The sequence below is a fragment of the Triticum aestivum genome, chromosome 7A, assembly GCF_018294505.1.
Source record: "Triticum aestivum cultivar Chinese Spring chromosome 7A, IWGSC CS RefSeq v2.1, whole genome shotgun sequence".
NCBI lineage: Eukaryota > Viridiplantae > Streptophyta > Magnoliopsida > Poales > Poaceae > Triticum > Triticum aestivum.
Window position 1 is genome coordinate 336624650 of NC_057812.1, and position 72089 is coordinate 336696738.

Below are 72089 nucleotides of genomic sequence, written 5' to 3' on the forward strand. Positions count from 1 at the left end.
GAATATATCATTAGGTGATCTTGCGGTTTATAATGGATGTAGTCCTACATTTTGATCTTCCATCATATATGAACGTTTTACTACACCCAATGAATATATATATATATATATTGTCGTCTACCATATGGACTAAATTTGAATCAATTTTCCTTATTTTAATACAATTGTTTTCAAGTTATACCATCATTTAAATATTATCTTGATAACAGAAAACATGCATACAGTAGTAATCATATTTCAATATGAACTACATGTACCATACGATCTCCAATTCAAATATTTGTATCCATTTTATGTTGAATTCAAATCACAGTACATTGATCTAGGTAGCGAGATGTTCAGGATAATCTAAACCATCTTTTCATATGCATAAATTTTGGCCGAACTGGGACAAGTTTTGGTATAAGCTTCTTGCAAACCAGAGATTCTCTCAAGAAGCCTCGTGATTCCGAGAGGGAACGTGTCACCTTTGTGTGCAAAATGATATATGTTGCCTCCTCCCTAATTTTCTTTACAAAGGAAACATAGAACTATATAAGTGACCTGTTAAATTTTGGAATTATTCCGGGTTTGTTTGGCCTTTTTTATACATTAATTGAGTTTTTGGTCATTTAATGTGCATAATTCAAATTTGAACTACAAGCACATGCTCCAGTGCACCAAAGTTGGTTGAAAAATAATACGTGTGTCCTCGGGTGAATTTCTAGGTCCCATGCAAGCAATGGGAATGAAATTCAAACATCTGGGCGTCGTGGCTCGGCCGAGAACATTGAGAAACTTGGTTTTTAAATTCTTGTAAATCCAAAACACGCCTGTAAATCATGAAACTTGGCATGGTGTCATATCATGGCACTAACATGATGTGGTAAAAAAATTGGCCGAATTGGAACAAGTTTTGGTATAAGCTTCTTGCAAACTGGAGCTTCTCTCAAGAAGGATCATGGTTCTGAGAGGAAACATGTCACCTTTGTGTGCGAAATGATATATGTTGCCCCCCCGTTGATTTTCTTTATAGAGGCAACATACAACTATATGAGTCTCATGTTAAATTTTGGAATTATTCCGGGTTCAGTTGGCCTTTTTTATACATTAATTGAGTTTCTGGTCATTGAATGTGCATCACTCAAATTTCAACTACAAGCACATGCTCCAGTGCATTAAAGTTTGTTTAAAAATCACATGTGTGTCCTCGGGTAAATTTCTAGGTCCTATGCAAGAAATGGGAATGATGTTCAAACATCTGGGCGTCGTGGCTCGTCTGGAAACATTGAGAAACTTGGTTTTTTAATTCCTATAAATCCAAAACACGCATGAAAATCATGAAACTTGGCTTGGTGTCATGACATGGCACTGACATGTTGTGGTAATTTTGCTATTCGATTTGCGAAGGCGCACATATTAACAATCAACAAAGTCATTTTGAAACAAGTGATGTCACGTTACAATCGGAAACACAAGTATTATTTAAACCATGGGCATTACCATTTACATGCTGCCATGCGTCCCCTTAATTATTGGCTAGGAGGCGCCATGCGGGGTAGCTATCTGAGTACGGGCTGCGTGCGATCAGACCCCCGCGCGTGCTTATCGGGAGGAGAGCCCTTTGACCGCCATCTACCGCCCAGTTCTCTCCCAAGGTCTCCATTAATGGCGCCCGAGCCCTGTTTAATGGCGTGGCTATGTCTCACTCGACTGAGATTTAAGAGAGAAAAAAGAAAATTTTGCACGGATCTTGATGTAAGATTCGACGAACCTATATAGCATCTACTGTGACTTATAGCAAGACTGATGAATATATAAGGACCACCACAGTGGATAATAATTGTCTTACATATTTAGGAACATAATTAAAAAAGCCACATGCGGCTACACCCGAGATACACAAGGGAAAAATAAGAAGGAAGAATCATACAATGATTTGGCTCGCTGATCTCTACTTTCTTGATGCGCTGCAGGTCGCAGAGACTAGTTCTTGCGGCGAGCAGTGATGATCTATTTCATCAGTTTCATGTCCTTAATATGCTGCTGGGCAGCGTCCAAAGATTCCTCCACCAGCCTTTCATGCTCGATGCGGATCATGGCATTCTCGTCCATAAGTTTCTTGATGATGATGCCTGTCCTCTTCAACAAGGCAACCGTCTCCTCCACCTGCTTCGCCCTTCTGGCGATCTTCGCCCTCAGTAGGTCGCACTCGGTCCGGAGCTTCGCCTTGTCCTCCCCTAGTCCTCGGATGACCGTGGTAGCATTTTCAAATGAGGCATTCATCTCGTCCTGCAGCTTCATCTAGCCGGAGATCCGACCCATTAGGCCATCGAGCATTGCGCGCATGCGCCTGTGAGAGTCCTTGTCTGCTTGCGAGACGTTTTCCTAGGCCACCACGGCACGGGAGGACCTCCCTGCTGCATTTGCAGTGCGGCGGGACATCTCTGTTGCTTCCGCGGTGTGGCCGGACCAGTTTGCTACATCAGCGGCGCGGCAGGACCTCTATGCTGCTATGGCGGCATGATGGGACATGTTTGCTGCTACAACGGTGAGGCAGGACATCTCTCGTGCTTCTTCTTCCATGCTCGCCTCCCCTTTGGCGTAATCTCTCAACCCAAAACTCATGCGGGCCATGGCAGACGCAAGGGAAAGACGATGAAAGACTTGTTTGTTTTTGTGGATGAGGAGTTGAGGAGGAATGTGCAGTCATCTTGTAGTAGAGTATTTATAACTGAGTACTAATGTTCTCCTAAGTGGGAAACCGTTTAGGTTTTGATCGTTGTGAACAGGTTTGCAATTGAATATAGCGTGGTAGTAATTTGGGATGTGACAAGACGCAAGCTCAAAATTTATCGACGGTTCTAGTTTCGAAGTGCGGCACTATTCCCGGATGGTGTAACGTGGGCACGCATTCTCGGCTGTGGTATAGTTGTTTTGTAATATGCCATGGTACTTCTTTTTCTACTGTTGTGTACGTTCAATCACTCACACCGTCGATACATATCTTACGGTTATTGGGCGTTCGCCAGGAATAGCCTCGTGGCGAGCTATAGACTAGTCTTTTTTCACACGCCTAGACTCAATGAAAAAAAATCCTATGACGTGAAACAAAGGACATCTCCTTTCCTATTCCTACTCATAGGATTTGAGATGCATGTCATCTTGTTTACTATGAATTTTCTATTCCTATAATTTTCCTACCCTATGAACCAAAGGAGGCCCTAGTCTCTCGGGACTTCTCGCACACACCATCTCTAGCTCCCTAGGTCGATGCCACCCACATACATTTGTACTCTGAGTTTAATACGTTATACATGAAGAGAAGAGGTGCACGCATGCACTCGTCCTCTCTCACACACTCATTTGTAGCTACGAATTGTAGTGTTCTCAACCATCCAATTGGCTCTATCATAGGTTCCTATTGCTCCTTGAGAAGTTTAAAACGCGGAGGCTTGGCTGGAGGCGAATTGTTTTGGTTAATGTGCAGGTCGTACATGGCACCAACACGAAACGGGCTTCGTCTGCATTGCACGCAGTCGGGTGAGTACTACTAGTAGTAGTACTAATTTGATGTGTCGCGTCAACTCACAGAAGTATGCAACACTGTCGGTGCAACAAACCTTGGGCCCATTGCCCAGGCTGTGCACAGGCCCAAAGACAAGATTGTAGCACCAAGATCAGACCAAGCACTAAGGATCAGTCCTTTGAAGAACCAAAGTGTAGATCAAGAAGACCAAGTCAAGCTAGAGAAGCAAGATATCACTAAGGGAAAAAACCTCCCTTGCCAGGCACGCGAGCCTGGCGGGGTCAGGGTTACCCCGGAAGCAAGCCTCCAGACCATCCCGACAGGCCTACCAGGACTTGCGGAGGCAAACCACACCACCTCACAGCAACGCAAGTCATCGATCGGTGCGGTGTCAAGCCCCTAAGTGACTAAGTGGCTGCTTCCTACCACATGGCAGCCTCTTCCTACAGAAAACACCTCCATATGACACATGTCATGAGATTTGTCAAGCAAACAGGTGCGAAGCTGGCAAAACAGCCCGGCAGGGGTTGCCGGGCACGCTGTGATGTGACACTGAGCGATGCATTTAATGCGCTCCGTCCGCCTGTAGAGTTAGGTATGATAGCACTGTTTTCTATCTAATCAGTGTGTAAAAGACTGATTTGCCACTGTGGTGAGCCCTTTATCTATAAAAGGAGGCCCATGGCAACCATAGAAAGGATTCGGACCCTCTCACATTCATACACGCGTAGAAACTCTCGCCCAGAGGCAACCCTGCCGGGTAAGAGTGCCACGTTCTCCACCATTATCCACCATCAATCCACCAAAGCAGGAGTAGGGTTTTACGCCTCACGGCAGCCCGAACCTGGGTAAAACTGGTCGAGTGATCTCTGTCGTGCTGTGTTACGCTTCTTCGCTCTTTGTGCAACGTGCCCATTCCCTTGCCGAACCATAAGGGGCTCATGGCCCCATAGGTGGCTGTGGTTTCCCACGACATCTTTGGCGCGCCAGGTAGGGGGTCACTTGCACGAACTTGAGAGCATAAGCAGCGCGTCACCTTCATCGCCCTTTTTGTCATCAACGGCTCCATCGACTATGGCGCCCAAGAAAAAGCCCGGTGCCACAGCTCACCTGTCCACCTCGATGGCCCCGCGGCCCAGGACCGCCCACGTCATGAGGAATGCGGGGACACATGAGGATGTCGACGTTGTGGGGGACGTGGTCGATGCAGGCGGCGTTGTCACCACCTCCCCCGCGGTCGAAGTAGGAGCGGGAGGCACTGGAGAAGGATAGCACCAACAACATCCTGGCGACCATGCTCCACGATGTATGGGTAGAGATATAATTCCTTCTGTCCCTCCCTGCCTAGACGAGGGGCATAGCCATGGCGGTGATGTTCACCCTAAGGCGAATCGCAATCCTCCGGCCGCCCCCGCCGCGGGCGCGGTCGCCGGACATGCGCTGCCCAGAGCAAAGTGGCCCAGCCAATGCTCCGAATAGGGTCATTGGTGCACACGCGCCACCACCTCGTCACCATGTCATCCAGGCGACTGGCCCTCGACGGCGGGAGCCCACCGCAGCCACTACCGGCACCGGCAGGAGCCGGGCGACGCTGCGGTCTACATCATCCTCACATATGCCAAGCACCGCTTCGGAGGTCATGTCGCGGGCCCAGCTACTAATGACATTTCCGCCGATAGCTAATCAGATGGATGAGTGCCACCATTCAGAGCCTGAGTGGCTTTGCCGAAGATGGAGGCTCACAGCGAGCTGGCCCGCCACGGCCTCCCTAGACGATGATGGTAGCCCGCGCTGTTGGCCGTGTGGGCGGGGCCACTGAAAGCACAAGTGCTCCCTAGGTGGTTTTGGTAATTAATGTCAACATATCTCTTGTTGGACTAACACTTTTACCTAGTATGTTTTAGATAAGTTCAACAATGAAGTGGCATGGACTAGAGGATGTGGAACCCCTTCAAAATGCTAAGGACAAAGGATTGGCTCAAGCTCCAAGCAAAAGACTCTACATTTTCTATTTTAGTGATCCAAGATCACATTGAGTCTATAGGAAAAGCCAATACTATTAAGAAGGGATGAGGTGTTGCTTAATGAGGCTCTTGCTCAAAATGCTTAGTGATATGCTCCAAAGCCCTCAACCACTTTCTAACATCCACATATGACCTAAACCAAAAGTCAAACTCGGCCCCACAGATTCTTTCTATCCGAAGCCACCGAGTTCAGTTGACATAGCCACTGCCAGAAACCCTAATCAGTTCGATCTCACCGATGGGATCTCGGTCCCACTGAGATGGGCTTGCAAACTCTCTGTTACCCATTGCAATATTTTCGGTCCCACCGAGATACGAAATCGGCCCCACTGAGTTTGCTTGGCCAACTCTTTGTTTCGCTTATTACCCAAATCGGTCCCACCGAGTTTGAGTAATCGGTCAAACGAGTTTTGGATTTACCCTAACACTAGCACATCGGTCCCACCGAGTTGATCTAGTCGGCCCCACCGAAAACCCTAACGGTCACTAGATTTGCTGAATCGGTCCGACCGAATTTATTAATTCAGTCCCACCGAGATTGGCAAGTTGTGTGTAACGGTTAGATTTTGTGTGGAGGCTATATATACCCCTCCACCACCTCTCCATTCGTGGAGAGAGCCATCAGAACAAACCTACACTTCCAACCTACTTTTTCTGAGAGAGAACCACCTACACTTGTGTTGAGGCCAAGATATTCCATTCTTACCATATGAATCTTGATCTCTAGCCTTCCCAAAGTTGCTTTCCACTCAAATCTTCTTTCCACAAAATCCATATCATGTGAGAGAGAGTTGAGTGTTTGGGAGACTATCATTTGAAGCACAAGAGCAAGGAGTTCATCATCAACACACCATTTGTTACTTCTTGGAGAGTGGTGTCTCCTAGATTGGCTAGGTGTCACTTGGGAGCCTCCGACAAGATTGTGGAGTTGAACCAAGGAGTTTGTAAGGGCAAGGAGATCGCCTACTTCGTGAAGATCTACCAATAGTGAGGCAAGTCCTTCGTGGGCGACGACCATGGTGGGATAGACAAGGTTGCTTCTTCGTGGACCTTCGTGGGTGGAGCCCTCCATGGACTCGCGCAGCCATTACCCTTCGTGGGTTGAAGTCTCCATCAACGTGGATGTACGATAGCACCACCTATCGCAACCACGTCTCAAAAATCTCCGTGTCTCCAAATTGTGTTTGCACACTCCAATCCCATCTCTTTACATTCTTGCAAGTTGCATGCTTTACTTTTCGCTGCTCATATACTCTTTGCATGCTTGCTTGATATGTATTGTGATTGTTAAACTTGTGCCAAAACTCCACTTCAACTTAAAGAAATTAAAAACTGAAACTTTTAGCACTTAGTGTCTAATCACCCCCCCTCTAGACACCTCTTCTTGATCCTTTCAATTGGTATCAGAGCTTTGGTCTCCATTACCTTGGTTTAAACACCTTTGGAGGAAGATGGATGTGTCTACTTTGGGGAGTCTTAGACATAGAGTGCCTATACTTGATGGAGAGTATTTTCATGAGTGGAAAAATGAGATGCTTGAGATTTTCAATGAATATCATTTGAACATGTACATTACTAGCCCTTGTGCACCTCATGTTGATCCTTTGCATCCTACCCTTGATGAGTCTATTGACATGATCCGCAACCTTAGAACTGTTAATCTTATCACTAGAGGCTTGCCCAGAAACTTGATTGAATGTTTGCCTACTTTTGATTGTGCCTACACTATATGAAGATTTATTGAGGAATGCTTTCCAAATTATTCCTTGAAAAATCTAGATGAAATTCTCCATAAGTCTATTGCCTTGATTAAGATGAGTTCCAATGATCCCAAATTTGGTGACTACTTATTTGAGCTTACTAATCTTACGAGTGCCAAAGGAGATGTTGGAATCATTAGCAATATCATTTCCAAAGCTATTAGAATTCATAAAGATAACCATAGAAATGATCATTTATCTAATGAATTACCCTCTCTAGGAATTGATCAATCACAAGATGATGTTGAACATGGATACTATGATGAGGATGATAGTGACTATGATCTTAATGATGCAATGAGACACTTTGGTCTTATGGAAAATCTTCGCGGCTACATGGCTGGAGGAAAGGAATGGGTTCTTGATAGTGGATGTACTGATCATATGACCGGAGATAAAGATATGTTCCGTGAGCTTGCTGAAAAGAACGGCCCTCGAAAGTGTGTCACCTTTGGTGATAACTCAAAGGGTAAGGTGGTTGGCCTAGGTAAGGTGGCCATCTCACATGATAGCTCCATACAAAATGTCATGCTCATTGAATCCCTTGGCTACAATTTACTTTCAGTATCTAGACTTGCTGATTTCGGTTTCAATGTCCTATTTACTGAAGTAGATTGCCAAGTGTTTCGTAGAGATAATCATAAATAGTCTTTACTGGTATACGCAGAGGTGATCTTTACATTGTTGATTTCACTAAAAAGGCTCAACCTAGAACTTTCTTAATTGCTAAATCTTCTAAAGGTTGGTTATGGCATAGATGATCAGGTCATGTTGGTATGCAAAACCTTGACAAGCTTATTAAAGGAAATCATATCCTTGGCGTTAACGATGTCATATTTGATAAGGATAGACTTTGCAGTGCTTGTCAAGCAGGTAAACAAGTTGGAGGTAGGCATCCGGTGAAGAACATCATGACCACAAGGAGGCCACTCGAGCTACTTCACATGGCTCTATTTGGTCCTAACGCTTACAAAAGTCTCGGTGGAAATTCTTTTGGTCTAGTTATAGTTGATGATTTTTCAAGATTTACGTGGGTGTTCTTTCTCAATGATAAATCGCATGTCCAAAAGATCTTCAAAAACTTCGCTAGGAAGGCCCAAAATCAATTTGAAGTGAAAATCAAGAAGGTTCGCAGCGACAACGGAACGGAGTTCAAGAACACAAATGTGGACACCTTTCTTGACGAAGAAGGGATTTCACATGAGTTCTTGGCTACGTACACACCTCAACAGAATGGAGTTGTTGGGAGGAAGAACCGGACACTCATCAAAATGGCGAGAACAATGCTTGATGAGTACAAGACGCCAAAGCACTTTTGGGCGGAAGTGGTTGAGACAGCTTGTCATGCAACAAATCGCTTGTATCTTCACAAGCTACTTGGCAAGACGGCATACGAGCTCCTCACCGGTAACAAACCACAAGTTGGATACTTTCGAGTATTCGGCTCAAAGTGCTACATTCTTGATAAGCATCGTCGTTCTAAATTTGCAACTAAGTATCATGAAGGTTTCCTACTTGGTTATGGCTCAAACTCTCGCACATACCGTGTCTACAATAATTTCACCCGAAAGGTTGAATAGACGGTAGATGTGAAGTTTGATGAATCTAACGGCTCGCAAGTAGAGCAATTGCCAATTGATTAGGAGACAAAGACCCTTCGGAAGCAATCCAAGACTTGTCAATTGGCAAGATTCGTCCAACGGAGGTGAAGGAGAGTACCTCGTCCGTCCAAGTGGAAGCTTCTACCTCACGACAAGGTGAACCAAGAGTTGATACGGAAGCATCCACAAGTGGGACACACCAAGATGAAGAAAACGAGGAAGTGCACCAAGATGAACGCCAACAACCTCCCTCTCCACCACGATAAGAGAACAAGGACGTCAACAACGAAGAAGGCCAAGAAGAATAACAAGATGAAGAAGATGTTCAACCAAGATCCAAGCAAAAGCTTTCACGAGTTTGAGCAAGAATTGCTAAAGACCATCCCGTCGAGCAAATCTACAATGATATCCAAACCGGGAGAATCACTCGCTCAAAAACTCGTTTAGCTAACTTTTGTGAACACTATTCATTCATCTCTAGCATTGAACCTATGAAGGTTGAAGAAGCTTTGGAAGATCTGGATTGGATAAATGCCATGCATGAAGAGCTACACAACTTTTAGAGAAATCAAGTTTGGACATTAGTTGAGAAGCCCGACAACAACCGCAACATCATCGGTACCAAATGGGTGTTTCGCAACAAGCAAGATGAAGATGGACAAGTAGTTCGCAATAAAGCACGTCTCGTCGCCCAAGGCTACACTCAAGTGGAAGGTATGGACTATGGTGAGACATATGCCCCCGTTGCTAGACTTGAGTCCATTCACATCTTACTTGCCTATGCTAATCGTCATTATATCACCTTGTACCAAATGGACATTAAAAGTGCTTTTCTAAATGGTGAAATAGAGGAGGAAGTTTATGTTATGCAACCACCCGGATTTGTCAATCCTAAGAAACCTAATCATGTTTAGAAACTTCACAAAGCTCTTTATGGTCTTAAACAAGCTCCTAGAGCATGGTATAAATGCTTGAACAAGTTTCTTATGGAAAAAGGCTTTGAAATTGGAAAAATAGATTCTACTCTTTTTGCTAAAAGGGTTAATGGAGAACTATTTGTGTGCCAAATTTATGTCGATGATATTATATTTGGATCAACTAACCCTCATTTTAGTGAAAAGTTTGGAAAGCTAATGTCAGAGAAGTTTGAGATGTCGATGATGAGTGAACTCAAATTCTTTCTTGGTTTGCAAATCAAAGCAGACTAAGGAAGGTACCTTTGTCTCTCAAACTAAGTACACCAAGGACTTATTCAAGAAGTTCAATATGCAAGAATGCAAAGGTATGCCTACACCCATGCCTACTAGTGGACATCTTGATTTAACCAAAGATGGTGAACCGGTTGATCAAAAGGTTTATCGCTCTATGATTGGTTCATTGTTATATCTATGTGCTTCACGCCCCGATATTATGCTAAGTGTGTGCATGTGTGCATGATATCAAGCCGCACCTAAAGAATGTCATCTTAAGGCCGTGAAAAGGATAGTGAGATACTTAATCCATACACCAAATTTTGGCATTTGGTATCCAAAGAGGGCCTCCTTTGATCTTGTTGGCTACTCCGACTCGGACTATGCCGCTGACAAGGTTGATAGAAAGTCCACTTCGGGTACTTGTAAATTTCTTGGTAGATCTCTTGTGTCTTGGTCTTCCAAGAAACAAAACTCGGTATCCTTATCCATCGCCGAAGCGGAATACATTGTCGCTGGATCGTGTTGTTCTCAATTACTTTGGATGACCCAAACTCTTAAAGATTATGGGATATCTGTGAAACATGTTCCATTACTTTGTGACAATAAAAGTGATATTAAGATTGCTCACAATCCCGTGCAACATTCTCGAACTAAGCATATTGAAGTTCGTCATCATTTCATTCGAGATCATGTTGCCAAAGGGGACATTAATCTTAAGCATGTTCGCACCGAAAAGCAGTTAGCTGATATATTCACGAAACCACTTGATGAGAAAGTGTTTTGTAGGTTAAGAGGTGAATTGAACATCATTGATGCTTCAAACTTGGAGTAGGAACTCCATTTCATACATGCAAGGTGTGAGCCTATGACTAATCCTTGATATTTCTCTTATGTTGACTATCTTATGTCTTGGATATATTTGCACCTTGCATGTTATCTAACCCATGTAGGTACTTGGATGAATCTAAATCTATGAGATTGCAACTCACTCACATCTTCAGAAATTTCTATATCACCAAGTCTCTACACAATGGTGGATGAAGACAAGGAAGCACGCAACCATTCAAACATATCCTTTGACAAATTTTATGATTGAGTTTCATGATTGTCATTTTGGATATACAAGTGCTCTTCCTTGCAAGAACTAACCCATGTAGGTAGATGAACTCAAACTCCAAGTGGTGCTCCCAACTCTTGATGAGCTACATCAACCTTGAACAACCCACACAAGTTCAACTACATGATCATGATCAACGCCACAACCCAAGGTATGTTATTCCATTTTAGAGAAGCTTTAGTCCAAGTCATGAGTCAAAGCAACTCGACAAGATGTGAATACATCAAAAAGCTTAAACGAAAAATGGTAACCCCATTTTGAGCTTAAACGATGAGTATGACCTATGATCAAGTGATCTCACTTGACTCCTAAGTCAATATACTCTAACATAGGTGACTTTGCCGCCGACCAATTCTAGATGAAGTTCTCTTGTGTTCTTTTCTGTGCTCTTGGATTTGTCTCATGCATATTTGTTTCCCTCTTCAAAAAAAACTTCATCTAGACTTTTTTTAGTTTCTTCTCTTTTATTTTGTGTTCTTCATTCCTTGCATCCAATTCATTGCAAATCTTTCAGTTAATTCCTTGCAAATCCTTGTGAGATCTTACTTGTCCAGTGAGCTGAGGTGACAAGTGTTTTCTCTGTGATGAACTCGATTTCACCGGTATGATGCTTTCGGTCCAACCGAATCCTCTCGGTACAACCGAACCATACAACTCGGTGTCACCGATTTCACTACAGGAAAGACATCTTGCCACTTGCTTCTGCATTCTTTTTTTATCCAGCTCCACTCAATGAATCTTGTCCTTGACCATCATCCCATTCAACTTGCTGCTTTGTTCTGTGACTCAAGGACCAAACCCATCATGACAAAATCCAGAAGAACCCTTCTTGGAAATTGATGTCAAAGGGGGAGAGAGAGATCACATCAAAGCTTAATCATATCTATAGGGAGAGAGAATACTCAAGGGAAGAAAGAGTAATCATCAAGGACCCCAGATGCTTGGTGTTCAAGAGGAGAGAAGTCACATGTGTTCAAGAGGGGAAATACATGTTCATATTTGCTCGTTTGCATTAGCTCTGTTTATTTCCTTTGAGCTCTGATTTTCTGTTCCCTATCTTCTCCCAGTATCCCATGCTAGATTCAGGGGGAGCAAGACATCTAAGGGAAGGAAATCCTTGAATTTATTGCACATCTTTTACCATTGGGGACATGTCTATATCCAATGTGGTACTTAGTACTCACTCTACATGCCATCCCAGTCTTGGTACTCTTGTGGTTTCTTTTGTTTGCTTTGGCCAGTAGGTGTATCTGTGTTATCTAACCTTGTTTACGCAGGTTCATTCCATCTTAAGCAAACTCAAGACCACAAGGTAACTCTATGCATTCACAGTCATGCGTATGAGAAATTCTTGCTGATGTACATACTGTTTGCAAGAAGAACTCATGAGCATGAAGGTACATTTCTCATATTCACATCATTTGCTCTGATGCATATAGCCAAGATACATGTAACACATTGCTTACTCTGTCATGTTTATGCATTCACATGCTTCTATATTCCTTATTCACATGATTGCATACATGTAGGGGGATCCTATGCATGTTACATGTCTTTCCAAAGCTTTACTTACTATTCTCTATATCTTTATCTAAAGCTTTCATGTATGTTGTCATCAATTATGAAAAAGGGGGAGATTGAAAGCACAAGTGCTCCCTAGGTGGTTTTGGTAATTAATGTCAACATATCTCTTGTTGGACTAACACTTTTACCTAGTATGTTTCAGATAAGTTCAACAATGAAGTGGCATGGACTAGAGGATGTGGAACCCCTTCAAAATGCTAAGGATAAAGGATTGGCTCAAGCTCCAAGCTAAAGACTCTACATTTTCTATTTTAGTGATCCAAGATCACATTGAGTCTATAGGAAAAGCCAATACTATTAAGAAGGGATGAGGTGTTGCTTAATGAGGATCTTGCTCAAAATTCTTAGTGATATGCTCCAAAGCCCTCAACCACTTTCTCACATCCACATATGACCTAAACCATAAGTCAAACTCGGCCCCACCGATTCTTTCTATCCGGAGCCACTGAGTTCAGTTGACATAGCCACTGCCAGAAACCCTAATCAGTTCGATCTCACCGATGGGATCTCAGTCTCACCGAGATGGGCTTGCAAACTCTTTGTTACCCATTGCAATATTTTCGGTCCCACCGAGATATGCAATCGGCCCCACCGAGTTTGCTTGGCCAACTCTTTGTTTTGCTTATTACCCAAATCGGTCCCACTGAGTTTGAGTAATCGGTCAAACCGAGTTTTGCATTTACCCTAACCCTAGCACATCGGTCCCGCCGAGTTGATCCAGTTGGTCCCAACAAAAACCCTAACGGTCACTAGATTTGCTGAATCGGTCCGACCGAGTTTATCAATTCGGTCCCACCAAGATTGGCAAGTTGTGTGTAACGGTTAGATTTTGTGTGGATGCTATATATACCCCTCCACCACCTCTTCATTCATGGAGAGAGCCATCAGAACAAACCTACACTTCCAACCTACTTTTTCTGAGAGAGAACCACCTACACTTGTGTTGAGGCCAAGATATTCCATTCTTACCATATGAATCTTGATCTCTAGCCTTCCCCAAGTTGCTTTCCACTCAAATCTTCTTTCCACAAAATCCATATCCTGTGAGAGAGAGAGTTGAGTGTTGGGGAGACTATCATTTGAAGCACAAGAGCAAGGAGTTCATCATCAACACACCATTTGTTACTTCTTGGAGAGTGGTGTCTCCTAGATTGGCTAGGTGTCACTTGGGAGCCTCCGACAAGATTGTGGAGTTGAACCAAGGAGTTTGTAAGGGCAAGGAGATCGCCTACTTCGTGAAGATCTACCGCTAGTGAGGCAAGTCCTTCGTGGGCAACGGCCATGGTGGGATAGACAAGGTTGCTTCTTCGTGGACCCTTCGTGGGTGGAGCCCTCCGTGGACTCGCGCAACCGTTACCCTTCGTGGGTTGAAGTCTCCATCAACTTGGATGTACGATAGAACCACCTATCGGAACCACGTCTCAAAAATCTCTGTGTCCCCAAATTGCGTTTGCACACTCCAATCCCATCTCTTTACATTCTTGCAAGTTGCATGCTTCACTTTCTGCTGCTCATATACTCTTTGCATGCTTGCTTGATATGTATTGTGATTGTTAAACTTGTGCCAAAACTCCACTTCAACTTAAAGAAATTAAAAACTACAACTTTTAGCACTTAGTGTCTAATCACCCCCCCTCTAGACGCCTCTTCTCGATCCTTTCAGCCACCCCCATGGTGCAATCACCACTGTGGCAACTAGCATGAGGGCCACGCGACCAAGAGCTTGATGATGTCTCGATGGCTTCATCCGATCCTCGAGCGTGTCAAGGCCGACGGCGAGCCCCAGAGGACAAGCAGATGGAGGGCGCGCGCGTCACCATTGAGCGACGCTGCGACAACCACAACCAGTCCAATGGGTGCGATAGCCCCAATGTCGACGAGCCTGCACTCGGCGGAGGAGGGTACCTGCCTTTCAAGGCTGGGTGCCCTGCCTTCACCCGTGAGCTGCGGCAAATCCGTTCGCCGTCCGCTCGCTTGTTCAAGCCAGAGATTCTAGAGAAGTATGATGGGAGACTGAACCCGACAGAGTTCTTGAGCATCTACACCATCGCTGTTCAAGTTGCCGGGGGAAGAGATGAGAAGCTTTTTGCCAACTACTTCCCTTTGTCACTCAAGCCAAACGTGAGGTCTTGGCTGATGCACCTGCCGAAGAACTCCATCTCGACCTGGGCTGACCTATGCCATGAGTTTGTTGGCACCTTCACAGGCGGCCACCAAGAACCAGGGCGACCTAGCGATTTGCAGCTTCTCCCACAGAAGGAAGGAGAGACTCTGCGGAAGTACATGCGGAGGTTTATCCTAGTCCATAGAAATATTCCAAATATCCACCCGGTAGCTATGATAGTTGCATTCTAGTCCAATGTGTGCAACCGTCGGATACGTTCCAAGATGAACGTTCAGTTTCCCAAGACTGTGAAGGAGATTTACACCTTTGTGGGCAAGTGTGCTCAGGTGGCGGAGGGGATGAAACTCCTTGGAGAAGAAGATGGCGTCGACATTGACTCAAAGGATGACGGCGAGGCCACCAGTCTGAAGAAGAAGAAGAAGAAGAACAAGAAGCACAGCAAGAGGCGCAAGGATAAGGCGGTAATGACTGTTGAGGGATCGGGCACACCGAGTACTGGCAAGAAGTCTAAGGGCGAAGCCCCCAGCAAGGAAGTTGTCGTGTGCACTGACTGTCGGGAGGTTGCGGCTATCGAGAAGGCTGGTAAAGGTGATGGTCCGTACTGCAAGATTGATCGGACCATGGGCCACGATCTCTAGGAATGTCAATAAGTTGAACAACTAGTGAAGAAGCAGAGGACTGAGTATGAGAAGAGTGATAAGGAAAAAGGTCAGAATGGCGCTGGCGGGAAGGGCCGAGGCAGTGAAGTAAATTGCCTCGGCAAGGCTCCTCAGAACCAAGGAAAACCCGCTAGGGGCCGAGAGAAAGAGGATTGCAATGATGAAAGTGATGGAGGGGATGAAGAGGAAACCAGAGAGCAGACATTCTAGAAGGCCACTGACACCCTATGCATTGACTTGGGTTCATCTCTGCACTCCTCTCACAACCAACTTAAACAGTGGGCACGTGAGGTTAAAGTCATGGAGCCAATGGCAGATTCTCGGAAGCCGCTCAAGTGGTCACGCAGGCCCATCATCTTTGACGAAGAGGACCACCCTGACTGCACCACCGCGGTAGGGTGCTTGCCGTTGTTGGTCTCACCAACGATCCGCAACCTCAAAGTCACAAAGATGCTGGTTGACAGTGGGGCCGGGTTGAATCTGATTTCCCCAAAGGTCATCAGCAAACGTCAGATAACAGAGGAAGATCTAAACGTCATAGGCACGTTTCAAGGAATCAACCCCAGCAGGAGTCGTCCTAAGGGAAGGATCATGTTGCCAGTGACATTCGAGGGAGAGTTGAATTACCGGACTGAGAAGGTTGTGTTTGATGTGGTCGACCTCCCCCTGCCATACAACAGAATCCTTGGACGCCTAGGTTTGGCCAAATTCATTGCGGCATCGCACTATGCCTACAATACCTTGAAGATGCCAGGGTTGGTGGGTGTCATTCCATTCCATCAGATGAGAAGGATGCAATTATTTGCGTGGATAAGATGTATCGGGAGACAGTTGTGGCAGAGGTAGCTGAAGCCGCAGTTCCCGCCAAGGAGCAAAGGAAAGAAAAAGGCTAGCAGGGACGCCAGCAAGGAATCCGGAAAGCGTACCTCTTCAGAGTATGTTGCGCCTATTGATGACTTGCCAGAATGTTCCAATAGCAAGAGATCCAAGGCTGTTGCACCCCATGTGAAAAATGTCCCGGCAAGGCTGGATGGCACTGATGGTACTTTCACTATCAGTGCCACCCTTGATGAGAAATAGGAAAGCGCGTGCGTTGCCTTCCTGCGGGAAAATATCGATGTGTTTGCCTAGCAACCATCTAATATCCCCGGTGTTCCCAGGGAGGTAATCAAGCACCACCTTGCTATCTGCCTGCATGCCCGACCAATCAAGCAGAAGGTCCGAAAGCAAGCCTTGGAGCGGCAGTAGTTCATCACCGAGGAGATCAAGAAACTCGAGGCAGCTAGTTTGGTCAGAGGAGTATTACATCCAACGTGGTTGGCAAACCCAGTGGCCGTGTGCAAGGCTAATGGAAAATGGAGGCTTTGCATAGATTTCACGGATCTGAACAAGGCCTACCCAAAGGACCCATCCCCTTGTCGCGCATCAACCAGATTGTGGGTTCCACTTCCGGGTGTGATTTGCTCTCCTTTTTGGATGCATACTCTGGATATCATCAAATCTTTATGTCCAAGGAAGATGAAGAGAAGACCTCATTCATCACCCCATGTGGCACATACTGCTTCGTGCGAATGCCTTTCGGGTTCAAGAGTGCCGGATCCATTTTTGCAAGAGCAGTCCAGATTGGTTTTGAATCACAGTTGCACAGGAATATTAAATCTTACATGGATGATATTGTGGTCAAGACAAAGGAAAGATCAACCCTCATCAAGGTCTTAGAAGAGACGTTTGATAATCTGCGCAAGATCAACTAGAAGCTAAACCCAGAGAAGTGTGTGTTTGGCGTTCCGTCTAGCAAGCTACTTGGCTTCTTTGTGTCCCACCGTGAGATATAGGCCAACCCCGATAAGATCAAGGATGTCAAGCATAATAAAGCACCTAAGATAGTTAAAGATGTGAGGCATTTCACAGGGTGCGTTGCTGCTCTTAGCAGGTTCATCTCCAAGTCTACCGAGCGTGCCTTGCCGTTCTTCAAAATTTTCAAGAAGGCAGGACCCATGAAGTGGACTCCGGAAGCAGACACAACACTACAAGATTTAAAGACCCACTTGTCTTATATGCCCACTTTGGTTGCTCCCAAACTACAAGAGCCGTTGCTGCTATACCTGGAGGCAACTAATCAAGTGGTTAGTGCAACACTAGTGGCGCAGCAGGAAGTGGAAGAGGCAGCAGCCTTAGCTAGTGTCCCTTCCTGGGGAGAGAGTGAGCACAGCCCGGCAAGGCCAGATGTGGATCAAGACAGGGAAGAGCACGGCAGCAGAGGCAACCCCAAGGACATGGCAAGGAAGAAAGCGTTGTAGCGCCTAGTGTACTTCGCCAGCTCCCTATTGCAGGGGGCTAGATCCAGGTACTCTAGTGTGCAAAACTTGATTTTTGGCCTTGTCATGGCCTCAAGTAAATTGCGTCACTACTTCCAAGCCCATCAGATCACAATTGTCACCCACTTCCCTTTGCAAAGGATACTCCGAAACCCTGAGGCTATTGGAAGAATAGTGGAGTGGGCATTGGAGTTATCCAGCTTTGGCCTGAAGTTTGAAAGCACACCAACAATTAAGAGCAGGGCACTGGTAGAGTTTATTGCAGAGTGGACGCCAACCCCTGGTGAAGAGGTACTAGAGACAGTTATTCCCGGTAAGGAAGCACCCCAAGAATGGATCATTTATTTCGATGGTGCCTTCTCCCTACAAGGTAAAGAGGCTGGCGTGCTTCTTGTCGCTCCCACTAGAGAGTGCCTGAAGTACGTCGCCAGATGCATTTTCCCCGGGAGGAGGCGACCAACAATACTGCAGAGTATGAAGGGCTCCTTGCCGGGCTCAGGATTGCAACAGAATTGGGGACCAAGAAGCTGATCATTCGAGGAGATTCAGAACTTGTGGTGAGACAAGTCAACAAGGATAACCAAATTCCATTGATGGAGGCATATGCTGAGGAAGCGAGAAGACTGGAGGAGCGCTTTGATGGATTGCAAATAGAGCACGTACCCCGTGCGGAAAAAAGCACTGCTGATCATCTGTCAAAGCACGCTACACAGAACCTTCCTATGGAACCAGCAACTTTTGTTCTCCACCTTACTCAATCCTCCATATCCCTGGCAACAATGGCCCGGAAGAGGAGGAAACTGAAATCTGGTAAGCCTCTCCCGGTAGAGCCTCCCGGGGCTCCCAGCAAAGACCTTCATGGGGACAACTACCCTTCAACTACTTAGCTACCTCCTCCCACTAGACCACCGGTCCTCGTGGTCGAGGGGTGCGCTCCGACGAAGGAGGAGGTGCCGCTAGTCCTTGTTGTCGAGCCCCAGGCTCCAACTTTGGAAAGGCACATAGTTCATTTCCTCAAAACCGGAGAACTTCCCGAAGAGCAAGAAGAAGCTGAAAGAGTAGCCTGGAGGGCCAGTATGTATCAGTTTGTCGATGAAAAACTATATAGAATAAGGCCCAACGGTGTGAAATTGAAGTGAATTTGCCGGGAAGAAGGAAAGGAACTACTGGCAGAAATACACGAAGGCATGTTCGGCTCCCACATTAGATCGAGGGCTTTGGTTGGGAAAGCATTTCGACAAGGATTTTATTGGCCCACAGCCCTCCAAGGTGCGGTCGAGCTAGTCACCAAATGTGAAGCCTGCAAGTTCCATTCCAAGAACATCCATCTCCCGGCCCAAGCTCTTCGGACAATCGCTTTGTCATGGCCGTTTTCGGTTTGGGGGATCAATATCCTCGGCCCTTTCCCCCGAGCTGTCGGGGGCTTTGAATTCTTGTTCGTTGCAATTGACAAGTTTACAAAGTGGCCGGAAGTAGAAGCCGTGAGGAAGGTGACTGTGCAGTCAGCTATCAAGTTCTTGAAAGGATTGGTCTGCTGCTTTGGGTTCTCTGCCCGGATCATCACTGACAATGGCACCCTATTCATGAGTCGCCCTTAATGCAATAAGTTCATGCCCTCAGAAGTGAGATCTCATTTGCCTATGTTGCACATCATAGAAGAAATGGACAAGTTGACAGGGCAAATGCTGAAGTGTTGCAAGGACTCAAGACAAGAACATTTGATAAGCTGCAGAAGTGCGGCAGGTGATGGATCAACGAGTTGCCAGTGGTTCTTTGGTCCATTAGAATGACACCAAATCAAGCTACCGGGCAGACTCCCTTCTCCCTAGTCTATGGGGCAGAAGCAGTTATCCCCATGAAACTCATTTACGAAGTAACGCAAGATCGGCACTGGCGTGACGATGTTCTGCTTCTCGAGGAAAACCGTCTCTGGTCTGCTATGTGTGTTGCACACTACCAGCAAGCCCTGTGTTGCTATCACAACCGCAGGGTTCATGACCGGTGTTTTGAGGAAGGCGACCTTGTCCTTAGGCGCGTTCAGTCCGCCAAGGGTGCAAACAAGTTGACGCCAAAGTGGGAAGGCCCTTATCGGGTAGTACAAGTCACCAGACCTGGTGCAGTCCGTCTGGAGACTGGAGATGGCATTCAATTGCAAAACTCATGGAATATTGAGCATCTCTGCCAGTTCTACCCATAAGGCACGGCTATAGGGCCCTGCCCGACAACCACCCTTTTGTACAGGACTTGCCTTAGTTGCATGTAACCCCTTGTACAAAGCCAGGCGTAGACCCTGAGCAACAGAGAAATAAATGAAGCGCTAGGGGCCCCCGACAAGTTGCATGCATGCATAAGCGTATCATGAGCATTGCATGTTCATGTAGATAAGATCGCATCTAGCATCATTTTCATCTGCATAAACTGCAGGCTCCTGTCGTGGACTTGGCCCCCAAGAGGGGATGAGAAGACAAGCCTACACTGTAGTCTCCAGCAAGCCAAATAGATAAGTTCTTTCTCTTATCTATATGTGTTCTGTAAATAAGGACTTGTGCATAAAAATGTAGCGACCCGACCTCAGACGGTCAAGTATCTGTGCTTAAGTGTCATCCCTGGATCAGTATGCTGACACACACAGTACTCGAGGATTTATAATAGAGGTAAATCACATGTATAAAGTAATGTGAAATACTATTACCTCAATCCAAATAGCGGAACTAACAAGGTTGTGGATTCCCATCAACACCAACGGCAAAGTTGAGTGTAGAAATCGTAACCCTAACGTATCACTTACTCGTCGTAAGATTCCTGCGACATGAGATGTTGCAGCCACAAGGGTCAGTACATTGAATGTACTGGCAAATTCACACCATAGAGAATGATGAACAATGGCTATCACTGCATGCATATATGGCTGGTGGAAAAGCTCTATGGTTATATGTTTTTGCGAAAAGCCAATTTTTCCCTACTGCAAAGGAATAAATTTTAATTTAACTATCATGGTGGTTGTTAAACATTGAGAGTGTAGACACCCCCTCAATCCCAATTAAGCATCATCATTATAACCCAACAAAATTAATTAAAGTCACATGATGAGATTCACATGATAATCCAAGTATTGGATACTCAAGACGTCCATAACCGGCGACACGGCTAATCATGATTAGTTTATACACTCTGTAGAGGTTTGCGCACTTTTCCCCACAAGACTCGATCTCCTCCGTTGGGATTTTCGCACTAAATGGTGTTTGAGAAAGGGATGACCGAGACATAGTCTTTCAGAAGCGCTAGCACCTTACGATCGGGTAGACTGTTACACCTACTTTCCCCTACGTCTGCTAGTCTACCACTGTAAGAGTTCGCATTACTTAATCAACTATGCTAGAGCCCATAGTCGCTTGTGGCTGCACACGGAAGTTTCTAGCATGAATAATCTGTCACATCCCTAGCTTCTGGTAATGCACTAGGCTAGACCTCTTGTGAGCATCATGTTTTATTTCAAATGAAATTTGAATTGAGGAATTTTCAAAGCCTCAGAAACCTCTAAAAATAACCAACAATTAAATCTTCTCAAATGAGTCCAAGAAAATGTTCCTCTTAGTCTCTGAAAATATTGCAAAGAGGTAAAACTCAAAACAATATTTTTGGTATCTCAGAGTTAATTATTTTGGGCCTTTGAATTAAATAAATAGCTATTTGCATTGGATATATATTTGATATATAAATAGTATATGTCCAATAATTACTGGAACATTTTATGTGGTTTGGTATATTTTAACTCTAGCCACATAACTATTTTCAGGATTTTATAAAATGGTTTAGTATTTTACTAAACTAAAACAACACAGAACAAAATAGATAAATAAAAACAGAATTAGAAAGAGAGGGAAGGACTACCTGGCGCTCACCTGGCAGCCCACTTACCTGGCCTTCTACTGTAGCAGCCCAGCCCATCACCGCAGCCATCCCTGTCGTCTTCCTCCTCGGACAGTAGGACGCAGGCGCGTGGCCGGAGCGCGCGGGCACACGCCCAGGCCACCTCCTGCCTCTCTGCCTGTCTCCCCGTCGCCCTGAGGATGCCACGCACCGCCCTGGACCGCTCTCACTCTCTCCGGTTCCTTCTTCTCCCTTCTCTGGCTCTCTCACTCACGCCACCGAGCACGCTCACCGCCGCCGCTCGCTGCTGCCATGGCCACAGCCACTGCCCCGCCTTGCCATTGCGCTCCCGAGCTCCGCCAGTCCTCCCTCATCCTCCTCGTCGTCTCACGCGACCAGAAGAGCCCCTGGATGCCGCTAGCCTCGCCGTTCCCCTCCTCGGCCACCGAGGATCGCCGTCGTCAAATTCGTCGCCGTTCGGCCTTCCCCGAGCCCGCCGTCCACCTCTACAGGATCCACGTGAGCTCCTCCGTCGTTTCCCCCTCTCCCCTGACTCGTTTTCTTCCTCTAACACCGACAACCGTCGGAGCCGAGAGCCCTTCGCCGCCGGCCATGTCGCCGCCGTAGCCACGGTTGCCTAGAGCTGCAACCGAGCACGCAGCCGTGCTCAGTGCACCCCCAGGAGGCCATAGCGCCCATCCGCACCCTCTGCTGTGCTTCCTAACGCCGACTCCGAGCTCACCCGAACTCCGGCCGCCGCCTTGGAGCTCGCCGTCGTCAGCTCCGGCCTCCCCACGACCCAACAACCGCACCGTTCGACGCGCGGGAGCAAGGGCTCTCCAACGAGCCCAAGCACGGCCTCGCCCGTGCCCTGTAGCGTGTTTCCGACGGCCGCCACCGTCCCGGGCCTCGCCGGCGTCGAGACACCGGTGGGGTTGACCCACTTGACCACGGCGGAACCCCCCCTGGGTCGATGACAGGTGGGGCCAGCCCCTGTTAATTAGTTTAGTTTATTTTAATTTAATTACCCCCCTGCTGACACTGACATGTGGGCCCTAGTGCTCTAATCTTTAATTAAACTAAACTAAACCCCCCTGTTTAACCTGTGACGCTGACATATGGGTCCCATAGGTCAGTTTGACCTGGACGGCGCCCGTTGACCTGCTAACGTCACTATGAGGTCATGATGACGCAATAATTCCTTTCTGGAATTTAAATAAATCTTAAATGATTTAATAATTTCAGAAAATAGCTAAAACTTCTATAAATCATAGAAAATTAACCGTAACTCCAAATTAAATAATTTATATATGAAAAATTATCAGAAAAATTCAAGGAATCCATCTGTACCATTTTCATGCATGTTAGAACAACTTATAGATGCTGTTTAGCACAAATCAATTAAATGGCATTTAAATAATCACATATGGAGTTTGAATTTGAATCTTGTATTCAAACCAACCCCATTTAACTTGTTGCTAGATGCATTAGCCCAAAACACATTCATTTTGCCATGTCATGATCATGCATCATATTGTGCATTGCATTGATTGTGTTCCCTTCTGTGTTGCCGGTATTTGTCCCCTCTCGATAGACGTGATACCGATGATGTGATCGTTGACACTGATGAAGACTCAATGTTATCTTCAGAAGTGCCAGGCAAGCAAAACCCCCTTGTTCATTCCGATACAATCCCACTCTCTCGCTCCTGCTCTCTTTTACTGCATTAGGACAACAACGATTCAACTGTTACTTGCTGCGGTAGCTGAACCCCTTTATCCTTTGCATGACCTGTCATTGCCACAGTAAATAGATGAAACCCACTAGCATGAGTAGGAGTTGTTTGAGCCCTGATGTGCCTACTCATTTATGTTTGTTGTCATGCCTGCTACTGCTTAGAGTTGAGTCAGGTCTGATTCATCCGGGATGAATCAGAGGTGTGTGAACATGTCGTGTGAGCTAAGTGTGTGAACACGATTTGGTAAAGGTAGCGGTGAGAGGCCATGTAGGAGTACATGGTGGGTTGTCTCATTGCAGCCGTCCTCAGGAACTGAGTTCTGTGTTTGTGATCCATGATTCAGCTACTACCACGCATTGGGCCCGAAACCAATGGACCCTCTCGGCTTCTTGATCACCCTTGTCCTCTGTCCAGGAGTTGCAAGTAGTTTCTGGTGTTTGTAGTATGCTGGAGGCCGTGCGCAGCGCTGACCATAGGGGTGGGCTGTGATGCGGTATGCACGTGGCCGGGTAAACCGGGCGCCCGTTTGGTGTCACGGAACCCTGTTCACATCGTTTGGGGCTGTGAGCGAAACTCCGGCCGGATCTCCTCATGGATGGAACCCGAATAGGCGATAAACCTGGACTAGAGACTTGAGTGTTTAGGCACGCCGTGGCCGACACCCACGTTGGGCTTCCGCTTGAAGGTTGCCGAGTACATGTCGTGTAAACGGCGGTAAGTGGTGAGAGCGTGTGTGAAGAAGTACACCCCTGCAGGGTTAACATCATCTATTCGAATAGCCGTGTCCGCGGAAAAGGACTTCTGGGTTGCTCATATCAGTTCATAGACAAGTGAAAGTGGATACTCTAAAATACGCAAGATAAGCGTGAGTGCTATGGATGGCGTTCTCGTAGGGAGACGGGAGCGGTTCCATAGTGGTGTATTGATATGGTGAATATGTGGACTCGTGTGCGCCACCTCAAAAGAGTTACATTGCAGTCGTAGTTTAGGATAGCCACCGAGTCAAAGCTGGCTTGCTGCAGTTAAACCCCACCATCCCCTTTGTTGATAATGATGCATATGTAGTTAGTTCTGATGTAAGTCTTGCTGGGTACATTTGTACTCACGTTTGCCTATTTTATGTTTTTTGCAGAGAGACTTCGGTCTCACTAGTAGTTCCGCGTGGACTTCGACGTTTAGCTTGTTACCTCAGCTACGATCTTGTGCCCTCGGCAGGATCTGGTAGATAGTCAGGCTTCTCAGTCTTTTTCATTTATAGATGTCTGTACCCAGACATGATAGCTTCCGCTTGTGCTTTGACTTGTATGCTCTGAGTGTTGGGTCATGAGACCCATGTTTGTAATGTCTCGCTCCTCGGAGCCTATTAATTAAATACTTGAGTTGTAGAGTCATGTTGTGATGCCATGTTGTATTTGCACATATCGAGCATATTGTGTGTTGTTATTGAAGTGCTTGGTATGTGTGGGATCTGACCATCTAGTTGTTTATCTTTAGTAGCCTCTCTTACCGGGAAATGTCTCCTGGTGTTTCCATTGAGCCTTGGTAGCTTGCTACTGCTCCGGAACACTTAGGCTGGCCGGCATGTGTCCTTCTTCGTTCCCGTGTCTGTCCCTTCGGGGAAATGTCACGCGATGAATACCGGAGTCCTGTTAGCCCGCTACAGCCCGGTTCACCGGAGTCCTGCTAGCCCAGTGCTACAGCCTGGATTCACTCGCTGATGACCGACACGTTCGATTCTGGGTCATGGATGCCTGTCCCTGTAAGTCTGTGCCACTTTGGGTTTACGACTAGCTATGTCAGCCCGGGCTCCTTATCATATGGATGCTAGCGACACTGTCATATACGTGTGCCAAAAGGCGCAAACGGTCCCGGGCAAAGGTAAGGCGACACCCGTGGGAATACCGTGCGTGAGGCCGCAAAGTGAAATGAGGTGTTACATGCTAGGTCGATGTGGCATTGAGTCGGGGTCCTGACATAATCTCATGATCCCTTTGAGCCTGGGTGGCAGTCCATAAAAAAACAGGCAATCCTGGTCTACCCAGGTGCCTAGACAGGCAATCCTAGAATAACCAGGTGCCTCAATCCACCCAGAAGTGTGTTTAAGTTGCCACCTTAAGTAGACCATTAACTAACAACCTCACATCTGTCATGAATACTCTCAAAACCTAATCCACGTCTACGAGCATAGCATGGAAATATAAGCATAACATAATAGTAACTCCCAAGGTTTGAATGTAGGGCAATAGGTTCCTACCTCATCAACTACTTCCCACATGTTATCAATCCTACTCATGCAATGTTTGAGGGTGAAACTAATGCATAAAAACTGGGTATGAAAGGGATATGATCAAAGTGTGAACTTGCCTGGAATGTCGATGAAGATGATTCGCACTCAAAACTCTTGATAGTTCTACTCGTCACACTCCGATCAATTTATCGTAAGCAAGCAATAGTAACCACACATAAGTAATCACTCAAAAGGTCGGAAAGAACGAAGAAGACACTTCGGAAAACATCAAAACCAAGCAAATAACTATTGCAACATAAAACAATTCCTAGCAGTACCAAAATTGTATGAATTTGGCCTTATCAGAAAGTTTAGGTCAAGAGCTTCGATTTGCAAAAAGAATCAACTCAAACGGAGCTACAAAACTTAAGTTACGGTTGAACGAAGTTTGAATACCAATATGTTCTAATTCAAATTTTAAAATTTTCAAAAACATGTTTAAGTTGTTTTACTGGATAGAGAAGATCGTAACGAAGAAGTGGGCATTGGGTTCGTTGAATTTGGACAAACGAGTAAAAAGATGTGGTCGTTTGAAAACCAGGGGCTGATCTTTTTTTTGAAAGAAAGGGGGTTGCCCCCCCTGCCCCATTTTTATAGAATGAAGCAGACAACAACCAGTTTTACATAGTAACATTCGGCTACTACAGAGCAGCTAAATCAATGATAAAAGCCTAAAGCCAATATAACAGTTTAGAGGCTAGAAGCAAAAACGAAGTCTTTTACTTATTACAGAGCACCAACAGAAATGAGAAACGAAGGAGAACGACAGGAAGATCTTCAGGAGTGATCCATCATCTCCAGCGCCCAGTTTTTCAGTTGGTCTCTCCCAGCATCATCTCCATGCAATCCGGAGGAGTTCCCCACGCCGTTTGTCCAGCAGAAGGATGCATCGTAGCCGTAGAGTCGCCTGCCCATCGTTACAGAGAACTTTCCATTGGTGTAAAAAACAGCTTAGTTTTGCAAGAATGCACTTCACACTTCTCCATTTGCGCCCCTGAAAGCAAAACTCATTTCTTAGTCTCCACAGGCTCCACAAGGCAGTAGTTGTCATCAATACAAGGCAGGCGCCAGAAGGACACAATATTTCCAAAACAAGAAATTCTGTCGATACCAAAAGCTTCTGCAACAAATTCCCAAACTTGTTGGGCCACCACACAGTCAAACAACAGGTGTTGAACAGTTTCAAAGTCAGAGCCAAATAAACAGGAAGGGTCTTCAACTCCCCTCCTTTTCGCAAGATTATCTCTAGTAAGTATCTTATTGTGAACACATAGCCAAAGGAAAATATGGATGTTCTGCGGACATAAAATTTTCCACATTTTATCACTAATAGTAGGAACTATTCCACCAAAATTGATTTGTTTATAAAAGGATTTAACCGAGAAAGTCCCATTGGATTCTAAGCCCCAAATCGGGGTATCCACTCCATCCAAAGGAGGGTTTTGCTGGATCACATAAACAAGTTGTTCCCAGCGGTTCATTCCACGAAGATCAACACATCTTCTAAAGGTTAATTTTAAATCATTACCATCCCACACTTGAGCTACTGTACTGTCAGTTTGGTTACATATACTAAATAAATCCCAAAATTGTACCTTAAGGGAACAATCCCCCACCCACACATCATGCCAAAAACTAATGAGTTTTCCATAGCCCAGTTTCCATCTATAAAAGGTTTTTGCAGCAGCCAGGGCCCAAGTTATGCTCTTCCAAAAGGTAGAGCCCCTTTCACTCTTAGCCCAGAGCAGATTAGGAGAATTAACTCTGTATTTGTACAAGAGAAGCTTAACCCAATCTGAGTCAGGATTATTAAAAAATCTTTTACCCCAAGAAGCTAGTAAAGCCATATTATACTCTCTAATGTTAGGAACCCCCAAGCCTCCAAATACCTTCTTCCTAGTAATTAGGCCCCAATTAGCCAGGTGGTACTTGTGTTGGTCTCCTATATTCCCCCAAAAGAAATGAGCCATTTGGGAGTTAATGGCATTAATTGCCCACTTAGGAAATTTGGTCACAGACATCAAGTAAGCAGGAATACTAACCACACAAGCACATAGTAAAATAATTTTCCCTTTATACGTGAGATATCTCCCCAACCAGCCAGATATGCCCTTAATGATTCTATCAATAATAGGCTGTAAATCCTCCTTTTTCAACTTATCATAGTGTAGAGGCACTCCCAGATATTTAATAGGGAAAGAGCCTTTTTTACAGCAGAATATCTGAGCAAATTCCTTAGCAGTTGCATCATCCACATTGATAGTCATGAGATCACTCTTGTGGAAATTAATTTTCATCCCAGATAGGTTTTCAAAGCATGACAAAAGCCATTTAAAATTCCTTGCTTTCTGAGTAGAGTTCTCCAAAAAAAGTATAGTGTCGTCTGCATATTGCAGACTAACCACACCTCCAGGAATCACATGAGGCAGAAGCCCGGATATTAAATTTTGAGACGCAGCTTTTTTTAACATTTTAGTAAAAACATCAGCAACCAAGTTAAATAACAAAGGAGAATGTGGGTCCCCTTGTTTGAGACCATTACCTCCTACAAAGTAGGGACCAGTAGTGTCATTTATTCTCACACTGAACGTGCTATTGATGAGAGTACTTTTGATCCAAGAAATCCACTTTGGACCAAAACCTCTCGAATGAAGCATATCAAATAGGAATTCCCAACTAACTCTATCATACGCTTTCTCGTAATCCAATTTAAGAACTAAACCCTGTGAGCCTGAATTTTTAATTTCATGGATCACCTCATGCGCCATAACCACACTCTCCAGGATGTATCTCCCCTTAATGAACGCAGTTTGATTAGAAGAAATCAATCTACGTCCTACTGGGGATACCCTATTGGTCATGGCTTTAGAGAAAATTTTAATCCCACAATTTCTCAGACTTATAGGACGAAACTTCTTCATTTCTCTGGCATCAGGTTCTTTTGGAATGAGAATAATCAAGGCAAAATTCAAACGTTGTAAATCTAGCTTGCCCTCTTCAAAGTCTCTGACCAGGGCCATGAAGTCAGTTTTAATAACCTCCCAAAAGGTTTGATAAAACAGAAAAGATAGTCCATCTGGGCCTAGAGCGCCATGGGCATAAGACCCAAAGATTGCTTCTTTAATTTCTTCCTCAGAAAAGTTTTTTTGCAAATGGTCGTTCTCCTCTTGAGTAATCAACTCATTTTCCTCCCAGAAGGAAGGACCGAGGCAAATATTGTGTTTATTTTCAAAGCAAAATAAGTTTTTATAATAGGTGGTAGCTACCCCCAACATTTCCTGAGTGGTGTAAACTGGACCATAATCCCCAATTAACTCGGAAAGATGATTTTTCCTATGTCTATGGTTGGCCAATGCGTGGAAATAGGCATTATTTTTGTCCCCATCAATAATTCGACGATCTCTGGATCGCTGCCACAAGGCAGTTTCCTCTTTGCTCCAGATTTGAGCAAGTTCTTTTTTAATTTCCTCCATCCTGATCCTATCCCTATCATCAATCTAGTTTCTCTCAGAGAACACGTCAAGAATGTCGAACTCGAGCAAAAGCTCCCTCTTCCTCTTTTTACTAGCTGCTTCAATGTTAATACTCCACCCTTGAGCTTTCTTCCTAAATAGCTTACTCTTATTCATCCAAATATCTATAGCTGTTTCTCCAGGAACCAGGGTGTTCCAGGTGTCAATCACCATTTTTTTTAAATCAGGGTGGTCAAGCCACCATTTCTCAAAACGAAAAATCCTGGGGGAGGTAACCCTCCGTGCCCCTGTGTCCAAAAGCAAAGGTGCATGGTCACTCCCCACCCGAGGAAGTGCAGAAACAACTGACAAAGGAAAGTGAGCATCCCAGGAAAGAGAAGTAAAAACTCTATCTATAGTGGCAAAAATAGGTTTGTCTTGGTTATTACTCCAAGTATACTTCCTATTTGCCACATTGATCTCCATAAGAGACCATTTGTTAATCCAATCATTGAAGAGGTACGAAAACTGATTATTAATAACACCATTATTCTTGTCAGCCGTGGACCTGACTAAATTAAAATCACCCCCAAGTAAAACTGGGTAAGTGAGCCCCTCCATAACCTCATGCAATTCAGCAATGAATTCTAGTTTAAATTCATTATAAGATGTACCATATACAGCAATAAGATGCCAAATGAAACCATCTGCTTTATTTTTCAGAGTTGCAACAATGCAAGATTTCTTATTAACAAAACCAATAACTTCAAACAAATCATTTCTAAGACCCACAAGGATCCCACCAGCCGTGTTAATCGCAGGCAGATAGTGCCAATCAAAGATTATCCTGCCAGCTATGCTGTTAAGGATATGAGTATCAATGCTTTCTCTTTTGGTTTCAGAGAAACACAAGAAATCCACATGGTTATTACAAATGAAATCTCCTAGGCACTGAATTTTTCCTGGTTGACCTAGACCGCGAATATTCCAAAAAGCTCCTATCATTTAACTTTAAAAGGGTGGGATAAGCCACAAGAATTTTTCTTATTATTCAAGATTGGGCATTCCATAACTGAACCAGCAGTGCCAACCGATCCAGTATATGGTAAATCCTCCTTCCTAGGAACAGAGGTAGGAACACTCAGTTCCATCAAATCTAAATTGTCAGGGAGAACAATCTCTGGGTTTTCATTAGCAAATTGTAGGCATCTAATTTTTTCCTTGTCAATTAGGTCAAGAATAATTTCTTTTTGCTCTTCCTTACTATTACCAATACAAAGATCCACTTTAGTAGTATAAGAAGCAAGTTCATTAGGGTCAAGGGTAGCAAATGATTTACCTTTAAATGTAGCTGGTATTTCCAAGTTCTTCTTCATCATGTATGCAACTGCCTTATCCATGATCTTAGTATTTCCTTGATTTCTGGTCATAGGTTTATTAGCCAGAACTGGGCCCCATGTAGGTGAGTTTTTGACACTGGGTTTCTTCTTGACAACTGTGTCAGCTTTCTCAAGTGAGTCCAGCAACGATCTTTTTACTGAGTTCATTGCCAGGGTTAAATCCTCAGGTAAGCATTCCATTTCAGTATTGGTGTTTTCTTCTTCCACATCAGATTCCACCATCTCAAACTTGCTAAGCTGCTCAGAGCAGTAGTCCAGATGAACTGACAGTGCATCAGACCTTGCAAATCTCGGAGTTGTTTCTGTTTCATCTCCATCAGATTTCACGGGTGTCTTGTCGATGAGGTCATCAACTTTATTTCCCTGCCTTGCATTTATCATCTTAAACGAATTGATTTCCATTGCAGAAGCAGTCACTAGAGCCATGGTTTTGTTCGAGCTGGTGGAGGGGACTGTTTTGGTAGGGAAGTAGGCCTAGTCCAGTTCGTCAATAGCTTCACCTTCACCATCCTCCATGTCTTTCTTATCCTCAGCATCCTTATTGTTATTTTCCTCATTTTCCTCCAGATTATCCATACCTGTATCGTCATCACCTCCATCAGAGTCTTCACCATTCTGCTCAAACCCTTCCACTATAAACCTTGACTCGAATAGTTTCATAAAAACTCTTGAAAATACCATTCCAGTCAACATCCACTAGAATCCCAAAACATGTTGTGATCTGAGCAAAGACTTTCCAAGCACACCATTTAGGCGGGATCCCCTCGATCTACACCCAAGCCTCAGTAAGTGCTCCAAACTCATCCAACATTCCTTCCCATTCACAAATTTTGACAGACACCCCAGCAATGGGTAGCTCAAATGGTGGGAACTCAATTAGATCATCTACATTTTTCCAAGGTGGAAATCTCAGCAGAAATTTCTTGTTCTCCAGTTCCCTGATCTGCCACGGCCACTCTTTGTTCTTACAAAAGATCCCGTTGAGCTGGGTGAGCAAATCTGAGGCAGAAACCTCGCCCTTAACCACCTTGAGGACAGCACAATTTTTGTAATTCAGCCAGCTAGATTCGGCCGCTACAGGGACCTCAATATGATAGAAACCCAGACCCGAGGCTGCACTTCCAAAGTAAGTAGCAGCAGGTTGAGGTTTTGCCCAAGCCGCGCAGTTGTTGACATTATGATTTCCAGCACAGATAAAGCATTTTTTGGCTCCACACAATTACCCACGTAGTGACCGGGCCAACTACAATTGAAGCAGATCATATCTTTTTATTTTGGGTCGAGGATTTGTACTGCTGGAGGGGGAGGAGGTGGTGGTGGGGCTGCAGCCGCCGGAGCAGCTTGTGCAGAAATCCCCTGGGTCAATTTGGGCGCCCCTTGTTGCCCTGGTTTTCCAGTAACCAAGGAAGAGGAAGATTTCCCCTCCTGCAGGGTGGGCTTCTTCCCTGGTGGTGGCCGGCGATTCCTTTTCGTCAACTGCCCACGATTTTCCATCCCTCCCTTAACTGCTTCAACGAACGATCTAGAAAAACCTAACCCCTCAACAGAGATCTTGAAAGAAGTCGGAACAGGATCAAAAGGTCCTACAGAAGAGATCGGGTAACAATCTTGGACCGAGAATTTTCTTGATAAGAACAAATGCTTCCAAATCCAAAAGAGATTGGGGATGGCGAAACTAGGTTTTGGGGTTTCCATTCTAGGTTTATGTAGGCGTCGGCTGCGGGTCAGGGAAGGGACGACCCAAAGCTGACCAAAAAAGTCCGCCACCTCCTCCCCAGTTCCGCTTGCCAAAATAGAAGACGTCTTTTGGCCCCCCGCTTTCTTCCCAACCACACATCCAGTGATCAACGGGGATGGGGTAGGGGTCGGTCCACTCACTGCAGGTGACTGGTTTGAAATCAGCCCCGCCCTCCTCGCAGAAATGAGTTCATCAGAGACACTACAACTCGCTGGATTCAGATTTTCACACAAAACATGCTGCAATCCAGACGAGGATGGGGAAGTACGAGGACGAACCGAAGGGACAACCCTTCCAATTACACCAGGCACATCCGATCTATCGTTACTCTCCCCCAAATCGGTGTGGGAATCCCCACCAAAACAAGTTTCGGATTGAACAATTTGTAGAACACTCAAACGAGAATCTGATTGCATGATTTTTACCTTGTTGCGGGGCTTCTCCCCGTGGTCGCCTGGCCATGGTGGAGGTTCAAGGGTGGAGCCCCTGATCCTTCTGCGCCCTGCAAGCAGGACAGAGCCGCCCTGCAGGGGCCATGCGCCGGGGTGTTGATGCTTCAGGGAGTTCTGGGGAGGACGGTCCCCGGCGGCAGCTCTTCCGGTGGGATGTGGTGATCTGCAGCACCGGTGGGGGCCGTATGTTGAGCCTTGACGGATTCCTCGTCTTGAAGCGCGCCCACCGCGCCGCCTGCCTTGGATCCGGCGACTTTGCCTCCTGGATCGCCCAGAAGATGAACTCAAAGTCCATCCCTCCGTCGTCGCCCGCAAAGCGCGCGCGCTCCTCGAACATCACAAATCGGAGGACGTCCAAGAGGATATCGGGCCAGCTGGAGCGGTTCGGGAACCTCTCCCTTACCACCCGCTGCATCTCCGCAGATGCCTCCGGCGACGACGCGTCGATCTCCGGCAGCATCATCACCGGCGGCGGCGATGGCAGCTGGGACGGTGCTGCCACCTGATGCGCGGGCCGCAGCCTCCGTGACCTCGCTCCGTGCCGCGCTCCCCCCACCATCACGCTCTTCGGATTTGGCCGTGGGAGATTGCAGGATGGGATCGCCTGATCTGATATGTGGAGGAGAGGGATGGGGATTGGGGGTAGATAAGCTCACGGTGGCATTAATGGCGGCTGTGACGCCATTAATGTTGGTAGATGGGGGTTCGCTTCCCCCGCTCCTGCTCCCGCGCCGCTTGGTTTCCATCTGCTTGGGCGTTGTTGAGTGACACAATTAATGACTTCCATAAAATCCAGGGGCTGATCTGTAAATAAAATCATCACAGATAGGTCCCTCGCCAAAAATCAAAAAGAAAAACAAAAATCCTATCGAACGAACGTTCGCTACAGAAACATATACGACGAAAACCGTTCGCTACGCATACTAACGGATGAACGTCTGCTAATTAACCTAATTAAAATATAAAATCGGCTTTAAGAGAAAAACCGAAGAACGCCCAAAATAAACCAGACCGGGGAGGGTTATAGCGGTTCGGCAGTTTGGCTGGGAAAAACCGGTAGCGGCTCCGGCGAGGCGGCGGTCTTCGGCTAGGCGAGCAGTGGCATTGTGGGCAGCGACGAGCGGCGGCGATCTACGAGGGCGGCGGGGTGGTACGGTAGGCGGCGCGGGCGGCGCAGCTAGCGGCGGCAGCGGCGGCACGAAGTGCGGCGGCGGCTGCAGAGCTCGGCGGCGGCGGCGGTGATCTGCGAGGGCGGCGGCGCGAAACGAGAGGCGGGGCGGGGCCGGGGCTACGGCTTTATAGGAGGGCGGGGGCGGGCTCCGAGGCGTGGAGGAGGGGTTGGAGGAGGAGTCCTCCTTGACCACGGCGGCGGCAGCGGCGTACGCCGGCTGGAGTCCGAGCGCAGCTCGGGGACGAGCGGGATGGCGCGCTGGGCCTTAGCCTGGCTGCGGCTGGGCCAGCCCAGTCGGCAGAGGGAAAGTTTTTTTAAAAAACATTTATCTAGACAAACTAAAATAAATAAAACAAAATAAGAAAAAATATTATATAGGCATATAATATATCAAAATTTTCAAAAAAAGATTTCCTACAAGCTAAACATTTTTCTAGAGTAAAATGAAATACACACAAATTCAAATAAAGCAAAGAGTGTTTCTCCTCTAGTAAAATCTAGTAAAAATCATTTTAAAAATACCAAAATTTATTCAAATTTATTTCTCTACAATTTTCTGATGTAGGGAATCATGTTACCCTATTTTCCATATATTTTATTTTTGGAGAAAAATAATTTGAATAAAACCCAAATAACTCCAAATTGAAAATAATTTCCAAAAAGACTTTGAATTTGATCCTTTTAAACTCCCAACTCATATTTCATATGATTTGAAGAAGTCATTTTATCTTCTCTCGTGAAAATCATTGAGTTGCATAAAGTTTCAGAATTGGAAATATTTTCAAATGAAATTCAAATATTTTCAACACCCCTTTTCATTTAAATAAATGGAAGAAGTCATGTCATCTTCTGTCCAGGGTTTTGTGATGAAAAGAATTTGAATTCACTGGGATCATAAAAGCAAAATGAAAGTTTGGGAAAGTCCTTTTATTCCCTCTCATTTAACTTTCAAAAAGTTTCGAATTCACTCACTTTCAGTCAATCAATCACACAACAAACAAGCAAACAATCAAATCTATCTATTTATTATAACATTCCAAAATTTAGAATTTTGGGATGTTACAAACCTACCACCCTTAAAATGAATCTCGTCCTCGAGATTCGAAGAGGCTAGAAAGAAATAGGTTGGGTTTGGGGGTCTTCTCAAAATCCATCGATTGTCTCCGGGGTCTCGGGTGCTACCACCCTTAGAAGCATGGTTACGGTTTGTAAGTGCATCTCGTGCCACCCCTAGTTGGTTTTGGAGTATTGACGACAAACCTGGTTGAGGGACTAATGTGTTTGTGAGAATTGCAGGATAACACAGGTAGAAGTACCTCATTGATTCGGTTTTCCTACCAGAGATGACCCTTAAAAATGTATGAAGACATTGAAGTCAAAGGTGGTATGTGAAGACATTCACATTGAAGACTATTACAAGAGAAGACAACGTGTGAAGACTAAGGAGCGCGAAGACTTAGTTGTTTCGTCGTTCTTTTTCTTCTTTGTTCAGTCATAGGAACCACCGTACTGTTAAGTGGGGTCCAAGTGAACCAGTCAGAATGACTGAAGTGATGCCTAACCAAAATCCTATGTCTTCGAGCAAAGACAATGAGAGCAAATCTTATCCAGAGCTGGGTAAGTCAACTTTGTTTGTAGCTCAAGTAAAGTTGTCGTGTGTGTTTGAAATCTGACCGTTGGAACACGTGTCAGTTCCTTAGTGACCCAGGGTCATTTCGGACAAATCAGGTCGGGTTGCCTAGTGGCTATAAATAGCCCACCCCCTACAACCATAAATGGTTGGTTGCTCAGAGTTAGTGTCACAGCCCTAGAATTGGTTGTGACTAGTTGCACAAGCACTCATGCATCATGTATATATTTATGAAAGTTGAATTGGGGAAAGTGGAAAGCCTCAGAAGTCTTTTATAAAAATGATCAACACTAAAAATTGTTTCAAATAAACCCAAGAAAAGTTCCTGTCAAGATATAAAAATATTGTCAAGAGGTAAAAATCAAACCAATATTTTTGGAGTCTCAGAAATATTTATTTTGGGCATTTGGAATTAATTCAATAACTATTTGAATTGGATTTATATTTATTATATATATAAATATATGTTCAATAATTCTGAAAATTGTTGTGTGGCTTTGTATAAGTCCACTTAGTTGACATAATTATTTTCATGAAGTTTAAAATTGATTTAGTATTTTACTAAATTAGAAACAAATGTCAGAAAAATAGAAAACAGAAACAAATAAAAAAAGGAAGCAGAGACTTACCTGAGGCCCAGCAGTTTCGGCCTAGCCCACCTCCTCCTTCTTGTCGTCTTCCTCCCTAGGCCAGTAGGCAGAGCGCGTGGCCGCAGCGCGCCAGCATGCACCCCGGCCACCTCCACTGTGCCTGCCTGCGTCCCCATCGCCCTGGATCTCTCCCGAGCGCCACGCGCCCCCCTGCACCTCTCAGTCCCTCTCGAGCTCATTCCCCCTCCTCTGCTCTCTCTCCCTCTCACGGCCGAACACCACCCTCGCCACCATCGCCGACCACCGCGGCCACAGCCGTCCCCACGCCTCTCCGTGCTATCCCCGCTATCCGCCTCGACGCTGTGAAGCTTCCCCCTCAACAAGCGCAAGCCCGAACGCCCTCAAACGCCGACCACGCCGTCTTCTTAAATCTCGGTCCGCCGAGATCGTCACCGCCGTTCCGCCTGCACCGGACCTCCCCCGAGCCTGCTGAGCACCCCGACGGCCTCGCCGTGAGCACCTCGTCGTTTCCCCTCTCCTCTCTTCCTCGTTTGTGTGTCATAGCCGCACTAACCACCGGACACGAGAGCTCATTGCCGCCGTAGTTCCTCACCGCCGTGCCCAGGGCCACCCTAGCTTGCGCCTGAGCGCGTCACCGTGTTCGCTGCACTCCCACGAACCCGCAGCACCCTTCGATTTCCCCTCTAGCACACCGTAGCGTCGACCCCTTCCATGTCTGAACTCCGGCCACCGCGGATGCGCTCGCCGTCATCGATTCCGGCGACCACGTGGCCTCCCGTGCGGCTAGCTAGATGCGGACATGCTTGGGCTACCTTTTGGTGGCCTTCGCGCGTCCATACGCCGCCTATAGCGCAGCCCCGGCGAGCTTCCGCTGTAGATTTGGTCGCCGCCGGTGGGACTCCGGCGAGCCGACATGGCCGCGTGATTAGCGCTAATCACCGCCAGCTAACCCTCCCCAGAGCCACTGACTACTGGGCCCCATGGCCTAATTAACACATCTTAGCTCCTATTTAGACTAAACTAACCCCACGGGCCCACAGGTCAGTTTGACCTGGCCACGTCACCGTTGACCAGGCCCCACCTATCATTGACACTGAACAGCATTGTGTCACTGACTAGTGGACCCCACTGGTCAGGTTTGACCTAGACCGCTGCTGTTGACTTGCTGACACAGGCATGACGCAGTGCTGACGCAATCAGTCATTTCTAGATTAAAATAATTCAGAAAATTCCAGAAAATTGCCTAAGCTTCAAAAATTCATAGTAAATCAACCGTAATTCCAAATGAAATAAATTATATATGAAAAATTATCAGAAAAATTCAAGGAATCCATCTGTACCATTTTCATGCATGTTTGAACAATGTTTGTCCTCTGTTTTGGACAAAACAAATAAATGTCATTTAACTAATCATATATGGAGTTTGAATTTGAATCTTGTATTCAAACCAACTTCAGTTAATTGTGTTGCTAGTTGCATTAGCTCAATCAACAACATATTGCCATGTCATTATCATGCATCATGCTGTGCATTGCATTCATTGTGTTCCTTCTCTGTTGTCGGTGGTTGTCCCCTCTCGGTAGATGTTGTACCGACGCTGTGATCGTTGACACTGATGAAGACCCAATGATATCTTCAGAGGTGCCAGGCAAGCAAAACCCCCTTCTTCATCCCGATACAATCCCACTCTCTCGCTCCCTCTCTCTTTAACTGCATTAGGACAACAACGATTCAACTGTTACATGTTGCGGTAGTTGAACCCCTTTCCTCTGCATGACCTGTCATTACCACAGTAAATAGATGAAACCCACTAGCATGAGTAGGAGTTGTTTGAGCCCTGATGTGCCTACTCATTCATGCTTATTTGTCATGCCTGCTACCGCTTAGAGTTGAGTCAGGTCTGATTCATCGGGGATGAATTGGAACAGTGATGAACATGTCCTACTGTGTGTGAGCTAAGTGTGTGAACATGATTTGGTAAAGGTAGCGGTGAGAGGCTATGTAGGAGTACATGGTGGGTTGTCTCATTGAAACTGTTCATAGGAACTGAGTTCTGTGTTTGTGATCCATGACCAGCTACTACCACGCATTGGGCCCAAAACCAATGGACCCTCTCGACTTATTAACTGCCCTTGTCCTCTGTCCAGGAGTTGCAACTAGTTTCTGGTGTTTGTAGGATATGTGTTGGCGGTCGTGCATAGCACTGACCCTAGGGGTGGGCTATGATGCGGTAGATACACTATGGCACGGTGTACCGGGCGCCCGTTTGGTGTCTCGGGAACCCTGCACACATCATTTGGGGCTGTGAGCGAAACTCCGGCCGGATCTCCTCGCGGATGGAACCCGAATAGGCGATAAACCTGGACTAGAGACTTGTGTGGTTAGTCAGGTCGTGGTCAACTCCCTCGCTAGGCTTCCGCTTGAAGGTTGTCGAGATACACGACGTGTACATGGTGGTAAGTGGCGAGAGCGTGTGTGAAGAAGTACACCACTGCAGGGTTATAAATGATCTATTCGAATAGCCATGTCCGCGGTAAAGGACTTCTGGGTTGCCTATAACAGTTCATAGACAAGTGAAAAGTTGATACTCTAAAACTCGCAAGATAAGCGTGAGTGCTATGGATGGCAATCTCGTAGGGAGACGGGAGCGGATCCATAGTGGTGTATTGAATGGTGAATATGTGGACTTGTGTGCGCCACCTCAAAAGAGTTGCTTCTAGTCGTAGTTCAGGTTAGCCACTGAGTCAAAGCTGTCTTGCTGCAGTCAAACTCCACCACCCCCCCTTGTTGATACCGATGCATATGTAGCTAGTTCTCATGTAAGTCTTGCTGAGTACCTTTGTACTCATGTTTGCCTATTTTATGTTTTGCAGAGAGACGTCAGTCTCGCTAGTAGTTCCGTGTGGGCTTTGACGTTTAGCTTGATACCTCAGCTACGATCTTGTTCCCTCGGCAGGATCTGGTAGATAGTTAAGCTTCTTAGCCTCTTTCATTTGTAGATGTCTGTACTCATACATGTTAAGCTTCCGCATGTGCTTTGATTTGTATGCTATGATTGTTGGGTCATGAGACCCATGTTTGTAATATCTCGCTCCTCGGAGCCTAATGAATAAATGCTTGAGTCGTAGAGTTATTTTGTGATGCCATGTTGTATTTACACATATCAAGCATATTGTGTGTACGATTGAAATGCTTGGTATGTGTGGGATCCGACAACCTAGTTGTTTATCCTTGGTAGCCTCTCTTATGGGGAAATGTAGTCTTGTGCTTCCATGAGCCATAGTAGTCCGCTACAGCCCGGTTCACCGGAGTCCTGCTAGCCCAGCACTACTGCTCAGGACACTTGACTGGCCGGCATGTGTTTCACTTCGTTCCTGTGTCTGTCCCTTTGGGGAAATATCACGCGGTGACATTCGGAGTCCTGTTAGCCCAATGCTACAGCCCGGATTCACACGCTGCTGACCGAGATGCTCGATGTGATTCATGTATGCCTGTCCCCATAGGTTGGTGCCGCTTTGGGTTAACGACTAGCCATGTCGGCCCGGGTTCTCTGTCATATGGATGCTAGCGACACTATCATATACGTGAGCCAAAAGGCGCAAACGGTCCCGGGCCATGGTAAGGCGACACCCGTGGGAATACCGTGCGTGGGTCCACAAAGTGATATGAGGTGTTACCGGCTAGATTGATGTGACTTGGAATCGGGGTCCTGACAGTTAGTGTACGACTTTTGTCATTTGAGAGCAACCGACCTCGAAGCCTTTGAGAGAGTGCCGGGGTGAACTGATCCTCGAACACCTATGGGGCCGGCGGACCGGACCCCTTTCGGTTCGGCGGGGGGCGGAGATCGCACGAAGAGCAAATCGAGGCGAGGCACACGAGCACTTTACCCAGCTTCGGAGCTCTCTGGAGAGATACACTCCTACTGCTGCTTGTCTGGTTGTATTATCTGGTGTTCTTGCTCTCCAAAGCGAGAGTGTGATGTTCTCTGGACTACGAATGGATCGAAGCAAACTGTCTAAGGCTCCGAACCAAACCCCCTCTACGTTGCGCATGGGCCTCCTTTTATACACTAAAGGGGTCACCGACAGGTGGCAACGCAGAGGAGGGTAAAAACGTAAAAAGCGAGGTAGTTGATACAGTTGCTTGCACAGTGCACCCTACCTAACCCTGACGGCAGGGGACAAGGGCATTAAATGCCCGTCTGAGTCGCCCGAACAGTGCAGAAAAGGACCGTTAGGGGCGCCACCATTCGCCACGATGGCGATCTTGTCAGCTTCGCATGCCACTGCGCACCGCTGGCTGCACAGCCTCCCGCCACGCACGCCCGGAGAGGCCCCCAGAGCGACACGTTGGTGGATGCGCTGGAGCGTGGACGCAGAGTGGCCGCCTGCCGCCTCAAGCGCCTTGCCGCTGTTGTTATCTTGTCGGGTCCGGAAGCTTGTCGCTCACCGGGCCTCGAGGTACCTTGGTTGGTCTTCCCGGCAAGCTCCTCTTGCCGGGGCCTTGTTGCCTTGCCGGAGTGCGTGGCGCGTCGCGGCAAGTTCCTTGGAGCGCCTTGGTTGGCCTTTCCGGCAAGCTCCTCTTGCCGGGGTCTTGTCTCCTTAGCTTAAATACTTTGTTCTTGGATGGCTCCAAGGGAATCTTGGGGGATCTCGGCGATTACCCGGCAAGCCCTTGCCGCGGGGTGCTGCAACTGCCCGTGCACAAGTTCGGGGTACTAGGGTACCCCTATTCTAGTACACCGACAGGAGCCCCCGGGCCTGGGCCAGACACGGTGCCGAGCGCTGTTGGGCCAGGCCCAAGACAGGGCACGGGCACACGCGGGCTGGGCCACACCAAATCTTGTTCCCTATCCACCGCACTCTCCCATAACGGCACGCGTTGAATGCGGCATCGTGGGAGAGATCATGGGTGGTTGTTTATTCGGAAGGCCGAAACGTCCGCCCCGTCCCTCTTTATAAGCAGAGGAAACAGGGGCAGTTCGTTCCCCCTCGTTGGTTGCTTCTAGTCCTTCTTCACAAACTCCGCCGCTCCCCCCTTCTTCTCGAAGCCGAGAGAGCAGCGTTCTGCCCCCCCATTGCCACCAGCATCACCACGCCGTCGACCTTCTCCACCACCTCCGCCATGGCCCCGAAAGCCGACAAGGGAAAGGGCGTGAAGTCGGCCGAGGAGCAGCGGCTCGCGGCGCTACGGAAGGAGCGGGCGATCTTCACCCCCCAGCTGGGCGTGCAGGAGCTGAGGGAGTACTTCTACCTCTTTTGGGCGACGGAGACGCGTGCGCATCCGCGCACGAGGGTACTTCCGGCCGCTGCCTCGGAGTTGGCTCCAAATGGGTACCCATTCTTCCCGCTATTCTTCTATTGCGGGCTCTGCCCACCCTTCTCGGAGTTCTTTTGTGACATTATGAACACATATGGCTTCCGCCTCCTTGACTTCACCCCCAATGCTGTCCTGACCATGGCAGTTTTCGCACACTTGTGCGAAAACTTTGTCGGAGTCCACCCTAGTGTAGCCCTTTTCCGCCATTACTTCATGCCTCGGGTAGAGAGAGGAGAGCCGCTTGCCGGAGGGATTGCTTGGATCTCGAGAGTCGAAAAGAAGGATGCGTACTTGGAGGGTGAGCTCCGCAGCAAGTGGGAGGAGTGGAGAGCGGAGTGGTGTTGGATCGTCGAGGAGGATCCGCAGCCCTTCACCGCCATGCGCCAAACTCCAATAGTGCGCGGCAATGACTGGAGCAACGTGGCCCCAGAAGACGAGAGGCTGAAGATCGCCATCACTAGGATTCTTCGCCTCAGGCTTGCCGGGCTCACCGTAGGTGCTGTCGGGGCAGATTTCCTCCGCCGCCGCATTGCCCCCCTGCAGGAGAGGGGGAGGCCCGCCTGGGAATTCAAGAATTCGGCGGACATCATGAGGCTGCGGCCGGGCCTCAACTACAACTTCACCGTCTTGGAGTTGGATGCAATGCTCTTGGAATTATTCAAACGCGACCCCCAGCACCCATTCACATTGCCGAGGGGCGTAGTTCCTTTGTGCAATAACTCTTCGCTTGACCGGATCCGCGCCATGATGATGTTGTGCGATTCACACGGCATCGTCCCAACTTGGCAAGAGCCTGCGGATGACGTTGTGCAAGCATTCTTCGACACCTTGGAGGAAGTGCCGGTCCGCGCCGACGAGCAGAAGAGCCTCACCCGTGACACCACCGACGAGGAGCTGCAACTCATCGCTACTAGGGTGGAAGAGGCTGCGGCCGCAACTGCTGCAGGTGTGTTTGGGTTTACTGTGGAGGAGGCGGAGGCTGCAGAGGCGGCAAACCTTGCCGAACGTGCGGAGTTCATGGGCGAAGAGGAGCCTGCCGGTTCGGAAGCCGAGTCGAGCAAGGCCGGCGAGGAGGAGGCTGAGCCTTCAGAGAGCTTGCCGCAGGCGGAGCCCCCGGCCCCGCCAAGGAGGTGCCTTCGCAGGGCCGGGGACGCAGCGGGGCGGCAGCCGGCTCCACAGCCACCGAGCTGCACGATGCGCTCTACCACGGCCAGCAATGTTGCCGCGGGAGCGCCTCACGCAACAGCGGCAACTGGAGCGGGATCTTCCCGGGCCACCGCCACTGCCCCCGCCAAGCGGGCAAGGGATCCTACTCCTCCACCTCTCTGCACCGGAGGAGGGCCGGACTTCGATCTTTCCGCGCTCAGTTCCGATGAGGAGGAAGAAGAGTGAGTTTCTTTGGTGCCCTTATAATCCTTCAATCTTGCTGTTTATATCTTGTATCTGACTTGCTCCAATCTGGACTCTTTTCTTTTCAGAACACTGGCCTAGAGAGCGGCGAAGAGGGCCAAGGCTGCAGTGATCGTCATCGAGGATGACCCCATCGCGTCGGCAGGAGGTGGGCCCGAGACCACCTTGACGGACCTGGCAATCACCCCTCGGAGCAGCCCCCAGCGCAGCCCCCAGCGTAAGTTCATAGTTTAGCCTTCTGCTGTCGGGCGCGCTTGAGTGCTTTTTCCTTTGTTGATATCTTGCTTGTTGACTTGTGCAGGAGCAGAGCAGCCTCATCAGGAGCGCCCGGAGGCCGGTCCCGAAGTGCCACCTGCTTCGACTGCGCCGCCAAGGGAGGAGTCCCCGGCAAGGGAGCGCTCTCCGGCAAGGGGGGACTCTCCGGCAAGGGACGGTACTGCTGATCCTGCGGCGACCGAGGCCGTAACTGAAGATCTTGGCGCAGGTAATCCACTTGCCCAAAAACTTTCCCTTGGGTTCTGCTTCTTTCGTTTTTCCTTTCTTGGATTTTTTGATTGATTTTCCTCCCCTCTTCGTTCTTCAGACCCATCTTCGGCTGAGCCAATGGAGACAGAGGGCGCCGCCGAGGAAGGTGCCGGTGCTGATGTGACTGCCGGCGAGGAGGCCGCCGGGGCTGCTGCTGCGGAAGCCGGCGAGGGGTCGGGCGATCGCACTGACGACCCTAAGGTCGCAGGAGCGCCGGGCGCTGCGCCGACCGCCGAAGCTTCTGCCGCTTCTGCGGAGCCGGGCTCCGGGGAGCCCCAGCCCGGCGCCTAGTTGCAGGCCGGTGACAACATCTTCATCAAGCTGCCCTGGGCGTCGAGCTCCAGGGCGCCGGTCGAGGGGGAGACTTTTGACGGGGAGGTGCTCGCCTCTGCTGGACTGTCATTGGTCGATGCGCCCGGCAGCAGCAGTGGCGAGCCTGAGGAAGAGCAGCTGCTGCTGAAGCTGCTGTCACTCTACCGCACCCGACAAGCCAAGCTGGCTTCCCGGGAAGCGCTTGTCGCGAAGGCGGGAGTTGACATGGAAAAGCGTGCAGAGGAGCTCCAGGGACAAAATCAAGAAGCTCTTCGGTCCCTGGCGCAGGAGCGGGAGCGAGTCGACGAGGAGCGCACGACCTTTCTTCTCGAGAAGGCCGAGGCTGAGGAGGAACAAAGACTTGCTGCTGAGAAGCAGTCCGCGCGGGAAGGCGAGCTAGTGCAGCGGAAGGCCCACCTCGATAGCTACGAGGAAGAGCTCGCCGAGCGTGAGCGAGCACTTGGCGGGGCGCTCAAGGAGGCAAAGGATGCCGCGGCAACTGCAGAGGCCGCCAATAAAGAGCTAGAGGAGAAGGTGGCACGGCTGGAGGCCGATATTGGGAAGAGTGGCGAGGAGCTTGCCGCGCTCAAGCGTGAGCGCGAGAAGGATGCTGCCACCCACGGCAAGCTGCAAGGCCTTCTCGCTGAGAGGGGCAAGGAGCTCAGCGCCGCCAAGGATTCCAAAGCAGACCTGGAGCTGAAGCTGGCCACGCTGACGCAGACGCTGGAGGCCGCCAAGGAGCGGGAGAAGACCTTGGCGGAGAAGGTCAAGGCTGACGCGGCGCTGCTGGAGAGCATTGCAGTTACCCAGAACTCGTTCAGAGACACAGTGGAGCACTGGACCGAGGGTCTAGTGAACACTGCCGCAGTCATCAACGAGGAGCTGGCGCAGCTGGGGATGGAGGATTTTGGGTATCCTTCCGACGAGAGTCTTCAACCCAGCGCCAAGCTCAGCCTGTTCTTCAAGGGCGTGGCGACGGCACTCCAGCGGCTCCGGGAGAGGATCCCGAAGCAGCTGGCCGATGAGTCGCGCAAAATCTGCGTCGGGGTTCTCCAGAAGGTGCTGATGAAGGTAGCCTTCCGCAATCCAGGCCTTAGCTTCACCAACGTCCTCCGGTCCTTGCCGCCTGACGCCGATCTGGATGCACTCAAGGCCCTTGTCGCACCCATTGTGGACAAGGTGAGCGAGATCAAGCGAGTCGAGGGCGGACGCGTAGATTAGGCCGCCCATTTCTTCTTTTCCCTTGTCGCTGCTAGTCATGTTATAAGAACAGTCTGTTAGAGCTGCGACAAGTTATCTTTGTAATATAGCTTTATTTCTGTTTATCAATTGCAATGTTATTTCCTCTACTAGATTCCTTCCTTTGTATGTTTTTACCCTACGCTTTTAGGGAACTTGTCGGCGCAGGCGCCCGAGCCGCGAGCGCTGAGTGCGGAACTTCAGCAGCCTGCTGGCGGCGCTGCTTCCGACAAGAAACCTTGTCGCGACTAGATGCAGCACGCTTAAGCTGTTGAGCGGACTCGAAACAAAGTAAGGGTGCAACTAGCCACGTGTTGGTTCCTCCGCGCACAGGTTTTCCATACAAAGCAGGGTCGTTCGAGGAAGATAACTCAAAAATTAAAAAAAGTGATCTCTCAAACTTTGGCAACTTAGCTTTTCTGTCATTTGCTTCCCGGTAAGGCAAGTCTTTGCTTGAACGACGCCTGGCCCATACCACAATCTTCTCCTTCCCCCCGGCAAACTTGTGTGCGAGAGAACCTTCTTTTCCTTTTAAAGAAAAAGAAAGAAGAGAAAATAATAATATGGAGCTCTTCGGCTCGTTACTGCTTACCGGATGTAGGTGCTGCACAAAGTGTCAGATAATTGCATGCAAGAAAGGAACTAACGCATGAAATGGACAAGATGTGCAGAGCACATGGGGTTTTACTTATGCACGGGTTCTGCGCCCGGCTTTGTACAAAGGATTACATGCAACAGCGGCAAGACTTGTACAAAAGGTGGTTGCCAGAACGGGTTCCGGCAACCGCGCCTTATGGGAAAAACTTACGAAGATGTTCTATGTTCCAGGAGTTGCTCACTGGAATGCCATCTTCGGTCTCAAGGCGGACAGCGCCAGGCCTTGTGACTTGTCTCACCCGATAAGGGCCTTCCCACTTCGGCGTCAACTTGTTGGAATTCTTGGCGGACTGAACGCGCTGAAGAACAAGGTCGCCTTCCTCGAAGCTTCTGGCTTTAACTTTGCGGCTATGATAGCGGCGCAAAGCTTGCTGGTATCGAGCAGCTCGTACAGCAGCCTGAAGACGATCTTCCTCAAGGAGCAGCGCGTCGTCTTGCCGCAGCTGTTCTTGCTCGAGCTCATCATAAGCGAGCACTCGAGGTGATCCGTATACGAGTTCCGTGGGGAGAACTGCCTCTGCTCCATAGACTAGAGCGAAAGGTGTCTGGCCAGTGGCTCGATTTGGCGTCGTTCTGATCGACCAAAGAACCACCGGCAGCTCCTCGATCCAGTTCCTTCCGCACCTGTGCAGCCTGTCGAAAGTTCTGGTCTTGAGTCCGCGCAGCACTTCAGCATTTGCCCTCTCTGCTTGACCGTTGCTTCTCGGATGAGCAACAGAAGCGAAGCAGACCTTGGCGCCAAGGTCTTGGACGTACTGCATGAAGGTGCGACTCGTGAATTGCGTGCCGTTGTCGGTGATGATCCTGTTAGGGATCCCGAAACGGCAAACAATCGACCTGAAGAACTTGACTGCTGACTGTGCTGTCACCTTCCTCACTGGCTGCACTTCCGGCCACTTTGTGAACTTGTCGATTGCGACGTACAAGTACTCAAAGCCCCCGACAGCTCGGGGGAAGGGGCCGATGATATCGAGCCCCCAGACCGAAAATGGCCAGGATAAAGGGATCGTCTGGAGAGCTTGAGCTGGCTGGTGTATCTGTTTGGAGTGGAACTGGCACGCTTCACACTTCGTTACTTGTGCAGTTGCATCCTGGAGGGCTGTCGGCCAAAAGAAACCTTGCCGGAAAGCTTTGCCGGCAAGTGCTCTTGCGCCTATGTGGTGGCCACATATGCCTCCATGTATCTCTGCCAACAGCTTTTGTCCATCTTCCCGGCGAATACACTTCAATTTCACACCGTTGAGTCTTCTTCTGTACAGTATGTTATCGACAAACTGGTACATACTTGACTGCCGGGCTACTCTTTCCGCTTCTTCTTGTTCTTCGGGAAGTTCTCCTGTCTGAAGGAAATGGACAGTCTGATGTGCCCATGCTGGAGCTTGTGGCTCGACAACAAGGACTAAAGGCACATCTGCTGCTGCGGGAACATCTGCTTCTACGGCAAGGACTTGCGGCCTTGCTGGAGCTTGATGTTCTCCGGCAAGCTTGCCGGAGCAAAACTTGTCGGGAGCGTCTGCTTCAACGGAACAAACCATTAGGCTTGCCGGAGCAGACTGCCCCTCAGCCTTCTTGGTGTTGATCTTGGGGACTTTCTTGGCGGCGGCTTCGGGGAGTTCTGCCGGAAAGTAGTGGCCGGAAACCAACTTCCTCTTCTTGCTTTGTCCAGTTGATGGTGTTACGGATGGTTGAGTCAACTTAAGCACAAAGATCCCTGGTTCCACAGGAAACTTTAGTGCGGCGCACTTTGACAGGCCGTCAGCAATATCATTCTGAGCTCTTGGGATATGCTCCATTTGTAGGCCGTCAAAGTGCTCTTCTAGCTTCCTCACTTCATCAACATATGCTTCCATCAATGGGCTCTGGTAGATCTTGTTCACTTGTCGGACGACAAGCTGTGAGTCACCCCTGACAATGAGCTTCTTGATCCCAAGGCCCGCTGCGATTCCGAGACCGGCAAGTAATCCTTCATACTCTGTTGTATTGTTGGTTGCTTGCTCTTTGGGAAAGTGCATCTGGACTATGTACTTGAGGTGCTCTCCGGTGGGTGCGACAAGCAGCACGCCTGCACCGGCGCCTTGCAGCGAGAAGGCACCATCAAAGTACATCAGCCACTCTTTGTTTGCCTCTTTGACGGGGATGCTCGTTTCTGAAATTTCTTCATCTGGGGTTGGCGTCCACTCTGCTACGAACTCTGCCAATGCTCTGCTTTGGATAGTTGAGGTGCTCTCTAATTTGAGGCCAAAGCTTGACAGTTCCAGCGCCCACTCGACAATCCTGCCCGTTGCTTCTGGATTTTGCAGTATCCTCTTCAGCGGAAAGTGAGTGACGACTGTGATCTCATGTGCTTGGAAGTAATGTCGCAGCTTTCTCGAGGCCATGAGGAGGCTAAAAAGCAACTTCTGCACACCTAAGTACCTTGATCTAGCCCCCTGCAGAAGAGAACTGACAAAGTAAACTGGGCGCTGCACCATTCTCCTTGGCATCTCATCATGCTCCTGCGCAAACCCATGTTTGTCGGGACCAGAGCTTGTCGGCGAAGCCCCCTGCTTGTCGCTGGATGGATCTGCTGTGGTTGCTGGCTCATCATCCGCCTCCCTCTCCGCCACTAACGCAGCACTAACCACTTGATTGGTTGCTGCTCTATACAGCAGCAACTTCTCTTGCGGCTTAGGTGCGACAAACGTTGGAGTGGAGGACAGGTATCTCTTCAAGTCCTGCAGCGCAGCCTCCGCTTCCGGAGTCCATTTCATTGGACCTGCCTTTTTCAAAATTTTGAAAAATGGCAGGGCGCGCTCAGCAGATATAGAGATAAACCTGATGAGAGCAGCCACGCAACCGGCAAGCCTTCGTACATCCTTGACGCGCTTTGGTGCTTCGATCTGCTTGATGGCTTTGATCTTGTCGGGATTGGCTTCAATTCCCCGCTGAGACACGAAGAACCCGAGAAGCTTGCCGGAAGGGACTCCAAACACGCACTTCTCGGGGTTAAGCTTGAGGTTGATGTTTTGTCTAAATCTTGAATCAAGGTCGCCTTGCTCTTGCTCTTGACCACTATGTCATACATGTAAGCTTCCATATTTCTGTGTATTTGTGGCTCAAAAGCATGGTGGACTACCCTTGCGAATGTTGAACCAGCATTCTTCAAACCGAAAGGCATCCGCACGAAGCAGTACGTGCCACACGGGGTGATAAATGCGGTTTTCTCTTCATCCTCTTCGGCCATGAAGATTTGATGATATCCTGAGTATGCATCAAGAAACGAAAGCAAATCACATCCGGCTGTGGAGTCAACAATCTGGTCAATACGCGGCAAGGGAAATGGGTCTTTGGGACAAGCTTTATTAACATCAGTGAAGTCAATACAAAGTCTCCATTTCCCATTAGCCTTGCGCACAACAACAGGATTGGCCAACCACGTGGGATGGAGTACTCCTCTGACAAGGCCTGCTGCTTCCAACTTCTTGATTTCTTCTGCGATGAATTCTTGGCGTTCTACTGCCTGCTTCCTGACTCTCTGCTTGACGGGCCGCGCATGAGGACAGACGGCAAGGTGGTGCTCAATCACTTTCCTGGGAACACCGGGGATATCAGACGGTTGCCACGCAAACACGTCGACATTTGCCCGCAGGAAAGCAACGAGCGCGCTTTCCTATTTGGGGTCAAGAGTGGCGCTGATGGTGAAGGTACCACCAGTGCCATCCTCCTTGGCGGACACCTTCTTAGTCTCAGGTGGAGCTGCCATTGCCTTCTTACACTTGCCGGTGGAGCTCGATGGTGCGTCCTCAACAGTAGCGCAGCATTCCGAGGAGGTGCGCTTGCCGGAGTAGGCATCAGAGCTCTTGCCGGACTTGGTCTTCTTCTTCCCCCCGGGAGCTTTAGCGGCAAGTTTCCTTCGTTCTGCTGCGGCTGCTGCTTCCCGGTAGATCTTGTCGGCACAAATAAGAGCATCCTTCTTGTCGCCAGGGACAGAGATGACACTTATTGGCCCTGGCATTTTCAGTATGTTGTACGCATAGTGAGAGGCTGCTATGAACTTGGCGAGTGCCGGACGGCCAAGGATTCCATTGTAAGGTAATGGAAAGTCGGCAACGTCAAACGTGACCCTCTCAGTCCTGAAGTTCAGCTCACTGCCAAATGTTACCGGCAACGTGATCTTTCCCTTTGGGTAGCTCCTTCCCGGGTTTATTCCTTGAAATGTGCCGGTCTCTTCGAGCTCGCTGTCAGGGATCTGGAGCTTCTGGAGCACCGCGGAGGAGATCAGATTCAAGCCGGCCCCGCCGTCAACTAGCATCTTAGTGACCTTGAGGTTGCGGATTGTTGGTGAAACCAACATCGGCAAGCACCTGACCGCAGTTATGTGATCCGGGTGGTCCTCAATATCAAAGATGATAGGCGTGCCGGACCATTTCAGAGGCTTGCGTGATTCGACGGGTGGTTCTGCGGCATTAACTTCCCGCACCCACTGCTTGAGCTGGCGGTGCGAGGCATGCAGGGAAGCACCACCGTCAACGCACAAGACCTTTGTGGCTTTCTGGAACTCCTGCTCATCAGTCTCCTCATCAACCATATCTTCATCGTCGCCGTCATCTTCATCCTTGTCGCGGCCGCGAGGAGGTCTGTCTCCTTGCCGCTGCTTGGCCTTGCCGCGGCGTCCTCCTCGGCCGGGACGTTTCTTGCCGGATCCACCAGCTCCTTCCTGGGCCTTCTCTTTATCGCGCCGCTCGTATTCAGCTTTCTGTTGCTCAACAAGCTGCTCGACTCTCTTACAGTTCTGAAGATCATGGCCCTTGGTGCGGTGAATCTTGCAATACTGCTTGTTGGTGCCATCCTGCTTGTCGGCGACCGCTACCTCCGCGGCAACCTCCTTGCCGGAGTCACCAGCTTTGGCTTCCTTGGCGCTACCACCGTTGCCGGACTGCTCGACAACTAGCACTTCTTTGCCTTTCCTCCTTCTGTTGTTCCGCCGCCGGTTTTTCCTTGTCGGGGCAGCATCTTCACTGTCAGATCCCCCTGCTCCTATATTTTCTCCGGGGAGTCTCCTCCCTTCCTCAGCACGCGCGCACTTATCGGCCAGTGCATATAACTCACTGACGTCCCTGATCTTGCACATCGCCATTTCCTCCCGCATCCTGCGGTTCCGCACGTTCTGATGGAACGCGCTGATCACCGCGGTAGGGTGGACGTCTGGGATGTTGTGCTGCACACTACTGAATCTCTGAATGTACTTGCGCAGGGGCTCCCCTTCCTTCTGGGCGAGCAGATGAAGATCACTCTCCTGGCCATGAGGCTTGTGTCCGCCTGTAAAGGCGCCGACAAACTGATGGCACAGATCAGCCCAAGAGGATATGGAGTTGTCCGGCAAGTGCATGAGCCAGGATCTGACATTGGGCTTGAGCACCAGCGGGAAGTAGTTGGCAAGGATCTTGTCATCTCGTCCCCCGGCAGCTTGCACCGCAATGGTGTAGATGCTGAGGAACTCTGACGGATGCGTCTTGCCGTCGTACTTCTCCAGTACGTCTGGCTTAAAGTTCTTTGTACTGGGCCACTGGACTTGCCGCAGCTCACGAGTGAACGCAGGACAATCTACCGCATACGGCAGATCGCCTGGTTCCCCTGGCGCATGCATGTCAACAGAGGGCCCAGCGCGCTTGTCGGATTGACATCGCGCTTCTCTTCGGCGCTCGATGCGGGTTCGAGCGTCTTCTTGTTGTCGATCATGAAGAACTTGGCGCTGATCGCGACGAGCTCGTGGATCCGACGATGCAGTGGAGTCGCTGTCGAGGTGGATCCGGCGAGTCGGTGATCTTGGCCTTCGGGGCGGTGATTGCATGGTAGTTGCACCTCCGCCCGTTTCGTCGCCACCGGCTCGCGTCCGGCGGTCCTGCCGCGGCGGCGACGCGCTCGGCCGCCGTGGAGTGTCGCCGTTGGCGTAGCCGATGAGACTCTGAATGGTGGCTCTCCATTCGTCGATCTTGTCTGACGTCGGAGGGTAATCTAAGAGAAGTTCAGCTCGCGCCAAGGCTTCTGCTGGGGTGGTGGGTGGCAGTGGCGGACGGCGCGAGGAACGGGACGTGCTCGAACTTCTAACTATGTTAGAAGGAGCAGTATCCCGTCCAGGCGACCGTGCCCCGCTCGTGCCAGCACGCTGGCGTGCATGCTGGTCTTGAGCGCCCCGAGATCCACCAGCTTGGTCTTGGGCTATCATGCGTATGGCACTGCTAGTGCCATGACACTGTTGATCTTGCGCCTCCTGAGAGTGGCGTGGAACATGTACAGTCGCCGAGGTTTGTGCAGCCTTGTTCTTGGACCTGGCGGCATCATGGGCTTCCTCGTCGACGTCCTTTCTTCCGCCGGCGTCCATCCCACCACTCGTTTGCTCCAACGGTGGCGGAAGTGACGTGGATGGAGCGGCCGCCGCCGAAGTCTTCTTCTTCGGTGGCATGTTGATGAAGGGAATAAGGATCTAGCTCGTGTGAACGCCGTATCAGGTTCACGCAATCTCGACGCCCCCTACCTGGCGCGCCAAAGATGTCGGGGTGAACTGATCCTCGAACACCTATGGGGCCGGCGGACCGGACCCCTTTCGGTTCGGCGAGGGGCGGAGATCGCACAAAGAGCAAATCGAGGCGAGGCACACGAGCAGTTTACCCAGCTTTGGAGCTCTCCGGAGAGATAACACTCCTACTACTGCTTGTCTGGTTGTATTATCTGGTGTTCTTGCTCTCCAAAGCGAGAGTGTGATGTTCTCTGGACTACGAATGGATCGAAGCAAACTGTCTAAGGCTCCGAACCGAACCCCCTCTACGTTGCGCATGGGCCTCCTTTTATACGCTAAAGGGGTCACCGACAGGTGGCAACGCAGAGGAGGGTAAAAACGTAAAAAGGGAGGTAGTTGATATAGTTGCTTGCACAGTGCACCCTACCTAACCCTGACGGCAGGGGACAAGGGCATTAAATGCCCGTCTGAGTCGCCCGAACAGTGCAGAAAAGGACCGTTAGGGGCGCCACCGTTCGCCACGATGGCGATCTTGTCAGCTTCGCATGCCACTGCGCACCCCAGGCTGCACAACCTCCCACCACGCACGCCCGGAGAGGCCCCCAGAGCGACACGTTGGTGGATGCACTGGAGCGTGGACGCAGAGTGGCCGCCTGCCGCGGCAAGCGCCTTGCCGCTGTTGTTATCTTGTCGGGTCCGGAAGCTTGTCGCTCACCGGGCCTCGAGGTACCTTGGTTGATCTTCCCGGCAAGCTCCTCTTGCCGGGGCCTTGTTGCCTTGCCGGAGCGCGTGCCGCGTCGCGGCAAGTTCCTTGGAGCGCCTTGGTTGGCCTTTCCGGCAAGCTCCTCTTGCCGGGGTCTTGTCTCCTTAGCTTAAATACTTTGTTCTTGGATGGCTCCAAGGGAATCTTGGGGGATCTTGGCGATTACCCGGCAAGCCCTTGCCGCGGGGTGCTGCAACTGCCCGTGCACAAGTTCGGGGTACTAGGGTACCCCTATTCTAGTACACCGACAGAGAGAATTCCTTGCGAGGACAAAGCCCTAAAGACCCAGAGCCAAAGAGTGTTAGGCATCACTGAAGTCTTCCTGTCTGTGTGATCTGAAGACTTATTACACTTGAGGACTGTGAATCCTCCAGCCGGTTAGGCGTCATGTTCTGAGCATCCAAGAGCCATTGTGGATCACCAGTGAACGAAGTCTGTGAAGGTTTGGAAGGTTACCTTGAAGACTTACCAGAGTGATTGGGCGAGGACTGGGTGTCCTTAGCTCAAGGGGAATAAGGTGAAGACGTGGTCTTCTGAGTTGAATCTTAGCTTCCCTAACCAGACGTACAGTTGTCAAAGCAACTAGAACTGGTCCAACAAATTATTGTCTTCAACGAGTCACTGGTTTCATCCTTCCCATTCCTTTACTTACTGTTGGCTCTAGTGAAGTCATTTTACGATTGCATGATCTTTTGTCTTCACTGAGTGACTGCTTGTTCTGATTGGCTTCACACTATCTTCCTACCTGATCTATACTGCCTAGCTGCTATTAGTCGTTGTGCTTTCACTTCATTGAATACTTGACTATGTCTTGCTTAGTGTAGTCTACCTTCCGCTGCATGATAATAGGTTTATTTCTATGGTCTGTCTTCGGAACTTCCATGTTTTGAAGACTTACATAAAAATCGCCTAGTCACCCCCCCTAGTCGATCACTAGCACTTTCAATTGGTATCAGAGCAAGGTACTCCCTTGTTCTGTGTGATTCGGTTTAACCACCTGGAGTTTTAGCTATGTCGAATGCAGGGATAATCAAAGTCTCCGCTGCGTGCCCAGTCTTTGATGGAACTGAATATCCCTACTGGAAGAATAAGATGTGCATGCATCTTGAAGCCATTGATGTCGACCTATGGTATGTCGTCAAGAATGGCGTTCCCAAGGTTGGTGAAGGTGTTATCGTTGCTGATGTCAAGAAGTTCGTTCAATTGGACTCCACTACCAAGAACATCATCTGTGGTCATCTAACAAAAGGACGTATGGCCGTGTGAGTGCTTTGGAAACGTCTAAGCTAGTCTGGGACTGGCTCTCCAAGGTCAACGAAGGCGTCTCGACCCAGAGAGATCAGAGAATCAGTGTCCTTCACAACCTCTTCAACCGCTTCAAGAGAAATGACAATGAGAATGTCCAGCTCACGTTTGATCGACTCACTGGTATCACAAATGAGCTTCAAGCCCTCGGCGCTACTGAGATCACCAAGCATGAAGTCGTCAAGACACTCCTGAGATCACTTGATAGCTCGTTTGACACCTTAGCCCTGATGGTTCAAGAACGTCCTGACTTCAAGACACTCGATCCTTCTGGCATACTTGAGAGGCTCAACACACATGAGTTTCAGCTTTCTGAGAAAAGAGACATCTACGGTCCCAATTATGGGCGAACTCGTGCCTTGAAGGCAAAAGCTATCTCCTCATCTGAAGAAGAATCTGACATCAGTTCTAATGATCCTGAAGACATTGGAAAGGAGCTTGCTATGCTTGTGAAGAAGTTCCAAAAATTCACCAAGAAGAAAGGCTTCAGAAAGTTTTCACGATCAAGCTCAAGAAATAATGAAGCTTCTGCTCATGACTACAAGAAGAGAACATGCCACAAGTGCAAGAAACCTGGCCACCACATCGCTGAGTGTCCGCAGTGGGACAATGAGAACAAAAAGAAAATGAAGAGCAAGGAGTATGATTCTGATGACAAGAAGAAGAAGAAATACTCAAAGTCTTCTTCCAAGTCTTCCTCAAAGTCTTCATCACACAAGAAGAGCTCATCTGGCAAGGCACGTGCGTTTGTTGGCAAGGAAATGGATTCAGAAGAGGAGTCCGCTTCTGAGGAGGCGGAGGTGGAGTCTGAGGAGGAGTCCGATTCTGGCGTTGCGAGTCTAGCTACAGCATATGTTGCCAAGTCCATCTTCAACACTAAAGACAACGACTTCATCACCGACACCGATGCAAATGACAAGGACTACTCCGCTCCCACCTACTGCTTCATGGCACGCGGTGCCAAGGGAAAGGTCTCCAGCCGACAATCAAATTCATCTGAAGCTATTGCTGGGGACCTTAAACATCTTGTAAGGCGCAAGATCAAATGCCCAGATGGTCTTATTATGTATTTTGTTCCTGAGTCGCTTGCTACTTGCCCTATCAGTCCTAACCTCGATCTAAGCTTTCATAATCCACTTTCTCGTCAAATGTTTATGCTTCACAATTCTCTTCGTGAAGCCTATCCCCCTAACTGCACTGTAGGGTACGACACCAACTGCTTCAGAATGGATTATTGATAGTGGGTGTACTAATCACATGACTGGCAAGCCAAGTCTTCTCATGGACTCAACCTTATGTCCATCTGAGAAAAGTCACATCACATTTGCTGACACTGGTAAAAGCAAGGTATTGGGTCTAGGTAGAGTTGAAATCTCAAGGGATCAACACATGCATAAAGTCATGCTTGTTGAATCCCTTGGTTTCAACATAATGTCTGTCTCAATGCTTTGTGATTTGAACATGATTGTGATGTTTGGAAAATATCGTTGCCTTGTTCTAATGGAATCTGACAAATCTCTAGTCTTTGAAGGGTATCGGAAAGATGATTTCTACATGGTAGATTTTTCAGCAGGACCACAACTTGCCGTATGTCTTCTAGAAAAAGCTTCTGAATGCTGGCTCTGGCATCAGAGGCTAGGGCATGCTGGCATGAGGAACCTGCACAACCTTGCAAAGAACTAGCATGTCATAGGCATCAAGGGCATCAAGTTCAAGAAGGATCACCTATGCGGTGCCTGTGAAGCAGGAAAGATGACAGGGGCCAAGCATCCCTCGAAGACAATCATGAAAACGACTCAACCCTTCGAACTGCTCCACATGGACCTTTTCGTTCCCACTCATTACTCAACTCTTACTACTACTGCTTGTCTCTATGGCTTTGTCATTGTTGATGATTATTCAAGATATACTTGGGTGCATATAATCCTTTACAAGACTGAAGTGCAGGATGTCTTTAGACGCTTCGCCAATCGAGCCATGAACAACTATGGCGTCAAGATCAAGCACATCAGAAGTGACAATGGCACTGAATTCAAGAACACTGGCCTAGATACTTATCTTGATACCTTGGGCATCACACATGAATTCTCAGCTCCTACACGCCGTAGCAGAATGGCATCGTGGAACGCAAGAACAGAACACTTATTGAGATGGCCCAGACGATGCTTGATGAATATAAGACTCCAAGAAAGTTCTGGCGTGAAGCTATTGATACCGCATGCCATATCATCAACCATGTTTATCTTCACAAGCTTCTGAACAAGACATCCTATGAGCTCCTTACTAGTAAGAAACCAAATGTCAGTTACTTCAGAGTATTTGGCGCCAGGTGCTGGATCAAGGATCCACATCACACTTCAAAATCTGCACCGAAAGCACATGAAGTTTTTATGCTTGGATATGGAAAGGATTCGCACTCCTACAGAGTCTTCAACCTCTTCCACTATAAAGTGGTTGAATCTGTGGATGTGCGGTTCCATGAAACTAACGGCTCGCAAAGAGAGCACCTGCCAAATGTGCTAGATGAAGTTCCATCCAGTGAATCAATCAAGCTTATGGGAACTGGAGAAATCATACCATTTGAAGCTCAGCCTGAAGAGGAACTTATCATCTTTGCACCTGATCAACCTAAAGACAATGCTCAGCCTGAAGACAATCCTTCTAACGATGACAATGATCAGCAAGAGCAAAATCTTCGTCCTGTCCATCCTCGTGTTGCAAATGAAGTACAGATTGAAAGGATAATTGATAGCATCAATGCACCAGGTCCACTCACTCATTCAAGGGCAACACAGCTAGCAAACTTCTGTGGGCACTTCGCATTCGTCTCAATATCTGAACCCAAGAAAGTTGATGAAGCCTTCATGGAACCTGAATGGATTCAAGCTATGCAAGAAGAGCTTCAATAGATTGAGCTGAATAATGTTTGGGAATTGGTTAAGCGTCCTGATCCTCATAAGCACAATATAATAGGCACTAAATGGATATATCGCAACAAGCAAGATGAGCATGGCCAAGTTGTCAGAAACAAAGCTCGTCTCGTTGCTCAAGGGTACACTCAAGTTGAAGGGATTGACTTCGATGAAACATTTGCTCCTGTGGCTAGGCTTGAAGCTATACGCATACTGTTGGCCTATGAAAATCATCATAACATTCTTCTGTATCAAATGGATGTGAAGAGCACTTTTCTCAATGGCAAGATTGAAGAAGAAGTGTATGTTGCACAACCGCCTGGCTTTGAAGATCCAAAACATCCTGACATGGTGTACAAGCTTAACAAGGCACTGTATGGCCTCAAACAAGCCCCTCGAGCTTGGTATGACACACTCAAAGACTTCCTGAAGAGCAAAGGCGTCAAACCTGGTTCTCTCGATCCCACTCTCTTCACGAAGACATATGATGGTGAACTGTTTGTGTGCCAAATATATGTGGATGACATTATCTTCGGCTGCACTAATCAGAAATACAGTGATGAGTTTGGATACATGATGCAAGAGCAATATTAGATGTCCATGATGGGAGAGTTGAAGTTCTTCCTTGGTCTTCAAATACGTCAGCAACGCAACGGCATCTTTATATCCCAAGAGAAATACCTCAAAGATTGCCTGAAGAAGTTTGGAATGCAAGACTGCAAAGGTTACACGACGCCAATGCCAGCCAAACATCATCTGGGTCCCGACGACAATGGTAAAGAGTTCGATCAAAAGGTATACCGCTCCATGATTGGTTCCTTGCTTTATTTATGTGCATCTAGGCCAGATATCATGCTTAGTGTTTGCATGTGTGCCCAGTTCCAAACGGCACCAAAGGAATCGCATCACTTAGCTGTGAAGTGAATTCTCAGATATTTGGCTCACACCCCAACACTAGGATTATGGTATCCAAAGGGCTCAAAGTCTGATCTAGTTGGATTCTTGGATGCTGATTATGCTGATGACAAGGTGGATCGCAAGTCTACATCAGGCACATGTCATTTTCTGGGACGATAACTTGTATGTTGGTCTTCAAAGAAGCAGAAGTGTGTATCTCTCTCCACTGCTGAATCTGAATACATTGTTGCTGGATCTTGCTGCGCTCAGCTTCTATGGATGAAGCAAACACTCAAAGACTATGGCATTCATCTGAAGCAAGTTCCACTCTACTGCGACAACGAAAGCGCCATCAAGATTGCCAACAACCCAGTTCAGCACTCGAAGACAAAGCACATTAAAATTCGTCATCACTTTCTCAGAGATCATGTTATGAAGGAAGATATTGATATCATTCACGTCAACATTGAAGAGCAATTGGCAGATATCTTCACCAAGCCCTTGGATGAGAAGAGGTTTTGCAAGTTACGGTGTGAGATAAATATCTTGGAATCCTCAAATGTCTTGTGATCAGGCACACATCCCAACACTTAAGCATGTTGATGACTTAGATGTGCAACACACGAAGTAAAGTATATCTTCAATCTATGAAGACTTACATTCTGTGTGTGAATATATTAACGTGGAATTTGACTTCGGAGCGCCACGATAATTGTGTGCCGTGTCTGGGTCTAATATTTCCTATACGGTGGGTAACACCACCACCAATTTTTTTCCCTTTGAAGTGTTTTTCTCATGGCGTTACATCTGCAAAGTCTTCGCATTTTGCTTGTCTTCAATGATTAAAAGTTCTCATGTTTATCTTCAATTGGTTTCTGTCCTCTACAACATTCACTTATAGCTATGTCTTCACGTTGAATCTTTTGACCTAAGTGAATGTGATTGGACCCTAACCCCTCTATGCTTCTATCTCAAGTCTATCTATCCAAATCATATGCACTCAATTGACACTATCAAACTGTCTTTTCTGCGTCCTTGTCAGCAGAAGACACAGAGACAAACATTAATCTAGTTTTCAATGCTAAATCCTTTCACCTGAAACCCGGAGAAGTGGGAATGACCATCCGACAATCCAGGCGTGTGTGAGAATGTGGAACAACCTCCAATGTGTTGCATGATAGCCACGTGTCCTTCAGATGTGAATCGCCAGGGGCACCTGTGTAATAACACTGTGCCGTCCCTATCCCTATATATACACGCCTCACCATAGTCATTATCCTTTCTTCCACTCTCGCACAAACCCTAGCGCCACCGCTAGCCCTCGACGATGCCGGCGACGAAGCGCTTCGCTGCCGCGACCTCACCGACACCGTCTTCACGCCGACCGCGAACATCGTCTTCTCCGTCTTCTCCGTCGTTGCCGTAGGTGTCCTCTGTCGCCAAGTTAGGGCACGGAGGATTCGAACTGCTCGGCCTCCTCTTCCACTCCGTCTAGCAGTTCTTCATGTGGTAAATAAAACCTCCTTTTTACGACCCCTTTGATCCTATAGATTCATCACTTTCTACCACAAGCAGTTTCTATTCACACAAGTTGAATCTATTTCATACTGCATCTCATAATATGCCTAGTATGTTCACTTATGCTTCACAAAGTAGTTAGATTCCTCACTTGTACTTATTCATGGATTCGTACAAATCTAGAACCAACTCTCTATCTATGAGTGAATGTCTTTGGACTATGAGGTCAAAGTCTTCTAAACTGATTTATCTTCAAAATCTTCTGAGAATGCATATGACCTCTTCCCCTTCCCTCGCACCTTAATGCTGTCACAGGTACATGTCCGTGGGAGAATCCCTTGGTTCTCATAGTGTGCATTCATTTGCAGAATTCTTACAGCATCATATAAATTCTCCTGAAGCCAGTTCTTGTCTGACCAGTAGACGGAAGACTTTGACAGCTTTGAAGCCTTTCAGTTTAAACTTCATGGCACCAGAGAAATCTGCAAGGAAGGGTGGCAGACAGCATCGTGGCAACACTTCAAGAGATTTGCCTTCTGACCTCTATGAGCTGTACAAGACAGATCTAGAGGAGGACTACAATCAGCGAAAAACCCGAATCCAATGGATTCGAAGATATTGGGCAGAACAGTGGTTCAAGTATAGGTTCGTGACCCAGGAGTATGCTGAGAAGAATGCCATCAAACGACCATGGGGAGACATTCTATACAGAAATCTTCAACCCAGGTCCAAAGCTGAAGCCATTGAACAAGGTTTCTATCCTTGCATGGTCCATGGACCGCAGCCTGTAGATGCAGACCCATCTTCATTACTGTGGTGCCGCGACGATAATCTGTTCAAGCGCAACCTTCAGTTTGCCAGGAACTCGGCCAAAGAGAACAAGAAGTCACGAGGCTTAGACTTCAATCTAGGCCCCTCTACTCCTTGTGCCAATGGCACACGCGAAGCTGAACCCAATCTTGTTGGGCCCTTCTACAACCTGGAAGGTCTCATCACTCATATCATGGTTCAAGGACAGCCGTGGATGAGCCTGCAGACCGCACTGAATCTGATGAAGCGCCTGCACCACCGAAGCCAAAGAAACTGCAAAAGCCTAAAGCTTCAAAGCCTGCTCCTACACCAAAGGTCTTACAGGAGAAGCCTCTGGCCACTGCACCTCATGAACACAGTGTGTAGTCTAAAGATTTGTCACGCATCTCCAAGCCCTCCAGAGTGAAGATGCGCTTGCAACCCACTAGCCAAGAACTGACTGTTGCTGCTATTCTGCGCAATGACGCCATTGATCTGTCCAGCGACGACGATCTTGGCGATGATGCTCTTGAGCAGCTGATCAAGAGCAAGCAAGAGGCAGAAATCTTCAATGACCTTCCTCTCTTTGATGTTGAAATCATCAACACATTCATTGATGAACGGTTTGACAGCCCAAATGTCAGCTTTGATGATCTTCAGCTTTCGATTGGCCTAAGCGCCGCCTTCCACGGAGCCATTGCTGCTGAGCTGGCTCTAGCTCAGAGGATTGTTGAACTGAAGCATAAGATCGATTATGAAAAGGCTCAGTTCAAGAAGCACATGGCCAAGCTCAGCGTTGAAGACATTCAGAACTTCCAGACCATGATGCATGAGCTTAAGGAAGCTTTCTGCACCAAACACGAAGAAGCCAAGGGTTCTCGTGAGTGCATGAAGGATCTTGCCGCTAAATGTGTCCAAGGATACAATGAGGCTGAAAAGCGCAAGGCCTTGGGGCGACCAGGAATTGACCCTAGAATGGCGGCCAAGAAGAAGAAGAAGCCAGTTGTGGCTGAACCCGAAGCATCAAGGCAGGAAGTACATCCAATTGTCTTCCCAGCTAGTATGACAGGCTCGAAGCCTAAGGTCCCCATAGTGGCTTCTGAACTGAAGAAAACAAGGGCTACTGAAGCTGAAGCCAGAAAGCGCAAAACCAAGGGCACTACTGATGATGCTCCTCCCACCAAGAAACGCAAAACCAAGAAGAGAGATCGGGCTGCTCCCACAGAGCTCCTTAATGTCGAGCCAATCTCAGTGGCTCATCCTGCATCTGAAAATCAAGAACGCCAAGTGGTAATTCATGAGCCTGCTTCTCCAGAGGCTCCTGAAGCTGAAGACAATCCAGCCGTTGACCCCACCACAGCTGAAGACATTGGTCCTCACGACAATGTTGAAGATTATGAAGTCCTTCCTTAGATCGAGCATCAAATGGTATCATCACCTGTGCTCACGCACAACAAACTCATCAGCATTGGTCTTCCTCTAACGCCAACTGCTCAGGATGCATCGTGGGCTGATCACCCACAACGACAAGACACTCCAAGCTCTCCCAACCGCAAGCTACCCCACCAGTGCAAGAGGACGATGACTTTGAGGCCCAGCGCACTCCATCTCCACAAGCATCACCAGCATTATGCAGGCTTCGCAAAGGACCAAGGACCCAAGTCAGTCCCACTATGCACGTGTCTGAGTCCGAAGCCAAAATGGCTGAATATATTCCGGCTGCATCAGCTGATGAAGAAGAAGCACGAAGAGTTGAAAGAGTTGCTACAACCCTGTCCCACCAAGATGTTGTTCTCGAGGAGAACGTGTCCGACCCTCCAGCTCCTGAAGTGGAGGTTAACAAACCTGAAGCGGCCACCAACATCACCACTGAAGCCAATGACGTCGTCATGGCTGAAGCTAATACCGTACCTGAAACTATTGTGGTGCCAGAAGTCCAAGCATCTGAAGCCACTGCAACACCTAAAGTTAATGTTGAAGCACCTAAGGTACAAGCGCCTGAAACCAATGTGGCCCCTGAAGCTCATGAAGACAATGCCAATGCTCCTGTTCCCCCTCGAAGACCTCATACAATTGAGCTGGCATTTAATCGTGGTCAGCCCGTTATGGTCCGCTGCCCCGTTCTGGTTCCTCCACCTGCTGCCGGCCCACAATTTGAGTATCATGTCGAGCACGGACCTCAAGTCCAAAAGCCCAAGCCAAGACTTCCACGATTCCCAAGCACTGCCACTTCACCTGGGGTCTTCAATGTGAATGGCTTCGTGGCACATAACACCTTCTTCAATAGCTCCAAGAACCCTTATACCAGACCTCGCATTTCATCAGATTGGTTCTGGAGCTATCAGCAGCGCAGCTACTATTCCTACGTCCTATACAATCAAGAGCGCATATTTCCACATATGCGCCTAGACTTTGAAGCTATAGCTGGCCTGCCCTGCCTTGAAGAAGCGTTAGATTGCTTCAGAGATGCTGGTCTGTTGCAGTTTGTCATAGATAAGGAGCACTGGAATGAAGAGCTTCTGCTACAGTTCTATGCAACTCTCCACATTCGAGGCTACAACAGGGATCCAAAGACTTGGGTCCATGAGTGGATGACAGGCAATGTCCATCATGAAGCTAAAGCTCTTGATATCATTGAGCTCACAGGCCTGCCCACTCCTGGTGAATACTATGAACTAGGTTGTCAACAACACCAAAATGCCTTGGAAAACATCTTTCAGAAGCTAGAACCCAACATGAGTCAAATGCTGAGCATGATGAAGCCTCTGCCTCACGACGCTGAATACACATCTGAGTTCTTTGTTGAAGACCTAGAGTACCTGCCTCGCACCATTTACCATATCATCAGGAAGACTCTATGGCCTGTCAAAGGACATTCATCTACAGCGAAGCTTGAAGGAGCAATGAAGACCTTGGTTTTCTATATCTTCAATGGCATCAGCTTCAATGCTCAAGACTTCTTCATTAGGCAGTTGGCTGCATCTGGCTCCGACATCTTTGGGTTGAAATTCTATGCTCCATGGGTCATGCATCTAAACAAGCGTCACTCCGCCTTCAACTATCACCCGTCTGCACGCAATCATCTCATATTCTTGCCAGAGGTTGATCTGTCGGTTGAAGCTATTTCCCCAGAGCCGGCTAAGGAACCCCTTTATCTTCACAATGCTGATCACCAAAGCTTCACCCAGCCTATTGAAGGAGTTCCAGCAGTTTCTCGTGTTTATCCTCTTGCTGGTAACACCCGTGTCCCTCGCGCTCAGACTGACGCCACTGGTAGCACCATTGCGCAAAGGCCTCGAATACGATCTCGTGTCCTAAATGACCGAGAGCTTCTCGTCGTGCTGCATCAGAAACAGGACAAACATCACGACTGGCTTAAGCGTCAGATGCAAAGCCTCTTGGTGGATGTCAACCGCATTCGCAATCTTGCCACCAAGAATGCCTTTGTCACTCATGAAACCTGTCGGAGGTCGTGGAAGAGTTTGACCTTACTTAGTGCTGAAGCTGATCTGCAAGATGATGGCTTCACCGAGCGGTTCAAGTTTGACTCAACTCCTCCCAGAAATGCTCACTTGCATCGGACTCCCTCACTTGAAGACTCTAACTACTCGTCCTCAGCTGCGACAGTAAATGCCAGAGACATCGATGACCAAGATGATGCAACTTCACCTCCTCCAACTTCAGCGCATGTCGACACTGCACCAAGTTCTTCTGCACCACCGGATCTCAACGACGACCCTGTTGCCTCGCCTGCACCTCATGGGAACGAGTAGGCTCTCTATGTCTTCAAACCTTTTTGGTCCTCACTAACAAAAGGGGGAGAAGCATATGAGTTGATAGTCTTCAAGCGGGTCAATAAGGGTGGATGCTTTACTTTTTGCTACTTTGGCCAAGTGTTTACAACTCTCATTTTCGATACATTTGGTTCTTTGAGTTGTAACACTTAAACTCAATGGTCGTCTGCTACTCATTTGCTATTTTGTGATGCGATGATAAATTCCACATGTGCGTCGATAAATTCCGCACTTAGATCATTTTGCAGACGTCCATTTTCCATTATGTATGTCATTATCTTCGTTACATCATATCATGCATGATGAATTGTCATCATAGGTTGAAGAGGGTCTCCACAAGTACAACCTGCCATGTGCATTTGCATTCCAAAAGCAAATTACTTATATGCACATCTTCAGGGGGAGCCCTTGCAACTTATGAAGACAATACCCTATCCTTTACAATTTCACACATTTTATTCCCTATTGAAAACTTCAACCAGTTTGTCATCAATCACCAAAAAGGGGGAGATTGTAAGTGCATCTAGTGCCACCCCTAGTTGGTTTTGGAGTATTGACGACAAACCTGGTTGAGGGACTAATGTGTTTGTGAGAATTGCAGGATAACACAGGTAGAAGTCCCTCATTTATTCGGTTTTCCTACCAGAGATGACCCCTAAAAATGTATGAAGACATTGAAGTCAAAGGTGGTATGTGAAGACATTCGCATTGAAGACTATGACAAGAGAAGACAACGTGTGAAGACTAAGGAGCGCGAAGACTTAGTTGTTTCGTCATTCTTTTTCTTCTTTGTTGAGTCATAGGAACCACCGTACTGTTAATTGGGGTCCAAGTGAACCAGTCAGAATGACTGAAGTGATGCTTAACCAAAATCCTATGTCTTCGAGCGAAGACAATGAGAGCAAATCTTATCTAGAGCTGGTTAAGTCAGCTTTGCTTGTAGCTCAAGTAAAGTTGTCGTGTGTGTTTGAAATATGACCGTTGGAACACGTGTCAGTTCCTTAGTGACCCAGGGTCATTTCGGACAAATCAGGTCGGGTTGCCTAGTGGCTATAAATAACCCACCCCCTACAAACATAAACGGTTTGCTGCTCAGAGTTGGTGTATGGCTTTTGTCATTTGAGAGCAACCCACCTCGAAGCCTTTGAGAGAGAATTCCTTGCGAGGACAAAGCCCTAAAGACCCAGAGCCAAAGAGTGTTAGGCATCATTGAAGTCTTCCTATCTGTGTGATCTGAAGACTTATTACACTTGAGGACTGTGAATCCTCCAGCCGGTTAGGCATCGCGTTCTGAGCATCCAAGAGTCATTGTGGATCACCGGTGAATGAAGTCTATGAAGGTTTGGAAGTCTACCTTGAAGACTTACCAGAGTGATTGGGCAAGGACTGGGTGTCCTTAGCTTAAGGGGAATAAGGTGAAGACGTGGTCTTCTGAGTTGAATCTCAGCCTCCCTAACTAGACGTACAGTTGTCACAACAACTAGAACTGGTCCAACAAATCATTGTCTTCAACGAGTCACTGAGTTTCATCCTTCCCATTCCTTTACTTACTGTTGGCTCTAGTGAAGTCATTGTATGATTGCATTATCTTTTGTCTTCACTGAGTGACTGCTTGTTCTGATTGGCTTCACACTATCTTCCTACCCGATCTATACTGCCTAGCTGCTATTAGTCGTTGTGCTTTCACTTCATTGAATACTTGACTATGGCTTGCTTAGTGTAGTCTACCTTCCGCTGCATGATAATAGGTTTATTTCTATGGTCTGTCTTCGAAACTTCCATGTTTTGAAGACTTTCATAAAAATCGCCTATTCACCCCCCCTCTAGTCGATCACTAGCACTTTCATGGTTCCACCAAAAAAACTCATACCCTTCATCCTTATTCTTGATAGTGTCGGTCTTCTAAAATCTTCTGGATAATTCCTTCTCTGGGCTCTTCTTGTAACGACATAACCTTTTCCTCAATTCTTTTGTCCTTTTTCTTGGTAAGGTTGTCCTGAGACTGGGTCTTCTTAGCTGACGGTCTGGCGCCAATACTAAGCAACTATCGATATCTCATGACGGTCATCCAATTATGGTTTCTCCTGCAGGAAATGGGTCTGCTTGATCCTCACCATATCACCTATGGTTGGCAAAAGCTGCCTTGTAAAAGGGAAAAATTGCCATACCATGCTAAGGTTTAAACAAAGTTTAATGTCATCGTCTCTCTACTATAGGTAAGTCACTCAGATTTACCATCCCGTATAGCAAGGCGAATAATAAGAGTAAGTCGGTATGGTGATCAATCCATCCCACACCCAAATCATTACCCTGTATACGGTTTAGCGAATCTCGCATTCTAACACTCGGTCATCCTCACAAGCATTGCAGAATTTCTCTTGTCGACGAACCAAGTTTGGATATATCCATAGATTCTGCAAGCCGAACAAACATCTATCGTTTCTTCACAACTCTCAGGTTTTGTGTTACTCTTATAAAATCGTCTGTGGGTAAGGTCGCAATCTCTTCCAGGGTTTTTCCTTCAGCAAGAGTGTGCTTGCTCCTTGGCAGGTCCTGGGGCCTGTGGGTTATGGCCCATCTCATTACTTGTAATCCTTGAGCTCATCCTAGGGGCAACTGATCATTATTCCAACTTCCAACTTCTTAGTATTCTTAAATCCATCCAATTGTACTGTCTTCCTTCCTTCTATTGGCACCAAACTAGGACATGCACGATTACTCAGACTCATCATGGAATTTCCATTGATCCATATTTCTAACATCATACCTCCTTTATATCCAATCGTAATTCATCTCTTCATCCTCGTGGGATATCCCACATACCGAGATAAAATTTATACTCATGAAGTCCATACTCCACTTCATGGAGCATCATTATCCTTTCCAGGGTCAAGCATCCTTATAGGGGAATATTGTCCATCTCTGCATGTCACTCTTCAACTGGGAAACATGAAACACATCATGAACTCCTGACAGTTCTTCGGGTGACTCCAACTTGTTGGCCGCTTCTCCCATACGCTCCAAAACTCGGTATGGTCCTACAAATCTTGGGGCTAACTGTCCCTTAACTCCAAATTGTTTAACTCCTCGCAGAGGGGACACACGAAGACATGCTCTGTCTCCAATTTCATAGACTACCTCCTTGAGTTTTTTAGTCTGCATAACTCTTCTGCCTGGACTGAGATACCTTCAGTCTATCTCGAATAAACTTAACATTCTCTTCTGACTCCTTAATCACATTTGGTCCAAACAACTGACGGTCTCCAACTTCATCCCACACACTCTTGGGGTATCACACATATCGAGACAAAACTCATATTCATTTTGTCCGAAATCCACTCAGTGGAGTATCCTTATCTTTTCCAGGGGTCAACGGTTCTTACAGGGTACTACCACCCTTAAAATGCACAAATCTTCCATAGACCATATTTCTCATATCCTCAAAATGGCCAAAATTCTTCTTCATAGAGTAACAACTCATAAAATCCATATTAGTACCAACGATGCTAACTTTATTCATTCTCAAATGATTACAATCTCTCGGTTTTCCATTACATGTCTGAACTCAACATCTCAATATAAAAGAAAATGTCCTCACTTCTACTACTCCATTTCTTTTGTTTCAAACTCAACTATCTAGCACAAGTTTCCTTCTCCTTGGGGCATTCTCTAGCAAAGTGACCTGCTCCATTACAACTAAAACATATTACTTCTGACAAGTATTGAGGTTTCCTTTTTGGGCAACTGTTGAGGTAGTGCCCTGACTCCTTGCACCTGTAACAGGTGACATGACTCAGGTTCCTCCTGGGCTCCAATCGGTTTCTCTTCCTGGACTTTTCCATTCCAATCAGGGATTCTATTTCCTGTGGGTCATATTCTACTTCCTCTATCGGGAATTCTACTAGATCCCCATTCAAACAATTTTGGGAGATGTGTCCTTCTTATCCACATGAATAGCAAGACTTAGTGCAGGGTTTACTCGGGTCTTCTTTAGGTGTGTCCTCCATCTCTTCCTTCATCACAGCTTCTTCTAAAATTCCCATGAGGGCTCCTTTCATTACTTCTTTCTTCTGCTGGATGGTTCATTGTACCATGCGGTAAATGTGACACTGAGCAGGATAGTGGGTAGTCCCTTCACACAGGAAACAAGTAATCTGCCTAGTTGGGCATTCTTCAACTGGGTGACTTCCTTCACAATTAGGGCATTCATCCTTGTGTTCTTTATGGGTGTGTCCTATTTCTCCACAAATCTTGCATGCACAAGGTTCCTTCATATCCTTTCCATAAGGCTTCAACTTCTGGGACACAAGCCGAGACTTTGGCAGAGTCAACTTAAATTATTTCCAAGTGGTTACTCCTTGCCATCCATTGATGGTTTGGTACATCCTCCACCAAGTAGCAGCACCTCTTTCAAAGCACTGAAGAGCATGCTGGGTAATATCCTTTCCGACTATAGGGTTATTCTTCATGTGATCCTCCATTTTTTGAATCCATTGGTCCATCTCCAATTGACTCATCGGTCCAGAAAATATAAGCTCATCTTCATTCATCCTCTATTGGGTCCATGGGTTTGGGGTGAGATAAGAGAGATAGAGAGGGATACACACAATACAAACAAAAGTTTTGAAAAGACAGATTTTATTTGTGGCTGTCGGGAAAAACATCAAACAAACGACAACTCACAAACGTCGCATCTAACGTAGGTATATAACAGGGGTTTGGCCTTCTAAAGGTCAATAAATCTTCAACGTCTCCAAACTCTTCAAGCCTTGTTCATGCCTCCAATGGCTTCTTCCGACCATGCTTGTCTTTCTCAAGTTCTTTTGCTAGATCAACTCTGTTGCCACGAGGTCTCTTGAGACGTCCTTTAGTATTCTGGAGCTGCATTCCTAATTTCTAGGTTTCAACATCCTTGGCATGAAACATGGTCGTACTGTCCTTCAGTTCCTGACGAATCTCCTGTAGCTCAAGGTTTTACTCCTCTAGCTTGGCTACTTTCAGCTTCTGGATCCTGAGTTCTTCACGAAATGCTCCTTGTCAAATATAGCTTCCTAAAGGTCTATCTTAAAATCCTTCATGTAATACTCCAGATCTCGGTGTTACATCAGCTAAGGTTAAAACTTCACCTCTTGCTGATAGGTGCTCCATCAGCCTTCTACCATCCAATCCTTCCATGCATATGCATGCTTAACTCAGCACGGTGAAAATATCATAAGCGGGCGATAACCTCATGGATAGCCGTGGTTCTATTCTGTTCATTTCCATGAGCTATCTCTCCATAGTTGATATCTCCTGCCTTAGGGTTTTCCTTGACAGAACTTTGAGTTTTTAACTCTCCATGCTCCGGTCTTTCTCCGACACACCTTGATCTCGGGTATTGACAACTTCCATAGTCTGCCAAGTTCCATAAGGGTAGCCTTCCTAGGTCACACAAATCTGGAAATTCTTCAGAGCCTCCAATTCTCCTAGTCTTCAGAGTCTTCAACAGTTGTAGTTTCCATTATCATAATGTATGGTAAAATCCTCTTCATTCTGAGGGGTCTCGGTTGTCCGATATCTTGTACTTCATGGAGTGGTCTCATTAGTCGAATCTTCGTGTGGTCAAAAGGGAAAAGGGGGTATGGTCTCACTAAAAGGGGATATTTGAATAAGCTCAGAAGAGAAGAGAGGTAAAAGATCTTTTTGAAAAGTAAAGTTTTAGAGAAAAATCTTTCCTATGGGCTTGCCAGTTTCTAGGGTCACGTCCTACAGTCAACATGTCCTCTGATACCATCTTGTGGTGACCCGACCTCAGACGGTCAAGTCTCTGTGCTTAAGTGTCATCCCTAGATTGGTATGCTGACACACATAGTACTCGAGGATTTATAAGAGGTAAATCACATGTATAAAGTAACGTGAAATACTATTACCTCAATCCAAATAGCGGAAGTAACAAGGTTGTGGATTCCCATCAACACCAACGGCAAAGTTGAGTGTAGAAATCGTAACCCTAATGTATCACTTACTCGTCATAAGATTCCTACAACATGAGACGTTGCAGCCACAAGGGTCAGTACATTGAATGTATTGGCAAATTCACACCATAGAGAATGATGAACAATGGCTATCACTACATGCATATATGGCTAGTGGAAAAGCTCTATGGTTATATGTTTTTGTGAAAAGCCAATTTTTCCCTACTACAAAGGAGTAAATTTTTATTTAACTATCATGGTGGTTGTTAAACATTGAGAGTGTAGACACCCTCTCAATCCCAATTAAGCATCATCATTATAACCCAAAAAAATTAATTAAAGTCACATGTTCACATGATAATCCAAGTACTAGATACTCAAGACGTCCATAACCGGGGACACGGTGAATCATGATTAGTTTATACACTCTGCAGAGGTTTGCGCACTTTTCCCCACAAGACTCGATCTCCTCCGTTGGGATTCTCGCACTACATGGTGTTTGAGAAACGGATGACCGAGACATAGTCTTTCAGAAGCGCTAGCACCTTACGATTGGGTAGACTGTTACACCTACTTTCCCCTACATCTTCTAGTCTACCACTGTAAGAGTTCGCATGACTTACTCAACTATGTTAGAGCCCATAGTAGCTTGTGGCTGCACACGAAAGTTTCTAGCATGAATAATCTCATGATCCCTTTGAGCCTGGGTGGCAGTCCATAAAGAAAAACAGGCAATCGCTGGAATACCCAGGTGCCTAAACAGGCAATCACTGGAATACCCAGGTGCCTCAATCCAACCAGATGTGTGTTAAAGTTGCCACCTTAAGTAAACCATTAATTAACAATCTCACATCTGTCATGAATACTCTCAAACCCAATCCATGTCTACGAGCATAGCATGGAAATATAAGCATAACGTAATAGTAACTCTGAAGGTTTGAATGCAGGGCAATAGGTTCCTACCTCATCAACTACTTCCCAATACCCACATGTTATCAATCCTACTCATGCAATGTTTGAGGGTGAAACTAATGTATAAAAACTGGGTATGAAAGGGATATGATCAAAGTGTGAACTTGCCTGCAATGTTGATGAAGATGATTCGCACTCAAAACTCTTAATAGTTCTACTCGTCACACTCCGGTCAGTATATCGTAAGCAAGCAATAGTAACCACACACAAGTAATCACTCGAAAGGTCGGAAAGAACGAAGAAGACACTTCGGAAAACATCAAAACCAAGCAAATAACTCTTACAACATAAAACAATTTCTAGCAGTACCAAAATTATATGAATTTGGCCTTATTAGAAAGTTTAGGTCAAGAGCGTCGATTTGCAAAAAGAATCAACTCAAACGGAGCTACGAAACTCAAGTTACGGTTGAACGAAGTTTGAATACAAATCTGTTCTAATTCAAATTTTAAAATTTTCAAAAACATGTTTAAGTTGTTTTACTGGATAGAGGGGATCGTAACGAAGAAGTGGGCGTTGGTTTCGTTGAATTTGGACAAACGAGTAAAAAGATGTGGTCGTTTGAAAACCAGGGGCTGATTTGTAAATAAAATCATCACAGATAGGTCCCTGGCTGAAAATTAAAAAGAAAAAGAAAAATCCTATCGAACGAACGTTCGCTACAGAAACATATACGACGAAAACCATTCGCTACGCATACTAACGGATGAACGTCTGCTAATTAACCTAATTAAAATATAAAACCGGCTTTAACAGAAAACCGAAGAACACCCAAAATAAACCGGACTAGGGAGGGTTATACCGGTTCGGCCGGGAAAAACTGGCAGCGGCTCCGGCGAGGCGGCGGTCTCCGTCGAGGCGAGCAGCGCCGTTGCGGGCAGCGGCGAGCGGCGGCGATCTGCGTGGGCGGCGGGGTGGTGCGGCAGGCGGCGCGGGCGGCGCAGCTAGCGGCGGCGCGAAGTGCGGCGGCGGCTGCAGATCTCAGC